Consider the following 71,620-nt stretch of genomic DNA (forward strand, 5'->3'; position numbering starts at 1 on the left):
TTGATTTTTCTCTAGAATATTTTTAAATTCACAAACCTTTTTTCCATATTTTTAAATTCACATACATTTTTTTACCATGATGATAATTAAGGTGTTCTTTTGATTTTTTTTTTCTCTAGAATATTTTTGAAGTCACAAACCTTCTTTCCCTGATTGAAATGGAATGTCTTTCAAAAAATAAATATTTAAGATATAATAATAATAAAATCTTATTTGTAAAAATTAAAAGGATTTATTTTTTATTATCTTCAAAGGAACATCCCGTATTAAAAAATTATCAATACAAATAAAATAATTAAAATGAACAAAATATTAGATGTTTTTTTATGATGGTAAAGTACTATTAAATCTTAAATGAAAATTTTATAAAACAAGTCAAACCTACTATATTATATTAAATTAAATATTAGGTTATAAAATGAATATACTAACAGATCACCACGAGAGTTACAAAAATAAAAATATTAAAGTGGTATACAGATATATATAAATAAAATAAAATAAAAATAAAAACATTAAAAAAAATCCACAAAAAACTCACATTGAAAAGGATATGTATATATACTTAAACGATAATAAACATCCAATTAAACAATGTAGAACTATAATAATACTCACGTTAATCAAAAATAATTATAAAAGACTTAAGTAATAATGATAAAATAAAATAAAATTCATTTAAATATAAATAAAGATACAATCAAACCTAATGACATAAGAAGTTTCATATAACTTTTATAAAAATTGAATAGTTGGTATACTCAACCAACTCAAATATTAGCTAAAACTACTACACATAATATTAGCTAAAACTACTGCACCATAGACCAATTATGTATGACAAAGGATACTTAGAAGAAAGAAACTTCAAATAAGAAATCCTTAGAGGAAGCAGTTTTATTGATAATAAAAAATATACCCTCATAATCTTTGCCCAATTTGAATTTGTTTACTTGTCCTTTCCCTTCAATTTTGTACAATGCATAAAGTTCAAAAAATCATCTTAATGATCAAATTACAATTTTTCTGAAGCAAAATATTGGCATTCTTGACATGCCAAAATTTGACCCCATTTTTTTTGGAAATTTTAGGAACTCTATAAATGAAGAAAGATTTGATGACCACAAAAAGAAACCTGAGTATCTGTTGATGCGGCGGTGAGCTACTTATTGGGGCGGCAACAAATCTGGCAATAAATAGAGACAATTTGCAAGCCATTTGTGTGGAATCAAATGCTGGAGCAGAGGGTTTGAGACATTTTCCACCTCCCTATCTTATATTTAGATCATGAACCTTTTACAAACTTACAGATGTTGGTCACCAAAGGAAGCAAACCAGTGCGATTTCCAATCCAGTTTGCCTCAACGATTGATCTTTTTCTCTATGATGACAGAAATCACCTACAGTTAGCGCAATAATGGCAACAAGTAGATGGGGCTTTGGAACCAGACCCAGAAGAATCAAATATTGCCATGGCCAGCTTTGACAAGGAAAAAAAAAACTTTGAGGACTTCAAGACATCTATTGTCAATGTTAGTTTAAGAATTGAATTGTTTCGTCTCTTGGACAATACCTGAATCCAATTGCTGCGTCTCCAGGCCACTTCCTGAATCCAGTTGTTGTGCCTCTTGCCCAGTTTCTGAGTTTCTGCTTCCACAAGGACCTAGGAAAATAGATAAAATGACGACTCTCAAAGGATTCGAGCAGTATTCCTCCAGCCCTGAGGCTCATAAGATAAAATAATACCTTCATCACCCTCCATGTCTGAGCAACTTGAAGATGGATCGTTGGAGGAATTATTGCCAGCACTATGCAATAGCACTGACTTTTGCCTCAGTGAGCTTCCCACGTTCCTCTTCCTGTTTTGTAAATGAACTGTGTCTTAGAAAAGTGACAACAAACCAAAGGAACAGATTGTTCTAACCTGCTATAATCATGAGTGTAAATCATTATTGATCAAATGATTTCAATTGATAACTTTAAACTAACCTCATAAATTTAAGACCTTAAACAAAATGGAGCAACCCTTCTGGAGTTTTCACTCAATTTTTCTGTTATTTATTTATTTATTTTGCTTTCCAGCTTGAACAAGACATTGGATACCAATTCCAATCGAATCAACAAGACCAACCAATCAGATATGGTAAATTGTCATACAAAGAGATAAAAAAATCAAATTGTTACACGTATGGCCAATCATAATGTTATATATGATTATCCAAGTCAAGACTCCAGAGTATCCAATCATTAGTTCAAACAAAAGAACTATCTCAGTTTTTGCATTATTATTTAGCAGAAAGAGAGGGTGCAGAAAGGGGAAAGCTATAGGGAAGTCGTTTTGGAGGCTGTGTTGACATTCATTCCTAATTATAATAGTTAAATAACAAAAAGCAATCAGGGTTAGTAAGCTCAACTTGAACTTATTCAAACCAAAACTAACATTTCAATTTGAACTGACCGTTGTACTTGTTGACTTGGGGTCGTTTGACTAGGAAACAACGCTAACAAATATTAGTTCACAGTTTGTTTCATACCGCAAAAAGGAAATATCTCTCTCCACTAATTTATCTTCCTCTTCTCTATATGCATACCATTTATCCTCAAGCATCACCGAATCCCAACTCCGTAAAACTGCAAAAGAATAGAGGCACATATCAACTGTCCTATAAGAACACATAGAAGGCAACATAATAATTTTAGGAAGAAAAACCTTGGTGTAAGATATTGGAGCCACCATAATAGCTTCCCAGTTTCCAATAAACATGTCCCTCTCCTTCCAAATATATAGACTCCGTCCGTACAGCATGTCGGCATATGCTATCTAAATCTGTTTTACAGATGAAAAAGAACTCATAGATTCAAAGTGGGTGGCAGAGATGATTTATCACTCAGTCAAAAATATCACTCCGAAGACAATGCCAGAGGTAGCAAGAAAAAGAAAGGTGCATGCATATACATTATAAAGTCCAAACTAAGCAATTACAGGATAAATGAACTCAGCCAGATTAGAATTACATAATAGCATCTTTGCAGCGCAGTGAGTAATGAGGTACTGATAGAACTATTCTGCCCAAGAAGTTAAGTCAAAACCAAAAAATGGTATCTTGCAAGTTACTAATAATATTGATTTTATGTCTTAAAAGAGAACCCCCTTCATCAGAAATATATATGGTATGATTTTCTTATAAGTTTATAAAAAATGTAGGGGGAAAGCCAATTAGCAAATGTGCTTGAAGGAAATAATGTGTTCAAGACTGTTATGTTTAGAACTAAAAATTTAACTTCATATTTCTCTATTGGCTGAACAGTGAGTGATAGAATGGACTTGCAGAGCAAGTTTTGACAATGTAACTATAATTAAATTTTCATTCTGTTTAATGTATAAATAGCGGGAACACTTTTCATATGTCTGTATTAGAGTTATCTAGAAATAATATCTCACTAGCTACAGCATTAGTGGAGAATAGTAGTGGGAGGCAGCAAAAGGCCAAAGATTCATTGATATCTTGATATGATTACACAAATGATGCCCAGACTTCTTTTTCTAACTCTTCTTGTATTCTGTAACTACGGAAGGCTTCCGAAACAAAGAGAAAATGCGTACAAAAGAAATATCTAACAAGAACAAGGTTATCATACAGAGAATTGATAGTATTACAAAACCTTTGGATTCATCTCAGATGCAACTAAAACTTTTGCTAAAAAATGATACACAAACTTCTTACACAAATGTAGCGGTCAATCATCACAACTGAAGAATAGATATGTATTCAGCCAATATTGATATGTTATATCATTGGTTCAGCACACAAATGGCTATTATGGTGATACATCAACAAAGAGAAGAATTGCATGAGTATAAAACGTACTCTTTGGTAATTGTTCCATTATCTCTTGCTTCTCTGCATGTGCTTTCTCTGTCTCTGCTCTTATCTGTGACATAAGATTTTCATGGCCCTCGCTAGAAATAGGTCCATTTAAAGAAAGTGTTCCTTTGGCCATTTCGTCCTTCAGTTTTTTCTTTAAATCCTTTTCCTGCAGAAAATCTACAAGTTCAACAACTAAAAATCAAACTAGTAATAAACATTTTAAGGCCTTTTTCTTTCAGACACTCCCTGAAGAAAACCAGCATTCTATTTGGGACAACAAACCTTTTTGTTAGCTGCAACAATTGTTCCTTTAGCTTCCTTTTTCCTTTCAATGTATCTTTGATTCTCCCCATCGATCCAGTCCCGCAATTCCCTATAAAGGATTGATTAACAGCGACAACTAATTGAACATGTTCATAACAACCAAGACATTAACACATACTTGGTCTCTAGTGTCCTATCACAGAGAAGGTTCAAGAGTTGGAGCTTATCTGATGGAATCCAACTGTCATATTCCAAACAACCCTCATCCAAAACTTCCAGAGGGGCCTTCCAGTCACCGTCAGAGTTATTTAAACATTTGATAACTAATTGTAACCATTTATCTTCATTCATTGTTGAATTTGAGACAGACCTATTAAATTGAAAATAAGAAACAGTAGGAAAATACGAACATTTTTAATGAACTTAAGAACAAATTAGCACACCTATCACCCTTGCCATTTTGTATAAATGACACTAGTTTTATATGGAACTTTACAGTAGAGGAATACTGTCCTCTGCGCCCAACAGATCCTTTAGCAAGTTCCCCAAGAACACTTTCAGGTTCTCCCTTCTTTATATCAAGTACCTAAAGGATGGAAATTTCATTAATATAGAAACCAAGATGAATCATATAGCCTGATAATGTTTCGTTTCTGACAAATAGTTAAGTAATAAACTCAGATCGCATATAGCCAAATTCATTATGAGTTATTAATTGATACTAAGAAATCAAGAATGTGATTGGCATGTTAATTTTTTGCTAAACAAAGTTCTTGCATTGTTAATTTTTTTTTAATAAGCTGGACTCCTTACAATCTTTCCATAATTATTCTCATTGCTCAAATCTTCATCATCTATAACTTTTTTGGTTTTTCCTAAATTATGATATCATGATATAAATAAGATGATGGAAAATAGGATGTTAATCAACAAACCAATCAAATTTCAGGTTCAAACTTGGAGATAATCATAAGCAGACCATCCAAACTGGCAATCAATATTAGCATATACGAAATTCATTCAAGGTTTCAAATCACTATTCGGCATTAAGCAACAGTGAGTCAGACTAATCCATTTTCTTAGGGGATAGGTTGAAATGTTCCACTCTACAGAGGGAGGAAAGAATGAGTATGGCTGACTGACTGAACAGGAGTGAGCGAGGGTGACAACTAAACCGGAGTGAGGGAGGGTACCCCATGTTATCGAATCAGGACCGAACCAGCTGGTTCTCTTGGAGAAAAAACCAGACCCAGGACCCAATCCAATCTGGTGGTTTACTTGAATCAGATGTGCATGTGTCCCAGAACCAGCTGATTTTTGTCAAAGATGGAAATTTCCAAGAATATGCTTCATTGTCATTTGATAATGCAGGTATAAATCTTTCAATAATTAAAATAATACTCTTAAAATAAAGTATTCTCTTTGTTGCACTGAAACACTTAAACCAAAGTGGTCTCAATATCTATCATATCAATCATTTTGACAGTGATGTTTTATCCAAAAAAAAAATCATATTAAAGATTATTTAACTTTTGATTATCATATATAATTTCACATCTTTATAACTTTTCTTGTATTGTAAATTTGTGATGATTATGTTTTTTAATAAAAGTTGTAAAATTTTAGTAGGTTTTTAAAATTAATAATCAATGGCTTATCATAGCTATGATTAAATATTACACATTCCTGGTTTTATTAATATATATTTTTAGGTTCTAAAATTAAATATGTATTTGTATTAATTAATTATTAGATATCTAATTTTTGGTTCCTAGTTAGCTTGGCTAAGTTGAGTTCCTATTCAACATGCAGTTCAACCAATTGAGCCTGGTACGTCCAATAAGCCAATGACCCTTTTCCAGCCAATTTCGAGTTCAGTTCTGCTAACTATGAGAGTAGCAACCTAAACTGGGTAAGGGAGGGTACCTCATGAAATAAAGGGAGAGTACCAACCAAAATCAAGGGAGGGAGGGAGGGTACCAATCAAAGAAGTATTCTATAATAAGAAGGTATTTTAAGTATATGTAGCAAATAATAAATAAATTTCATTTAAGTGTTAACTCAATTAAGCAAACTTCAAATGTTCCATATAGACAAATTAGACGGAATAATAATTCCCATTCTAGATAAAATAAGCTTTAATGTACAATTGTTTTGCTTCATTTAGCATTTCTCCATTTACCTATTTTTTATGTTACTCATGCAAAATTTTGAAGATAGAATATTTGCATATACCAAACGTGCTAACATAGCATATATTTCCATGTCAAAAGAAAATCAATACAACATATATCTTAAAAATGAATAACCACAATTTTTGTCTTTAGCAATGGAATTTAGGCTAAATCCAAATTCAGACTACTCTACAAAGTGATATGAACAGAGTTTCTTTGCCAAAAGGTTTTAGGGCTCCTTCTATAGTTGGCTGTCAAGGTGATCGCTCAATCTAGTAGTAGGCAAGGCGAAGACACTACCAAGAGCCTAGGTGTGCAGTAACAGTGCATTAGCAGCCACTAGATAGACCAGGGCAATGCATGCAATGAGCTCAATTAGAACAATGCATGTTAGGACATCAAACAAGCAAAAACAACTGTCTAGTAGAAGGATCTAGAGGACCATCCTTTGTGATCAAGGAGTGTCAATCTATGGATCATACACCAACCCAGTTGAGGTATGCCAAGTATATGGATCAATTGACCTCGATGTGTGTAGGGTTGGGCATTATGTACAGAACTTCTCTAAATCCAACTTGAGTGTTCATAATGAAGCAATAGAGAAAGTTGACAATAAGCGGGAGATCTAGAGGATGTCGACAAAATCATGCGATCCAACAAATCCATCATGGAGATTGCATATTATCCTCACCAACTTTAGCAATAAATTATCGGATGTATATACAAGTGCCTAGCTCTACTTTTTGCTAATTTCTATCTTTCATAATGGCATCTAGACAAAAGCTAAATCGAGAGTGCTGAATACAAAACAATACACTATTCTAACCAATACACATGGAAATAGACTTTTTTCTTGTAATATTTTAATTCATTGCTTATGTAATTTTCAAAGTCGTTTTGAAAATTTTTAAGAACATAAAAAACAAAAAAGTATACAAAAGAACATACCATCTATGTGGATTATGGATTGCATAGCCCGCAAGCACAAACAACCCACTGGTCAAGCACATGATGGTCATGAGCCTACGCTTATACTCATGCTAGTGTGATGAATGCAACCAAATCCCTTCTAAGGATTTTAACTTCAATTTTTAAAGGATTGCATGTTTTTAGATAGGGATTGTGACAGCAGCTCAAGGTGCATGCTAAGACTATTAAAGACTATGCCCCATGGTGTGGTGGTAAGAGGCGGGATGCTTTCCCCAAGCAACCAGAATTCGAAACCCACACAATGCATGCATGCAAAGTTCGAACAACTAGTGAAGCTAGGGCACCACATCAAGAATCACCTCACTTTTTGGATTTACTTAGTTGCCAGAATGTGAGGTCAGACCGTCCACCTCAGAATTAGTCAGTGTAAGCTGGACACCTAGTATTAAAAAAAAAGAAAAAAAAAGACTATTAAAGACTAGACTACTTGTAGAATTGAAGGTTTTCATATCAAGTTCTTTTTGTGGAATGCATGAGAACATTACTAGTATTCACCATTAATGTTTAGAGAGGAGCCTACAAAACATGGTAGTCAAGTTTGTAGTCAGAACCATAGGATCTTATGATCTTCTAACCCAAATTGACCTAAGCAATCTAGATATTGTGTAGGTTTTGAATCGGACTAAAATCTTATGAATCCATGATCTATAATTCCTACATATGATCTTGATTACAATAACCCTAACTATATGAATTGATTTACTTTCTTATAGTCATTTAAAGTTTGACATTTACCAAAAGCCGATAAACTTTTGGGGTCATGTCCTTTGAGAATATGTTTAATTAATTGAGATTCTTTTAACTCCTAATTAGAAAATAGCCTTTTATTTATGTTATTGTCATTCATTTAGATAACTAGCATCAATCACTCATCTTATAGAAGTTGTTTACTTGTTACATTAAGATACAACAATCCAAGAATTATATTGAATTGTTCATATATTTACTATGTAAACAATTTCAAATATGGTTCATGATGTTTGAATGATAAAAGTAGAAAATGTTCATATTACTATTATCATATATAAAAAGTTAATACATATTATAAATTATAATAACTAAATATAATAGTTATACAATTCATTTTAATGAAATTGTACGATGTTACAATCCTAAACTTTGATGCAATAACCCGAACTTATAGGCTTCTTCTTATTTCCAATGAGGATCATGATCCTAAAACCTTGTGGGGAAGATAAAGAGTTTTCTTTTGAATGATGCAAAATAGTTGCGCAAATATCTTTCTGTTTTTTTCACTCACATTTTAAAGACTTAGGATTCTCAAAACATATACACTTAAAATCAAATTTTATCATTATTGTTTTTCTTTTGTGTGATGACATTTGGCGTTTTATGTGTTGGCAATGATTATATATTGTTTCTATCATGGGATATGAAAGATCTTGCAATGTTGCTTAACAATTGGTAGATCCATAGTCAATCTTGGAAAAATGGTTTGCAATAGGAGATTGGGGTATTTACTTTATTGGATATACTAATATCAATGTTATCTTGTTAGCGTTGATCCTAACATGACTCAATTACAATTCACATAGAGCATGAAAAAAGTCCCCATTAATATTAGATAATTCTACTTAAATTTATATTGTCAATCAAAGGCTTTTTTTTGTTCTTTTCCCAACCTATGTTAGTCGGACTTCAATACTAATATCAAGATACAAGTAAGGATCTGAGTGTTTGACACGTGATTTTTTTTCAAAGAGGAGCCACAAAGACTCATAAAACATAGTCCAAATTTAAGGCATGAATACAAGGATATGGTAATAATATAGCTAAAATAAATATGTTAATACATTTACTATATATGTTTTCCATACGCTAATCTTCACCTCTACCCAACACCGCCTGAGGCATATGTTCTGCACCCTCTCATGCAACACCACCCTCCTAAATGACGTCACTATTATGCAATCCTCCTTACACGACACTACATGCAACATGCACCTCTCTTATGATAACTCTCCCTTCTCTCCATGGATCTTCTTCCCTCCCTCTCATGATTTGAGATGTTCGCGAGAAAGTAACTTCCTCGTTTGAATCTTCTTTCTCATACTTTTGTTTTTTTGTCCCGTAGATAGAGTCCAACTTGTCGAACTCGCATTTTTATACCACGTTTGTCATGCCGAGATTGATATAGATATGGGAAGGGGTAATAATGAGTCTAAATAAAAAACCTCCTACCATAAATAATTAAAAATGAATCACCAAAGAGAATTTAGATTACAAGTTTGAGGTGAAAAGTTAGCTTTTTCAAAACTATAGACAGTTTTTATCCTCCACATGATTATGAGGGTTCTCTCACAGTTTACATATGAATCATTAGCAATGTTACAAAGTGAGCTCTTCTATCATCTGCTCTTATACATGTTTTTCTAACTCAAATGCTCACAATAACAGAAATAAGGAGCAACTTCACCAGACATATGATTGCAGGTTTCAAACCAAGCATCATGTCTGTAGTTTTATACTTCAAAATATATAAGTAAATTTATGTTATTTTTCAGTATTTGATATTAATTGTTAAATAACAGCATGATCAACACATAAATTGTCCAACTAAATAAAAGTTATCCTCTATACTATTTTGAGTGTGTTCTCATGGTCTACATGCAAGTGCGTTGCCTCTTTATCTTAAAATGACAAAGTGAGAAACTTTGTTATATATAGTAACAAAACTGTCCACACTCCTCTTCCATCTGTCCTTGTGCATGCTTTTGTTAACTTAAATACTCACAACAGCAGAAAAATAGAGGACAATTTCATCAAAGATATCATTTGCAAGTTATAAGCATCAAAGAAATATAGATTTAGTTCCTATATAGAATATCATAACCACACTAAATAAACATAGTTAGTGGAAACGTTATGAATTATGATACATTAACATACCATATTTTATTATCAGTAGAATGCCTAAATAATGATCAGTTTTCCAAATAAAACTTTACTTCAATTGCAACTTAAATTTGTACAACCACTCAGCGACCTAAATTTGTACTGCCATTGAGTGAGAATCATTCATAGCTCCTACCAAAGTTGCATACAAAGTTTCAGTCAGAGCAGTATTATTTGGAAAATAGCAGAGTAGAATATGCAACAAAGACACTACAACAGTATCACAATTATTCACAAATCCTTGTTTAACGTGATGGTTGACTGTAACCACAGTAGTGATGCAGCAATATACCTCTGAGAATGCATTGCAGAATTCCAAAAATTGCAAGGCTGCTCCAACATCCTCCTCTGCCCATGCAGACCCTGCAACCTCTGTTAACAATTGACCCTGAGGAATCACAATTGCCACATTGCCATCAGAATTATACATGGGGGAGTCTGCATGCCTTCGTTTCTTTGAAATTGTTTTAATGTTTTTATCATCTGATCCAGAAGATTCAGGATCCCTTAGTTCATTGAGGCAATTCTCTTGATCAAGGATCCTTCTAGGAGACATTGACAGCTTAAAAACCAAATGCAAACTGTTCAGCAATAGAATCCAAAGAATAAAACATAGAAATTAGAGAGTGATGTAACACCTTTTCAGAGGTGTCCATTTTTGAACTTCGTAATCTGTTTGCAGTATTTAAAACATCAGATCCCTGCTTCAATAGCAGTTCATGGACCGAAGTAAATCCAGTAGACTTTGCTCTGTGGATTAATATTCCAGTCGGTTGGTGACCCTTCTTTTTCCTATAAAATCAAAACATAGACATTTTTAAGCAAGAGAAAGCAATACCATGCATATATTGTTTAGCAACGGTAGTGTATCTAGTGAGACTGTCTGCCGCGATAGAAGATAAATTACATGCATAAACTGCAGTTGCAATCACCACGGCATTTGGGACAAATCCAACTCTCCAGCAAAGAAGCATCCTCAGGTTTCTCCCCGTACCTGAATCACCAAAAATCACGCCATCGCTTACCTCTGACCAAAACCAAAGCCTCAAAAACTAATATATCCAAACGAACCTATTGAGGAGACATTTATGACAATACTTAATGGGGCAAGGTTTACCCCGCCGGATCTGCCCACACGGCGCTGAGAAGTCCGTCCTCTTCTGCCGGCACTGCGAGTATTACAAAAACAAAAAACACAAAACACGAACGATAAACCCGGGATCAACAGAAGCAAAGATATCGCCGCGAGTGTTTTCAGCGCACCTGATGGCAAGTCTTCCGCTTCTCGGGATTGTCAGCATGGACGTCGAGGCCCGGAGCGACGAGTGGATCGAAGGGCCGGGCGGGGGAGGACGCAGACGCCCCATCCGGCTGGATGCGTTCTTCGGCAGCGAGGCTTCCGTCAGGGGCAGGGGAGTTCTGTGGCACGGCCATTGAATCGGAGACGGTGGTCGGAGGCTGGACGAAGGATCTAGAGGAGACTCGAGAGTGCTATCTACTAGGGAAGACCAGCGCGAGGACGAGGTAGGAAGAGAGGAGATTTGAAAAATGAGGGAGATATTTGTTCGCTGCGACTGGGCGAATGCATTGGGCTCGATTTGAAATGGCGCCCTAAAATTTAGGGACGAAGAGATGTTTCATCCAGAAAAACAAAAACCCATAAATCGTTTTCGCACACGTAAAACTTACCTACTCTCTTTGAATGGTCTCAGTGCCCTCGTATCAGCCAATGGTTAGAAGGGTATATTGTAGGTAACGTAACGGCTGAAACCATGCCTCGTCCCCGGCGTCGAGTCGCTTCCTCTCTCGGCGTCTGGGACTCGGACGAGGCGGAGGACCAGTAACGACGACGAGAGGAAAACGTTGATCGCGTGAACGGTGGGTAGAAGAAAACTGCCGTCGTCAGTCTGGTATAGTAATTATTTGTATTTAATAATATGTCATACGAATAATTATGTAAAAGTTAAAACTATTTTTTTATTATCCTCAAACACTAAGCTCCATATTAAAAAATATATCAGAAGAATATTTTAACCTAAGTTTTTTTTAAAAAAAATTATCTTTTTTTATCTCACTGATCCAATAATATTATAGTAATTTTAATTAAAATTAATATAATTTTTTAAATTATTAAAATAAATTTTAACCAAGACTTCAAACTAGATGTCAAATTATTATATTGTATTTTTAAAAGAGAGTTGTAAAATATTATTTATCTTCCCTATCTAATAGAGTTAGATTGTGTAGTAATTTAAAATTTTTATATATATTATAGTAGTTTTAATCAAAATTATTATAATATTTAAATGAGTTTAGGATAAAAATTAAGTTGGAAAGTTTTTTTTTCAATGAGGTCTCCCTTCTATAATAATAAAAAAGTTTTTTGTCCAATAACTATTTCAATCATTTATTAATTTTTAATGTTGGAAGGCACAAGCTTAAATTGTCAACTATATTTAAAAAATTGCAAAAGCTGAAATAAATTATTAATTTTATGTATTATATGAGATGTTTTGGAAGGCAATTGAATTGGTAAGGAATTCACGCATTCCTAGCTAAATTTGTGAAACGGAAAGTCAAATTAATAATGTCAACTAGGAGAAATGTATTAAAAATAGAAAAAAACTATTTACTCGTATTTAAATTAGAAGGCATTCACAAATTATTTATTTAATTTTAATACTTACTTCATTTAACATAAATATTATAATATAAATTCTGAATCCTAAATACTATACTTTAAATCTTAAATTTTTTAAAAAAAATTATATTAGATGCTCAAAAGGTGTGTAACATATCATTCACATCGCACAGTGTGAGACAAAAGATTTCAAACTCTCGGAAATATTTGAGTACCTGGAACAATAATAGTGTCATTTTTATTTTTATTTTTTATTTATTTTTTAGACTTAAAGTTAAGCTATTTAAAATTATTCTTTTAGGATTTAAAAGTTAAATTATAGTATTAATACAAAAAAAAAAAAATTAAATAAAAAAAATTAATTGCTCATAAAGTGTGTTAGATAAAAAGTACGGGATAACAATTCGATACATCTCATAAGCAACTAATTTTTTTCATTTAAAATTTTTTTTTATGCTTAATACTATAATTTAACTCCTAAATTTAAAAAAAAATCTTAAATGACTTAATCGTAAGTCAAAAAATAAATAAATAATAAAATAAAAAATGACATTGTTATTATTTTTGAGCACCCGAAAATCTTCTATCATGGTCGAGCACCCGAAATCTTCTATCGTGGATGAGTTCCGTAAGATAAGACACACAAAGTATCAAAATTATATATATTGAAAAGTATTAGTCAGAGATATATAGTGTACAGAATATATATATATATATATACAGGATTGATATCCTGCGCGATGAGTTTACGCGACTCGTGCGCGACAGCCGACGTGGCGAGAAGTTTCATTGTTCATCTCCGTCTGTCTAAAAATTTCCCGCCTAAACATCATTTTAATAAATAGACATATTTATCTATATGGAAACAAACTTACATCGCTATAATTGATTGATAATACAACTTTTCATCCATATTAATACCACATATTTTTAAATACATTTTAATTCATATTAAGCATAAACTTTAATGCTCAAATTATTATTATTAAATAATAAAATATAGATTCCTAATATATTGAATAACTTTAATGGTAAAAATAAAATTTTTCATCCATATTAATACCATAGATTTTTAAATGTATTTTAATTCATATTAAGCATAAACTTTAATGTTCGAATTATTATTATTAAATAATAAAATATAGATTCCTAATATTGAATAACTTTAATGGTAAAAATATAACTTTTCATTCATATTAATACCACAGATTTTTAAATGCATTTTAATTCATATTAAGCATAAACTTTAATGCTCGAATTATTATTATTAAATGGTAAAACACAGATTCCTAATATATTGAATAACTTTAATGGTAAAAAATACCATATGTTATAAATGAGGACGAGGTTGCATACACTCTATAAATTAAGATTGCAATATATTCATTCACTCACTTTAGACTGAAATAAAAAAATGGCTCCTCTGTTTAATCTCATCCGAGAGGTTAACCCTTCGAAAATGCAATGGGCGTTGAAACTCCGATTAGTTCGTTGTTACGATCTACCTTCATATGGAAACGGAGATTTTAGCTTGGAGTGTGTTTTTCATGATAAAGAGGTTGTATATTTTTTTTACGTATATATCTGATTACTGTTCTCCCTTTCTGTTCGTCGCCTGCAACCAGGAGGGAGAGAAGTCGATCGCCGTCTTCTCTGAAGCAGCGTCGCTCGTCGCCTGTCGCCGTCGAGTTCGAGCCGTCGCCTCCATCGCCAATCGCCTGAACAGAGTCGACGCCTCCTCCTCTCCCTTCTCTTCGGTGGCGGCAACCAGGGAGAAAGACGATTTTGCGTCTTCTTCTTCTTCTTTCCCTTTCCCTCTCTGTGCCCTAGCCGCAACCCAGAGTCACCCGTCGCCGGACAGCTGCTGTTCGTGGCGGTTGCTCGTGATCACGGCTAACGGACGGACGGAAAACCCCTTGCTCCGCCGGCTGTAAGGAAGAGGAAAAAGGGCTCTGGTTCCGGCAGTGTGTGTAAGGAAAAGGTAAGGGGTTGGCTTAACTTGATTTGTATGAGTTCTTGAGCCTGATTCTAGGTTTTGTTTTAGGAGTTTAAAATTGAAATCTTGGATCGGGCAGCAAGGGGGAGCAGAAGAATTGGAGCTGATCCGAATTTCTAGGGCAAGGGTTTCTGATTTGAGGTAAGAAGGCTTGTTTTCAGTTAATTTTGATTGGAAAACAATTAGGACTTATGCTGTTCCAGTCAGATTTGTTTCGGGGTCTAAGTTATGGTTGGTCTTAATGGAGTAGAGAATTTATGGGCATTTTTGGTGAATATGGTTGTGGTTGCGGTATGATTGTGATTAGATCCATGAATGAGGTTATGTTGAATTCTGTTTAGATTTGATTTAAAAGGGTGGATTTGGTTGGTTAAACATGGGTTGAGGTTAGATGTAATAATTGGTTAATATAACTAATTTAGTTAATTTGATAAGTGGTGTTAATTGGATCAATTGAATTATAGTATTGATCTAATCATGGTTGGGTTAAGTTTAACCCCGGGTTAAGTTAATTTGGTTGAGGTTAAATTAATCCTAAAAATCGAATAGGATTTTATTGATAGGAAAATTCATATATCCTTGTATTTAGAAATGTTGTTTATTCTAATTACAGGACATTGATTTGCTATCGGACTTCTGGATAGAGGTTTTCCTTACTGATTCGGACAACTTTCTAAAGGCGGGTACCTTGTCTTATCGTTTTAGATAAATCGTATGACATGTATAGTTTGCTATAGTTAGTAGTAATTCTTTCTATGCTATTATATCTGCCTTAGTAGTTCACTACTTGATCCATGTGATATACCTGTTCTATGCTACTTGTTGAGTTCCATGTGATATACCTGTTCTATGCTACTTGTTGAGTTCCACATCATCTTGATATACCTGTTTATCTAGTACTTGGTAGTTCCACATCATCTTGATATACCTGGTTATCTGTTACTTGGTTTAGTCCCACATCATCCATTTTAGGTATTGACCATATGTATATAGGCTCATCAGAGTAGCGATATACCTTTCTTTATTTGGCATGGATTACCTAGACCTGACATACCTTTTGTTATTGCATTGATTATCTACTGGATATACCTGGCATGCATTAGTGGCATGCACCATCCTTGCATTATTGCATGCTAGCGATCATCGGCTCCTCCTTGATAGTCGTAGTTGAGCCCGTCGCTAGTTACATGACCTGCACACACACTATTCATGGATTATTGGTACATCAGGATTATTGGTACATTAGGAGGGTGTGTGCAGTTGCTCTGTCAGGGCTCCCCTCGGCCGCATCAGAGGTATATGGTATTATAGTGCCGTAGCGTGGTAGCAATACAGGGATCCCTCCTTCGTACCATGAGACGAGGAGATGAGAGCTTTGCTCCCCCATATTATTTGGGGCAAGAGGATAGGTGTACTCCGCCAGCATCCTGTCCACTCGGTCACTGAGCAGTGATGGCAGAGTGCACAGTTGTCATAGCCCTATCCACTCGACCTCACCATCGTGGTGACGGTGGCTGACTGGCGTTAGGGGTGACCATGTCATTGCATCATGTGCATACTGCATGGATTGCATTGTTTGCTGCATTTTATTTGCTGCATATGTTTGACATGCACATACAGGAGGCCTTATGCATTTGGTTTGACTACCTTACACCGACTTGCATAATTTGTACCCTTGAGTTGAGACAGGTGATTCTGGTATGTACAGCTCTTCCATTGTTCAGTATGGCCTTTCTTATATATCCTTTTCAGGAGTCTATACCGCATGATTATTACTGCTAGATTTAGTTTACTATACATGTCAGCTAGATACTCGCTGAGTTCTTTGAACTCACTCCCGTTGATTTATTCTTTTCAGGTTGACGTCTGTCTGGAGAGCCGTGCTGCTAGTCCCCTGTCGAGATGTCAGAGTCTCTTTCGGATTTTGGTTTGGTTATGTTTTCGGTAGTTCATATTTTGAAAACTATTTTGATCATGTGGACTCTCGTATATGTTTTATTTTTGGTGTACTTGGTTTGATGTCGTATGGAGTTTTATTATACATACTCAGTTTTAGTATGCATGTTATGGATTTATTGTTGTGGCCGTGTGGGCCTTTATTCATTCAGTCTAGTATTTTATCCATGTATTGTATTATGGATAGGCCGTGTGGGCCTTTGTGTATTTGTGTATTAGGGTAATTGTCAACGTTACAGGGGAGATGATGTCGAAATTTTTCGAGCAGTCTTCTCCCGGGGCGTGACACTCCTGCCGAATGGAAGGATTCGACGAGGCTCCTGCCGAATGGAGGGATTCGGCGCGCGGGTGGCCGAACGGGTTTACCTTGATAGAGGGTGACTTGGCCACTCAAGCTCGTAGACTAAGCGAGCTGAACCTGTGTGGTGGGACCAGACTTGGACTCGAGTCTGACCATGGTGCGCCCCTTGAATTATCCCCGGAACATAAGCCTCCCTGCTTGTCTAGTCGAAGGGAGCGTGAGTCGAACTGACTAGACCGAGTCGGACTCGAGCCTGAGTCTGGTCCAGAGGCTCCGGTTGATCAAGCGAGAGAGCAGATCGTGTCGTTACATCGCTCGGGGAGGCAAATTTATGGGAGACACTTGTCGCTTCGCAGTTGGTCGCATTAATGAGGGGCATGGCGGCGAGCACACGCGGAAAGGGTCGTTGCCTTTCCGAAGCAACGCATTTAAGGAAGCGTGCGAACCGACGCAATCGACGAATCGTCTTGCTGACGTTAGAGGATCATCTCGGGAAGTGGCATTCATCCAACGATGGTGATCAGATCCCGCCTTTTCTTCGCTGCTGATCGGACGGTTCCGACGGGGTAGGGTTTCGGTATATATACAGATGACAGGAGACAGCGCCGAGATAGTTCGTTGTTTTTCTATCTTCGTGCGCCCTTGCTGCCCTTTGCTCGTAGCATCCCCGTCTTCGACCTCTTCTTCTCCGGCGACCTTTTGCACGTAAGCCCGGCTTTTTCTTCTTTCGTGTTTCCCTTTTGAGTTCGCCCGGTGTTTAGCGAGAAATAGGTTATCATGTTGGAGTCTGATAAGGTTTGGTTCAAGTCCGTCGTGTCCACTTTCGATAAGGAAACCAGGTCGGCGGTGAGGAGGCAATACGGGATTCCCCGTTAATACAAGATTAAAGTCCCTAAGAGTCACCACCGGCCGCACACGCCTCCATCTAGGTACCTGACTTTTTTCCAAGACCAGCTGGAGGGAGGGTTGCGGTTCCCTATCCCCGACTTTTATATTAGAATACCGCGTATTTCGGTGTCCCAGTTAACCAACTAGCCCCTAACTCGTTTCGCCTCCTATCCTGCGTTGGTATGGTATTCCAAGTGTATGACATTCCTTTGAACCCGACGGTCTTCCATTATTTTTTCTTCCTGAAGAAGAAGGAAGACGGGGTCTTCTATCTTAATGCCCGTCCCAGCCTTAGTTTTTTAGACAAATATCCGTCTTCCCTCAAATTCTGGAAGACAAAATTCTTCTTCGTCCGTTCCCCGAGTCCCCTTCGTGTCGCCGAATGGCAGAACGACCTCCCGCTCCCGCCTCGGTTAAGTGGATACCAGAAGGACGCTGCCTACACGATGGCTTCGGGGGTGTTGAACGGCTTGAAGTTTCACGTAGGCAGGCTGCTGAGCGAGGAAGGCTTGCTATTTCGGGCTGGCTTGAGTCCGATTGCAGCGAAATTATCCCAACCACTTGGTAATACAATTTTATTTTTGTAGTCTGTTGTTTGTCTAATTTCATACGTGTTTCGGTTTTTGCAGAGGATCTTTGGATGGCTGCCTCTATCAACAAATTTATTAAGTGGGACCGAGCGTCTTTCAAGAAGTTGGAGACTCCCACTCCTTTTGAAGGAAGTCCAGCGGCAGCCGCTTCAGCCGGTAGTCAAGCGGTAGCAGCTGGATCCGAGACAAGGTCCCACTCGGCTACGCCCTCCGACCGAGTCGACAGGCGACACTCCTTGGAGAAGCCTCGTGATAAGTCTTCGAAGGAGAAGAGACCACGACCGGAAGAGCCGAGCGAGAAGGCCCCAAAGGCCAAGAAGTCCCGAACAGAGGTGCCACGAGAGAAGGCTCTTCCCAAGGCTAGGGCAGTAACGATTGCCGAGCCGAGTGATGACCCAGCTTCTCGGTCGCGTCCTCCCTCATTCGAACCGGGCAAATTGAAGCAGAAAGCTCATCCCGAACTACCAAAGCCGAAGAAGAAGAAGCCGAGTCCGAAGAAGGCGCCGCCACTTACTCCCGGGACCGAGTCGAGTCGCCAAGCGAAGCAACGAGTGGAGGGTCGAGCCTCGTCAACGGGAGAGGAACCACTCGCCCCGTCAGGCGCACTGATGGCGCACCCCTTAGAGGAGTCGGCATCCGAAATACTCGCGACGGTGGTTGTTGGAACCGTCGTGCCTGCCTCCAGGCCAGAGGGTGAGCCAACTTCCCCAGCGTCATCCACACCTCCCGAGCACCCCATTGCCTCTACTGTAGGTGTGGAGGAAGTCGGACCAGACGTGGAGCCGACGCCCGAGCAGCTCAGCGTGCCGCCGTCAGAGTTGCCTGCCCGCTCACAAGAGGAGGTAATGACGACGCCGCCAGTCGAGGTGGTCGTGGAGGCGGAAAAGGGGGTAGAAGTCGAACCATCGAGGGAGCCGATGGCGACGGAGACGGCTGCGATTGCCGGGGTGATGGAGCAGTCTACTGTCCCGAGGGCGACTGGAATGCCCGCGCAAGGGGCCTTAGGGGAAGGTGAGGCTGTCCGGGCTGCTCCTTCCTCCGCGGCGGGTCCATCTTCCGCGATGAGGGCATCCCGACTTCCTCCTTCCCGCTTTCCTCCAGGGGCAGCGGGAATATTCCTGGGAGGCATTTTTCCACCCCAGGTTACTCGCTCACCTGAAGTTGCTGCCGACGCCCCTTTCACTCCAGCAGAGATTAACAACATCATGGATGTCGTGAGATCGATCCGGGGCCATGATCAGTACGCTCCGCTGCTGCTGTCGGACGTGACTAGTCGCGGCATCTACGCCACAGTCCGGGTAAGTCTTGTCTTCTAGCTCGACAGAGCGCTAGACATAAGTGATGTTAGTAGCTAACTATGGTTCATGGTGCAGGCTTTAGGCGAAATTCTGGAAGCGCATAACCGACTACCCCAGATTTGCCTTCAATTCCAAGCCATAGAGGGGCAGGTGGCGGAGCTGCGGTCTCGGGAGGTAATGCGGGTTGGTGAGCTTCAGGCTGCGCAGAGTGAGGCGGCGCAGCAGGAGCATGAGGCTAGTTTAGCCTTGGCACGGCAACAAACAGCCGAGGACCGAGCCGAGAACCTGGAGCGAGAGCTGCAAGAGCTTCGGGATCAGGAACAGGAGACGCGGGAGGAACTCCAGCAGAAGAAGGATCAATTAGTTCACTTGGAGGAGAGGCTGGCTAAACAAGACGAGGAGCTGTGTTACTTGGAAGAACAGCTTGATCACCAAGAAGCTGATTTTGAGTTTGTCTGCGACGAGTCCGCCAGCCGAAAAACGCAAATCAAGGCGCTGGAGACGGAGGTGGAGGGATTAAAGAAGAAAGTGACTGAGCTGACTGAGGCGGCGAAGGTAGTGGAGGGCATCTCGGTCGATGCCCGCAACGAGCTTGCGGCCTACAAGCTCAGTGAAGAGGACCGGATTGAAGCCGCCAAGGAGGCCTGGCTGAAGTCAGAGGAGTTCACTGATCAATTCTTGGAGCGAACTGCTGACATGCTTGAGTCCTGCTTTGGAGGGGCGATTAGCCAGCTCCGAGAAGTGGGCGTGGTCATCTCGGATGAAGTTATTGACCAACTGGATCCTCAGAGGGTATGGCAGAAGCTGCCCGCCTCGGCCCGAACGGCCTCAGCAGTGGTCACGAAGCCCTTGACTGGCAAGGGAAAAGAGAAGAAGTGAATGTATTTGGCTCCGGCCTTTCCCTTGTAAATTTTTGCTAGTAATGAAAGATTTTGTCAGCTCCCGTTATTTTCTTGTTGCTTTCTTGTCGTGACGAGTCAGAGAAGTAGAAGCGGCGAACCGTGGAAAGGGAGAGCGAAACTTAGGTTTGATGGAGAGAACGACGAGATGCCTTAAACCCAACGCAGCACAGGGGAATATGTGCTTAGGCCATTCGGCATCGGTTATGTTTGAACGTGTGGTGCATGCTGGCGGGTGATGGGTGCTTTGCCCGTGTGACTAGATGTGTGGACGAGTCGGTCGTGTGGGCTATTCGGGAGTGTAGTCGATTCGAGATTACAAACGATTCGGGCGGGGAGGAGGTGGTCTCCATCCCCGAATTAAGAAAATGCTTGTGATAGTGACCGCTTCCGTGTCATTGGGATATTGACCTTGGCGGGCGTTCTCTTGTTGAGAAGGCATGGGCGACGGCTGCCGCTTCCGTAGTGGGAAGGCGCCGCAATGATGGAGGAGGCAACCAAGTGTTGGTTTACCCCTTAACTTGTAGTAGGTCTGAGGCCTATGCGGAGTCGTTGGAGTAGGTCCGAGACCTATACCGAGTCGATGGAGTAGGTCCAAGACCTAATTATGTCGGTGGAGTAGGTCCGAGACCTAATTATGTCGGTGGAGTAGGTCCGAGACCTATGCAGAGTCGATGGAGTAGGTCCAAGACCTAATTATGTCGGTGGAGTAGGTCCGAAATCTATGCAGAGTCGATGGAGTAGGTCCGAGACCTAATTATGTCGGTGGAGTAGGTCAGAGACCTAGTTATGTCGGTGGAGTAGGTCCGAGACCTAAGTTGGCTCAATCCGCGACTTTGTCCGAGTCGGGAGAGTGTTGGGAATGGCTGCACAGCCTCAGCGTAGGGAGGGCCTGTAGGAAACATCATTGGCATTACATGTAAGAGATGAACATGTAAGAAATGAAGTTAGACAAGCAAGGAGGTTTAGCATAGGGAATTGTTAAGTATGGTAAGGCCGGAGGTGCGTGGCGCTCCACGGTCTGATCAAGTCCTTACCCTCCGAGTCAGCGAGGTAGTAGGCGCCGGAGCTTGTTTTCTTGACTACCCGGTAGGGGCCTTCCCATGGTGGTTCAAGCTTGCCTACGTCGCCTGCCGGTTTGACTTTCTTCCACACCGAGTCCCCTATTTGGAAGGATCTAGGGATCACTCGGCGATTGTACTTGGCGCATATCCTTTGTCGGTAGGCCGTGAGTCGGGAGGCGGCTCGATCTCTGTCTTCTGTGATGAAGTCCAACTCCATCCTTCGGCGTTCTCCGTTATCCTCATCATAGAGTCTCCTCCTGTCTGATGGTACTCCCACCTCCATTGGCACTACGGCCTCTCCTCCGTACACCAAATGGAACGGTGTCATGCTGGTGCTTTCCCTTGGGGTGGTTCGGTAGGCCCATAGGATGCACGGGAGCTCCTCCACCCAGCTGCCTCCTTCGTAATCCAACTTGGTCTTTAGCCCATGCAATATTTTCCGGTTGATGACTTCGGCTTGACCGTTGGCCTGCGGGTAAGCTACGGAGGTGAATGCTTGTTGGATGTCGAGTCCTTGTCACCAGGATTGGATCTTCTTTCCGTGAAATTGACGGCCGTTGTCGGAAACTAGCCGTTGTGGAAGGTCGTACCGACAGATGTTGTTCTTCCAGAGGGACTTGATGACGACCTCCTCGGTGATGTAGGCGAGGGCCTCGGCTTCAACCCACTTGGAGAAATAATCCACCACGACTAGTAGGAACTTCTTCTGTTATGGCCCTATAGGGAAGGGTCCAACGATGTCCATGCCCCATTGGTCGAAAGGGCACGAAGTGGTGGAAGCCTTCAACATTTCGTCGGTCGTCGTGAGAAGTTTTGGTATTTCTGGCAGTGTAGGCAGGATGATACTAACTTTGCTGCATCGGCTTGAAGAGTCGGCCAGAAGTAGCCGGCCAATAAAATTTTCCGGGCCAACGATCTTCCTCCCGGGTGATTGCCGCAGCATCCTTGATGTGCCTCTCGCAGGACGTAGTCAGCATCCTCTGGCCCCAGACACTTGAGCAGGGGACGAGAGAAGGCGCGCCGATACAGCTGCTCTCCTATCAAAGTGAATCGGGCCGCACGCCTTCTGAGTACTTTGGCAAAATCCGGGTTTGAAGGAGTAGCACCTGTATGGAGGAAGTCCACGAGGGGACTTCTCCAGTCCGCCGGTTCTGATACGGCTTCGGCCTGATCTATTTGAGCGACGAAGGATACTTGAGTGATGGGCCCCTCGTTTGTCCATTCGGTCATAGAGCTGGCCAATCGGGCCAGTTCATCTGCTTTAGTATTCTCGGTTCGAGGAATTCTCAGAAGGGAGACTTCTCTGAATTCCGCCTTGAGCTTATTGAAGGTTTCAGCATACCGACACAGTATGTCGTTGCGGATTTCGCAACTTCCATCCACTTGTTGCGCCACCAGCTGCGAATCGGAGTACAGGTGGACTCGGGTGGCTCCCACTCGCTTGGCTGCTTGCAATCCGGCCAACACAGCCTCATATTCGGCTTCGTTGTTGGAAGCCCGGAAGCTTAGTCTGATAGAAAGCCGAATCTCCTCCTCTTGGGGGGAGACCAATACAATGCCGATTCCGCTTCCTTGCTTATTAGAGGACCTATCCACATATATTCTCCACGTCTACTCAGGCTCGCCTTCGGGTATTTCAATGAGAAAATCAGCTAAGGCCTGGGCCTTGATGGCAGTTCGAGGCTGATACTGGATGTCATACTCTCCGAGTTCCACGGTCCATTTGATGAGCCGCCCAGAGATCTCCAGCTTTGTGAGCAGTCGGCCCAAGTTGCTGTTGGTCAGGACTGTAATAGGGTGGGATAGGAAATACGAGTGCAACTTCCGGACGGACAAGATGAGCATCCAGGCTAGCTTCTCCAGATTAGAATATCGAGTCTCTACATCTTTGAAGAGATGGCTGGAGAAATAGATGGGATGTTGAGACTGACCTTCCTGCTTGACCAGCACAGAGCTAGCTGCTAAGTTGGAGGCTGCCAGGTACATGAACAGGGGCTCGCCTGGTGAAGGCTTGGCGAGCCGAGGGAGCTGAGATAAGTATTCCTTGAGCTCGGAGAATGCCTTGTCGCAATCTGTACTCCATTCGAACTTTTGTGCCCGTTTCAAGACCTTGAAGAAGGGAAGGCTTCGCTCCCTCGCTCTGGAGATGAACCGGGAGAGTAACGTGATCCGGCCCACCAGTCTCTATGCTTCTCTGAGGTTGCGAGGCGGAGCCATATGAGACAGTGCTTGAACTTTATCAGGGTTGGCTTCGATTCCCTCCTCAGTCACTATGTATCCAAGGAACTTCCCCACTCGAACTCCGAACAAGCACTTGGCGGGATTCAACTTCAGGCCATACTGGCGCAAAGTACTGCAGGTTTCTTCTATGTCCACAATAAGGGAGCTTCCTCTTTTGGACTTGACCAATATATCATCCACATATACTTCGATGTTGCGGCCTTGTTGGTGTCGGAAGATTTTATCCATCAACCGTTGGTAAGTGGCTCCTGCGTTCTTTAGTCCGAAAGGCATAACAGTATAACAGAATGTTCCATCTGCTGTTATAAAACTGACCTTATCTTGGTCGTCTACAGAAAGGGGGATTTGATGGTACCCCTGATAGGCATCAAGCATACATATATATTCATGGCCGGAGGTCGAATCGACTAGCTGGTCAATACGAGGCAGCGGGTAGCAGTCCTTCGGGCAGGCCTTGTTTAGGTCTCTGAAATCTACGCAGACTCGCCACTTGTTTTCAGGCTTCGGCACCAGCACTACGTTGGACAGCCAAGTGAAGAAGTGCACCTCCTTGATGTATCCAGCCTTCAGCAGCTTCTGCACTTCTTCTCGGATTACCTTGTTCTGCTCCAGGCCGAAGTGGCGTCTCTTCTGTTTGATGGGGCGGGCACCAGGAAGGACGTTGAGGCGGTGAATGGCGACGGCAGGAGAAACCCCCGTCAGGTCGGTCGGATCCCAAGCGAAGACATCTTGGTTCCGGTGCAGACATTCGGCCAGTTCTAGCTTCAACCCGACCAGTAGTTCGGCGGCCACTTGCACAGCTTTTTTCGGGCGGTCAGGGCATACTTGTAAGAGCTCTTTCTCGGTGGCAGCACGTGGGTTGGGCATCTCTTGCACTGCATGTACTTCAGCTCCTTGGGTCCGCCGAGTCTTCCTGGCTCCTGTATGGACTGAGTCAACGTAACAGTGCCGCGTCGCCAGTTGATTGCCTCGTGCCTCCCCCACTAGGCTCCCCACATGGAACTTGATCTTCTGGTTGTAGGTGGAGACGACGGCGGAGAAGGCGCCAAGAGTCGGGCGTCCTAGGATTACATTGTAAGAGGAGGGAGCGTCGACTATGGTGAAGAAACAGTACCTCGTCCTTCGAGCCGGCTTCTCTCCTAGGGAGATAGCGAGGCGGATCTGCCCCAAGGGACGAACCTCATTTCCGGTGAAGCCATATAGGGAAGTTGCCATTGGCTCCAAGTCATTCAGGTCGATCTGCATTTGGTCGAAGGCAGACTTGAAGATGATGTTAACTGAGCTGCCCGTATCAATGAACACCCTGAATATATCATAGTTGGAGATGGTGGCCTGGATGACCAGTGCATCGTCATGAGGAGTTTCAACTCCTTCTAAGTCTTGAGGTCCAAAGCCGATGACGGGTCCGTCCCCCGGCTTCCTTCAGTCACTCCGCAGACTTCCAGTTGTTGGCTATAAATTTTCCTGGCCCGGTGGGAGTCCCCATCAGTAGCGCCTCCTGTAATCATGAGAATACTACCCATGGGGGTATTATCTTGGTTGCCGGCTTGAGGGTCACGAGAGCCGGACCCTTGACCGCGGCTTCCTTCGTTCCGCGGCGGGGGAGTGAGATCCCTGGGGGAACGGTGACACTTTGGGGCAACCTGAGGAGGTGGCAGCGAGGGAGCGGTGGCTTGGCGATGAGTTTCCTGCCGGTGTTGAGGGGCAGTTGCCATCCCTCTGCCTCACGAAGGGCTCGAGCATATTGATGGCAATCTCGAGTGTCGTGAGTTCTTGACTCGTGATATGCACAGAAGCGCGGCAGCCATCGTGAAGGTCCTGATGACTGAGTGGGCTGGGAGTCTACTGCTTGGATGGCACGGGGGCCGCCTGTCTGTCTAGCCACATGTTCTGACTCCGACCTTTTGAGTGGCTGAGGTGGTGGGCGATGTTCGTTTCGAGCAGCCAGAGCGGGCTGTCGACTCGTACCGCCGTGAGAGGAAGGGTCGGCATTGATTCGCCGAGCTGATTGAGCTTCTTCCACATGTATGTATTTGTCGGCTCGGGTCAACAGCATGCCGAAGTTCTCAGGAGGCTTCTTGATGAGAGAGCGAAAGAAGTCTCCCTCTATCAGTCCTTGAGAGAAAGCACTGACGAGGACTTCCGAAGGAGCCGCGGGGACTTCTTGCGCTCTCTGATTGAATCTGCGCAGATACTCCTTGAGTGATTCCTTGGACCTTTGTTTAATGGAAAAGAGATCCATTACCGTCTTTCTGTAAGTACGGCTGGTGGCGAAGTGCCTTAGAAAAGAACTTCGAAAATCATTGAAGGAGCGTATGGATGACGGCGGCAAATGGTTGAACCAGCGAACCGCGGCACCCGCTAAAGTAGTAAGAAAAACCCGGCATTTGATGGCATCAGTGTACTGATGCAAAGTAGCAGCATTCTCGAACTTTCTCAAGTGGTCCTCAGGATCAGTTGCTCCGGTGTAATCCATCAGCTGAGGGGCACGGAAGTGGCGGGGGAGTTCTTCTTCTAAGATCTACTGGGCAAAAGGAGATTTATGGGAGCTGCTGCCTTCCCCAGGGTACAGACCTTTACCACGTGGCGGACGTCGAGGTGGGGTCTGGGCTGCCGCAGATTCTCCGGACATCCCTCCATAGTCGTCGAACATGTAGGGCTGAGCGGGGCCGTGGGCTTGATGGGCCTGCTGGGCCTGATGGGCCGGAACTTGAGAGACTGGAGCCTGGTGAGCTTGAGCAAGATGGACTGGGACTTGATGAGCTGGAGATTGATGGACCTGGGTCTGGTGGACCTCTGCGGGTTCAAACAACCGGCGTGCTGGGGCCGGCGCCGGCGCCGACGCTGGTGGTGCTTCAACAGAAAATGAACGAGAGGTCTTGAAGGGCTCGGGCAAAGAAGTTCCCACAGACGGCGCCAAATTATGTTCAGGTTGAGAACTGCCTCTTGACACGTCACCGGACCTCCTTGCTGCGAACGTTGAACAGTGGATGGAGCTGAGGGCGATGAGATCTTCACAGTCGCCTGAGACTTCACCGGAGCCGATAAAGATCAGCAGAGGCTTCCAGAGCAACCTGCGAGCACAGGGAACGTCAGTAGGAAGGCCAGGAGGTGCCCTGGTGCGACCACTCCGACGCTCAAGTCAGGGACCGTGGGAGGAAGAAGATGAACAGTAATAGAGAATGAGAGTTTTAGAAGAATGAGAATTCGAGAGAGCCTGAGAGAGGTTACATGTCACCGGGAGTGGTCCTTTAAAGAGAGATGAGCGTGCGCACCTGTCACGTCATCATTAAGGAATGTCCCATCATGATTAATGAAGTGGCAGGAACAATCGAATTCCTTGTCCTATCGCCAGTAAGGCGATATCTTGTCACCATCCGAAAATGCAGCGGGGCAAGCCGCAGAGAGATAGCATTAATTGACAGGAGTGTGGGCTTGTCAGAGATCATGATGAAGTGGGCCAGGGCACTGTAGGTCATTGGGTCCATCCAGCGGGATGCTAATCACGGGAGGTAGGGCTTCCAATTTCTAGGGGATGTTCATGAACGCTTCGGCGATTCGGCCAGCGGATGACCGAAGGGAGGGATTCGGCTCGTGGATGGTCGAATGGAAGGATTCGACTAGTATTTAGCCGAATGGGGGATTCAGCCGATAGGTAGCTGAAGGGAGGATTCGGCTACGGCGAGTAAATAACCGAATGGGGGATTCGGCTAGTAGATAACCGAAGGGGCGATTCGGCAAGGCAGTTGCCGAATGGAGGGATTCGGCGCGTAGGTGGCCGAATGGTCGAAGGGACGATTTGGCAAGGCCGTGGCCGAATGGGCGGATTCGACGAGGCTCTCTGCCGACTGGAGGGATTCGGCGAGGCTCTTGCCGAATGGAGGGATTCGGCAAGGCTCCTGCCGAATGGAGGAATTTGGCGCGCGGGTGGCCGAACGGGTTTACCTTGATAGAGGGTGACTTGGTCACTCAAGCTCGTAGACTAAGTGAGCTGAATCTGTGTGGTGGGACCAGACTTGGACTCGAGTCTGACCATGGTGCGCCCCTTAAATTATCCCCGAAACAAACTTAATAAGATGCAATATTTTATTAATATTAAATATCATTATGAAAAGATATTATAATACTCTTTCAATTAAATACATTTATATAATTGAATAATTAAACATGTTCAATTGAAGATTACATTCAAATAATTGAATACGTTCTCAATTAAAGGCGGAGAGGATTAATCTTCTATATTTTTTTATTTTTTAATTATATTTATTATTAATTATTAAAAATAATAATTTTAATTTTAATATTTTAAAATATATTTATTTAATATAAAATAATTTTAAAATAACTGAATAGACTGTAAAATTCATAAATAATAAAAATTAATATTAAAAAATATGAATGGAAAAGATATTTATTATAAAATATGTGACAATGGATTTAGGGTTTAGGGGAACTGAATATAAGTACATTATTGGGGCTAAATGATTCGATCCCCTGCGAATCAAACACTGCGGCGGCCAAGAGAAAGAAGAGCGAAGCGTCCCGACTGAGAAGATGGAAGCAAAAGAAGAAGCAGCAGAGTGGACGACGGCGAGGTTAAAACTCCATATCCTCCGGTGCGATCTGTGCAACGGCCGTCTCACCCCACCAGTCTACCAGGTGAACTCGCCCTTCTTCCCGATCAGTTCAATCGTCGTCATAACCTCCTTCCTTGTGTAGTTGATAATGGACATTAACTTTTTGCTGTCTCAGAATGAACAAGGTTTCGCTGCATGCCATAAATGCCAAAAGACACTCACGCCGAGCTCCTCCTCAACGCCGGGATATATCCGAAACCATGCTCTAGAAAAGGTCATAGAGTCTTTATCCATCCCCTGTTCTCATTCCGCCCACGGATGCAACGAATACCTTCCTTACCTCGGATCTTCCATTGCAAACCACGAGAAGGATTGCAGCTATGCGCCTCGCCGCCGTTGCTTCATCAAGAAATGCGCGTTCGAAGCACCGAATGGAGCCCTGGTACAGCACCTCACGGCGGAGCACCGTATCAAGATCCACTACTTCAGCTATGAGGTCCCACTGCGAGTATCCATCGACCCGGATGAGCCATTGCTAGTGCTCAGAGCGAGCGACGACGGTGTCGACTTCGTGCTGTTTAATTCTGTCGATAAATGTTCAGAATATCACAACTTCTCAGTGGTGTGTTGCAGCCAATCTCGCCCTTCCAAGAAGATATTTAGTAAGCTGGCACTGGCAGACGAGGGAATAGAGATTTGGCTTAAGATTCCCGTCGAACAATGGGACGGATTATTTTGCACAACAGCCTTCCTTGTCGTTCCCCCTTACTTCTACGGTCCAGATGGAAAGATCGACCTGAAAGTTTCTATGCACGTCGAGGATTAATCCTTCTCCTGTCCTGTTTTGCTGTGATGTCATATATTTTGCGTCTTCCTTGTCGTCCCCAAGTATATATTCTACGGTGCAGATCTGGAAGTTTCCTTGTCGTCCCCAAGTATATTTTGCGTCTTCCCCCTTACTTCTACGGTGCAGATGGACCTGGAAGTTTATATTGTCGTCGAGGATTACTCTTTCTCCTGTCCTATTTTGATGTGATGTCCTGTATTTTGCGTTTCCTTGTGATAAAAAATATGGCTTTTGTGCACGCCGTCTAGCGACCAGAGGAATATGCGATCTCTTACTATCCTTTTTTTATAATGTAATGATTATTTAAGAATAATTCAAAACATCTTCTGCAACTTTTCACGTTGTTGTTCGAAGAAATTTAAATATTAAAAAAAAATGGAGATTGATGTGTCCGAATCTCTCCCATGGATATGGATATGAATAATCTTTTATAAAATTAATTTTTAAAATATTAACATTTGTTTAAAAATTATTTAGAGATATAACTATGAATAATTTTTTATAAAATTACTTTTTAAAATATTAATATTTGTTTAGAAAATATTTAGAGATATAAGATTTTGTTTCCATATATATATTTTAATTATTCATGTTTTCAAACTAAACGATCCATTTAAGAAATATTTTAAAATATTTTTTTAATATTAAAAATGGTTTTGTATAATACGTGGAGATAATAAATTTCCACCACATCAATAATGTAATAATAAAGATAGTAACAGTACACTTTTAACACACTTAATCCAAATAATTTCTTAGTAAAAAAAAATGATGCTATTCTTCCAAAGAACAAAGCACAGAACTCACGCCAAAAGAACTAATTATCAAAGAAAATTGAGGTGAGCGTGAATTTTAAATAAATTCTTACTTTGTTTTAATAGTTTTCAGTTTGAATCTTCATTAGTTAACTGATTAACAAGTTAACTGTTTATTATTCATCAATCAATTAATCTTCAAATCTTATATGTATCATATAATTACATAAATATAATTGATCTTTTCATCTTTTATCTCTATTTGAATTGGTCATTTGTTTCATCCCTACATTCCTCTACCATGAATGATTTATTTAACTCTTGGAGCATAGCTGAGTTGGTTATGATGGAACAAACTTGTAAAAGAAGGTAAGGGTTCGAATCTCGACGAAATCGAAATAATACCTTCCTCCGTCGTGACAAATTGAAATTTCTCGATTTACCTCCTCACAAATAATCGTGGAGCGTTGGGATCGACAAATCACTCCAACTCTAGCCCACCCCTCAAAAAAAAAAATCAAACCCACCTACCAAGCTACAACCGAGGGAGGAAAGAAAGCCAAGTTTCTGTCACACAACACTACAAACACCAAGAAACTTTAGTTGCAACAACACCTGTTTAGCACTGAAGTTCATCAAAGCAGGAATCTTATCTTCTTTGACAGGTATGTAGAGAATGGATGAGAAATTGTAAAATTCTATTAATATTGTATATAGAAGTTGGGATATAGAAAGTCTTAAAATAGCCAACGCATACTCTTTGGATAAGTCATTGTCCTTGGAGAAGAAGAAGAAGAAAATTAAGGTTATTTGTCTCTATCCTTTTGAGTCTTGTCCTCGAAGAGATGTGCGACGAGGGTCGCCGTCGATGTCGTGAAGTGCGACTGATTAAACACTGAAGTGGTGATGACACACGGTGTGGGAGGAGCGACAGCGCAAAAATGAGATATCCAAATAGATAAGTTAATTTAGAAATTAATATTTTAAAATAAGAATACAATTAGATAAAATATTTTTGAATTCTCTTTTCCATTCCTTACACTCTGAATCGGAGTGTAAGAAATTCTAACGATTCATGAGCATAGAAGAGTAAGCTTTACCCTTTTCTCTCATTCCCCTCCTTGACTCACTTCATCCCAAATAAAGATTAAAATTCTCTTTCCCTTCTTTGACCTCCTCCCAAATAAAATGTTACACTCTATTTGGATGGGATGAGAGAAGGTTCATTAATAGAAAGGAAAAGGGAGGGGAAGAGAAGTATTTATGTTCTTTTATTTAGGAGAAAGAGAAGGCTCATTAATATAACATATACTATCTTATTTGAGAAGAAAGAAAAGGAAATAAAGGTTAAATATATAAAATTATAAAAATATCTTTACTTTTTAAATTAATAATGATTTAATTTTTATAATATTAATATTTATTTTACAAATATAAATTAATTATTTTTAAATAAAAAATTAATTCTTTTATAAAAAAAGTTCATGGTATCATTCATTACTCTATTAGATTAACTAATAGATTATATACATAAATTATAAATTTTTCATAAAACATCACAAATGTTATATTGTTACAATATGTGATAGTGATTTAAAGTGATGGATATATTTACAACAAGATAATGATTAATATACAGATTTACTGAACAAAAAAAATCTAATAATGAACAGAGATTTCGGTAAAAAAGAAAGGAGAGAAAAGATTGTACTCAGCGAGAGAAATTAGAAAAGTTTAAGTTAAATAAATTAAATAAGTTATTTGAGAATCATGGATAAAATTGGAACAAACAATATTTAGAGTTGTCTTCTCTTTCCTTACACTTTAAATTGGAGTGTAAAAAAATTTTCCTTTTCATAGGTAAGGAAAGTTAAACTTACCATTCTCTACCCTTCTCTCTTCTTCCCTCACTCCTTTCCAAATAAGGTTCAAAATTTCCTTCCTCTTATTTACTCTTTCTTCCCTTTCCCTCACCTCCTCCCAAACAAAACGTAAGGGTTTAGAGGTGTTGTTGGGGGCAAACTAGTAGTGAATTTGGAGCTCCAGCAAAGTTAAGATGTAACTAAATTTGAAAATTTTAGAAGTGGGTGACCCTCCCTCTTATTGGCCCATTAGACAAATTTGAAAACACAAGTGATTTTTAGTCCAACAGTCAACTTCTTAAATTTTTCATCTCATTTAAAAAAAATACTTTACGATGCATCATAATTAAAATTTGAATTATAAATACTTAATTAATTTATTAATCATTTTATCATTTCTTCTATAAAAGGTAAAATCTGTCACCCCAACGATCTCACACTGTCGGCCCCACGACCATCTATGAAGAGTTAAATCGAGAAATTACAATTGACCACGACAGAGGAGAGTATATCTCAACTTTATCGAGATTCAAATTTTTATCCTGTTCTGCAACTCTGCTCCGTCGTAATCAACTCAGCTATGTTTGTCATTTTTTAAAAAAAAAATAAAATCCGTCACTCTAACGGTCCTACGACCATCTGTGAGGAGATAAATTGAGAAACTGTAATTAACCATGACGAAAGAAGAGGATATTGTCTCGACTTCGTCGAGATTCGAATCCTTGTCCTCTTCTGCAAATCTATTCTGTTATAACTAACTCAATTATATCTATGAGAACAACATTTTTGTCATTTTTGCACCACATGGAGGGAGACGGATCGAGCTTCTTCTTTGCTTTTTATTATATACTATTGTAGGAAAATATTGGGCATTCATAAAATCCATAAATTCAAATTTTAAAAAATAAAAATCGAATTAGTAAAAATATAATTTCAAAAAGCCAATCAACAAAAATGAAAAGAAATATCTAAATTTAAATTCAGTTTTTTTAAAGGAAAAACTAATGTAAATGAGGACGAGCAAAAGAGTTAAATCGAGAAATTACAATTGACCACGACAGAGGAGAGTATATCTCAACTTTATCGAGATTCAAATTTTTATCCTGTTCTGCAACTCTGCTCCGTCGTAATCAACTCAGCTATGTTTGTCATTTTTTTAAAAAAAATAAAATCCGTCACTCTAACGGTCCTACGACCATCTGTGAGGAGATAAATTGAGAAACTGTAATTAACCATGACGAAAGAAGAGGATATTGTCTCGACTTCGTCGAGATTCGAATCCTTGTCCTCTTCTGCAAATCTATTCTGTTATAACTAACTCAATTATATCTATGAGAACAACATTTTTGTCATTTTTGCACCACATGGAGGGAGACGGATCGAGCTTCTTCTTTGCTTTTTATTATATACTATTGTAGGAAAATATTGGGCATTCATAAAATCCATAAATTCAAATTTTAAAAAATAAAAATCGAATTAGTAAAAATATAATTTCAAAAAGCCAATCAACAAAAATGAAAAGAAATATCTAAATTTAAATTCAGTTTTTTTAAAGGAAAAACTAATGTAAATGAGGACGAGCAAAAGAGGTCTGAAATTTATTATGCCATTCAACTGACACTGAACTATTGGAGGCAGTTTGTCCACGTCATATTAAACCCTAATGGGTTGCCATCGGCGGCGATCCTAACCCTGATTCACGACAAGCTCAGTACACGACGGCGGTGATTCCCACGGCGTACACTCCCATAATCCTACATATCACCTCGCCTCCGGCCCTTGTCGCCGCCCCGAGGCCGGCAATCCCAGCGACACCGATGGGAACGCCCCGGAGCACCGCCCGCCCTGCGCCGGCTAACACAGCGTCCCTGAATAGATCCACCGCGAAGGCCGGGAACTCAGCCCGCGCGAGGTCGTCGGAAGCGCCAGGGAGAACCCTTCGGACGGCCGCATCGACCTGAGCACGGCCGGGGGGCTTGGGGACCCATCGCCCTACGAGGGGGATGCCCGCGGAAATCAAGCCGTAGAGGCCGGCGGCAGCGTCGACTAGCTGGTAGCGGCGGACACCCGGGAAGGTGTGCTGCGCCTCCGACAGGCAGCTGTCGTAGACGGCTTCGCAGGCGGCATCGAACTCCGGTGAGGAACTCAACGTTCGCTCCACACGCTTCGATGCGTTCAGCCCCATTTCGATCTTCGAACCTGTTAGCTAATTCGGGAGGGGGCTGGGTGACTTATCCCCATTTTAGGAGGATTTCACTTAAGGACTCCTTAAATTCACCCAAATAATTTATGAAATTATTATTTGAATCGAGAGTTGACTGGAGGATAGCAGAAAGGATTAATCCTCGACGTACATATAAACGTCCAGGTCGATCTTTCCATCTCGATTATAGAAGCAACCGGGGACGACGAGGGAGACTCCAAATAATCCCTTCCATTGTTCGACGGGAGCCTTGAGCGAAATCTCCATTCCCTCATCCGACGTCGCTGCCAGCTTACTGAATATCTTGTTGGAAGGACGAGATTGGCTGCAACACACCACTGAGAAGTTGTAATGTTCTGAACAGTTATCGAAAGGTTCAAATAGCACGAAGTCGACGCCGTCGTCGCTCTCTCTGAGGACTAGCAATGGCTCATACGGGTCGATGGAGACTCGCAGCGGGACCTCATAGCTGAAGTTGTGGATCGTGGAGCGGTGCTCAGCCGTGAGGTGCTGTACCAGGGCTCCATTCGGTGCTTCGAATGCGCATTTCTTGACGAAGCAACGGCGAGGCACATAGCTGCAATCCTTCTCATGGTTTGCAATGGAAGATCCGAGGTAAGGAAGGTATTCGTTGCATCCGTGGGTGGAATGAGAACAGGGGATGGATAAAAACTCTATCACCTTTTCTAGACCGTGGTTTCGGATATATCCCGGCGTTGAAGAGGAGCTTGGTTCGAGTATCTTTTGGCATTTCCGGCACGTAACGAATCCATTTTCAAACTGAGACAGCAAAAAATTAATGACGTCCATTTTGACACCGAGGTTATGATAATGACGATTGAACTCGATCGGGAAGAAGGGCGAGTAATTATAAACTAATTAACCTGGTAGACAGGTGGTGTGAGACGGCCGTAGCACAGACCGCACCGGATGAGGATATGGAGTTTTAACCTCACCGTCCTCCACTCTGCTGCTGCTTCTGCTTCTTTTGCTGCCATCTTTTCAGTTGGGACGCTGGATGGATAGCTCTTCTTTCTCTTGTTGCCGCAGTGTTTGATTCGCAGGGGTGGATCGGATCATTTAGCCCCACTAACTGAATTTATATTCGGTTTCTTATTCATGTTCAGCCCTTTATTGATGCATGAGCCCTTCCTTCATCATTTATTAAGTTCTTGAAACCACACGATGCATGCATGCATTCATTTGAATTCTCAATATGCATTTGCATTAAATTTTAACATGCATGCATGCCTGCCTGCCTGTCCATTAATTCTTAAAATTAATTTTTGACGCTTGATTCGTGTTACGGGGATTGGGACGTCCGGTCAAACCATACCCATGACATCCACCCCATTGCTGTTAGGTATCAGAAGGAGGGTATTGAATTGACGGGGTCCAACCACCTGGCTGCTCATCTCCTCTCCAGTCGGACCCTACAACGCCGACTAGACTCCCCAGTCGGACCCCATCAATTCCGACTCGGTCATCCAGTCAAAGCCCTTCAATTCAGACCCCCTTCCCTACTAGTGCCCTGGTATATACTCTCCATCAGTTGAGGCATCCACTGCTTCCGTCCCTTACCTGTCATAACACGTAGGGTGACTGTAATGATTCTTTACGACAAGAAGGGACTTGTCATTAAATGCCCGCGGCGATGAGACATTCCCTTTATCTCTGACAGCCCGCGCCTCCTGACTGATGAGACATATTCCACGCTGTTGACAGGACAAGACCACTCCCCCCTACATAAGGTAACTTTCTCCCCCGTGGACGAGGTATGTGAACATCCACATCCCCCTTGCTTTTCACAAAACTAGATTCTTCTTCTTCCCCTCGCTGACTTAAGATTCGGAGTGGTTGCGCCAGGGCACCCCCCTGGCCTTCCCTCTAACGGGTGTTTCTAGTTGCAGGACCGAAGGCTTCCGGGACCTCTCCTTTCAAGTCAGGGTACAGAACAGTGGGCGAAAAGCTTCCGAGGCGAATCTCAACAGGAACAATTTGCATGGGTGGATCGGATCAATTATCCGCACTAACTGGATTTATAATTCATCAATTTTTATTTCATGTTATATAGGTAGGATGGATCAAGAAGGTGATAGAAGAGGACGAATATCATCCTTTGTAAAAATTATTTTTTAAAAAATAAATTAAAGTTGTAACGGAAATAATAAAGATAAGAAACACATAAATATACAAATCAATTTTATTTGGTTTATAGTCCTTTAGACTGCTACTTCAAAGTTTGCGATCTTTATTGCTTATAAATGGACAATAGACTAATATTTTCTTTCTAAAAAAATTTTAGAAGAGGAGAAGAATTGTACGGATAATAAGATAATAGTAACACACTATTATCTCTTAAAATGCAAGTAATAAAGAAATATTGATAATAAAAGGATGGAGTTTCATTGTTGATTCTCGGAGAGTTTCTTGACATGTTAGCAACAATACTTGCATAAAATAGCACAATAGATGAACAAGATGGATCGAGGAGAATTTTTATTCTAAGTCTTAAATCCTAAGGCTCTTTTATAGCTTTTATCTGATAGATTTAACATACTATTCAGTCGACTAAACTCAATTAGATCTCTCCATGTCCGTACTTGATTTTAAGATTTTCCAATTGACTGAATGTCCTATTCGTGGATTGAATCACTATTCTTTCCTTACTTGGTCTGATCCGATAAAGTTAATTCCGTGTAATTCACTTGATCAGTCGACTAACCCCAACGATTCCATGTTGTTTGATCTGATCATATCCAATCTTTACTTTCCATATATATTCGGTCGACTAATCACCTTGATTAGTTGACTGAATCCTTGTTTACTTTAGAGCTTAGCTTGCCTTTGATTTGTGCTTATCTATTTTGATGGGTCAGTTAAACCATCCTATTCAATCGACTGAACCCTTTGGTTTTAGAAAATTTTAGTTTTTTACAAAATAAAATTAGCACAATAGATATAATAATCCTAAAACAAAGTTAGAAATAGATATGTATGAAATTATTTTGATAGTTAAAATTATTTTATCTCGACTTAGAAAACTTCATTGGTTTCTTTAGTTGGATCAACGTCTAAGGCTTGTCCCAACTAAGATACATCCTCACTGTCTTTCAAAACTGAATGATCTCTCTAGGACTTACCTTAACTTACCTATCAAACACCCAATCGAGCTAATCTGTTAGGATTTTTTCTACTTAGTGTATGATCGACTCACCGAGACTTTTCTTATTTAATGTCTGATCCAGCTGACCCATCAAGTGTTCTGCTAGGTCAACCCATTTGATTTTCTATTCGATGTCTGATCCTTTTGATCTACTAAGACTTTACTGCCTAGTATCTGCTACTCTTGACCCACTAGGACCTTCGATGCTTAATGTCTAACCTTCTTAACCCATCACAACTTTCATATTAAGTGACCTGCACACTTAACTCTCAAATCAAATACATAATGTCTACTTTAAATAATTTATCAAACATCAAAATACAAGTTCAATCATTGGTGTTATCTATACCAATAATCTTCTCCTTTTTAATGTTTGACAATATAGTTTCAAGTTAGAGAAAATACATCTTCTCTGATACAGTTTAACACGCTTTAAAGAAATTTAAATTTAAATCAAAGCATTTTGACTTAGATCAAATTTTGAATAAGAAATATTTAACTAGCTTAAACTTGGATTGTAGTGTTTAAGTTAAACTAGATCAAGATTTAATTTGATAACTTTAACTAGTTAAACTTTAACAAAAATAACTAGTAAGTTCAAGTTTAAGTTGAAAGTCTAGCAATCTTAAAATAACTAACTTAAACTTAACTTTACTTTAAATCAAAGTTTCATTTTAATTTTTTAAATTAATTTTCTCTCAGCCCGACTTTAAATTTATCTCTCCCACTTTGACACATATCAAAATAAGGATCATCATAATATTTTTTTAGAAAACTTGAAATATCTTTCATACTTTGTCAAAATATTTTCAAGATTTTTACAAATATATTTTTCAAATTATTTTCAAAGAAGAAAATATTTTCCAAGGCATAATATGTTTCAAAAATGTTTTCCAAGATTTTATGACAGTCTCTTAATTTTTAAAAAGTCTCTTTCTTTGAAAATCACCACTTAACTTTTTAATCTTTTTTAAAAATATTTTGAAGAACCTTTCAAAATAACTTCCCTTTTAGAATATATTTTGAAACTATTCTAAATATGATTTGAAGCATTTGTTGAAATTATTTTTAAGATTTTAAAAATAATTTTGAATAATTTGAAATACATTTTCAAAAATAATTTTGAAAAACATTGTCTAAAATATACTTGTTGAAAGTATTTTCTAAAAGACATTTTCAAAGTAAATTCTCTCTTTAAAAAAATCAAAATAAAATTTAAAAACTCATATCAAATTTAATTTGAGAAACTCTCCTTTTTTTACTTGGTCTTTCAATAAGACTTCCTTTTAATCTGATATCTACTATGCTAACTTTATTTTATAAAAAAATAAATTTTTTTGAAACTAACACAGTCAACTGAATAGGATAGTTTAGTTGACTAATCAAAGTGGATAAGTACAGATCAAAGGCAAGCTTAGCTCAAAAGGAAATAAGGGTTCAGTCAACTAATCAAGATGATCAATTGTTCGAACATATATGAAAAGTAAAGATCAAATATGATCGAATCAGACAACGATTTTATCAAATCAAACCAAGCAAGGAAAAAATAGTGATTCAATCAACTAATAGGACGTTCAGTCAATTAGAAAACCTTAAAAATCAAGTATAGACATGACGAGATCTGATTGAGTTTAATCGACTGAACAAGGTTTTCAGTCTACCAGATAAAAGTTATAAAAGAGTCTCAGGATTTGAGACTCAGAATAACAATTCTCCTCAATCCATCTTGTTCATCTGTCATGCTGTTCTGTGCAAGTATTATTGCTAACATGTCGAGAGGCTCTCCAATAATCAATAATGAAACTCCATCTTTTTATTATCGGTATTTCTTTATTACTTGCATTTCAAGATATAGTAGTGTGTTACTATTATCTTATTATTCATACCATTCTTTTCCTCTTAAAATTTTTCAGAAAAAGAATATTAATTGATTGTCCATTAGTAAATCATCAAGGATCATGGACTTTGAAATAGTAATCTAAAAGACTATGAACCAAATAAAATTGATTTATACCCCTTTGTGTTTCTAATCCTTATTATTTCCATTATAATTTTAATTTATTTTTCAAAGAATAATTTTTTTGAACAATATTCAGTCTTCTTTATCATTTTTTTTGGATCCTACCTATGTAACAAGAAATAAAAATTTATGAATGGCACCTATATATATAAATCCAGTTAGTAGGGCGAATTGATCCGATCCACCCATGCTAATCCTCCACGTTAAAGGCATGCATGTTAAAATTTAATGCAAATGCATATTGAGCATTAAAAAAAATGATAATCTCAGTAGTCTTATCTCTGGGGTGATGATCCGGTCTTATAGTTTTTCATCGACCATCAGGTAAATCGGGAAGCGCACATAGCGACCAATCTAGACGCTCAACATCCTTTGATTGCGGTTCCCATTTTGAGAAAAATTCTTGAAAATACGCTATAGCTAAAGATCGAACCGTGGGTGTCTGGATCACAACCTAAATATCCTACTATTGCACCATTGCCTGGGATATATTGAGCATTAAAACGAATGCATGCATCGTGTGGTTCTAAGAACTTAATAAGATGCCTCTACAATACAAGAATGTTCCAACGGAATATTATAATATTTTATTGATGTTCAATATCACGGTAGAGAAGTATTATAATATAATATCTTTTCAATTGAACGTGTTCAAATAAATAAATACGTTCAATTAAAAGAGAAAGGGCCATCTCCATATGTATTTTTTATTTTTTAATTATATTTATTATTAATAAATATTAATAATAATTTTAATATTTTAAAATATATTTATTGATTGAGTGGATGGTAGAATTTATAAATAATGAAAGTTAAGGTTAGAAAAATATAAATGAAAGAAATATTTATTATAAAGAATATACGACAATGGATTTAGGCTACGTTTAGTAGGACATAATGTAATCACACCTGTAATATAATCAAGTTTGTACTGTAATATAATCAAGATTACATTATTATGTTTGGTTGAAGGAATGCATGTATTACATTGTTTGGTGCTTATTATTTTTAGTAAGGAACATAATTTTTATTATTATAAAATATCAATAATATCCTTCCTCCCTAACTGGCACTATAAAAAAAATATTATTTAGGAACGAAATTTTGCGACGAATTATTTTCGTTGTAAATATTGCAACAAATTCAGCAACAAAAATAATTTTCGTCCTCAATTTCTGACAAATTTGACGATGAACTCCAATTTGTTGCAATGTTAGCAACATATTATATTCGTTGTCAATTTCGCTATAAAAAATAATTAGAGATGAAATTGGTGACGAACTTCGAGTTCGTCGCTAAAATTGATGACGAACTCCGAATTCGTCGCCAATTGCTATACTTGGCGATGAAATTTGATGATGAACAACGTGTTCGTCGCAGAAATAAATAGAATTTTTTATTTTATTTTTGTAATTTAATTTTTAAATAATTTTAAATTTATAATTTTAAATTAATTAAATGATTATGTTTGTTGTTATTTTACGAAAATATTTTTTAAAAAAAATATTTTTTTTACATATATTATAAATAATAATATTTTTAATTAATGGTATTTGAAAATTTATACATTTAAATTAAAATTTTTAAAATAAATTATGGTATCAAATTTAATCCGTAATGTATGTGTAGATTGAGACGGTGAGGAGCGGAAGAGTATATTTGGTATGATAAAAATAGAATTCGTAATGTAATCAGATTCCGCACTATTTCCTTTGTAATCGAGATTACAGATCTTAGCTCTTTTTTATAATATAATTACATTATATTACATCTCTAAAATGTTACCAAACCAAATAATCATCTTGTAATGTAATCGTGATTACATTATAAGTCTGATTATCCCTTACCAAACATGCCTCAAGGATTAGGGAAACTGTATATAAATCCAGTTAATGGAGCTAAATGATCCGATCCACCCATGCGAATCAAACGCTGCGGCGGCAACAAGAGAAAGAAGAGCGATCCATCCAGCGTCCCAATTGAGAAGATGGAACTAGAAGCAGCAGCAGAGTGGACGACGGCGAGGTTAAAACTCCATATCCTTCGGTGCGGTCTGTGCAACGGCCGTCTCACCCCACCAGTCTACCAGGTTATTTAGTTTATGATTACTCGCCCTTCTTCTCGATCAGTTCAATCGTCGTTATCATAACCTTCTTCCTTGCGTAGTTGATAATGGACATTAACTTTCTGCTGTCTCAGTTTGAAAAAGGATTCGTTGCCTGCCATAAATGCCAAAAGGCACTCACACCGAGCTCCTCTTCAACGCCGGTATATATCCGAAACCACTCTCTAGAAAAGGTGATAGAGTCTTTGTCCATCCCCTGTTCTCATTCCACCCACGGATGCAACGAATACCTTCCTTACCTCGGATCTTCCATTGCAAACCACGAGAAGGATTGCAGCTATGCGCCTCGCCGTTGCTTCGTCAAGGAATGCGCGTTCAAAGCACCGAATGGAGCCCTAGTACAGCACCTCACGGCGGAGCACCGCATCAAGATCCACAACTTCAGCTATGACGTCCCGCTACGAGTCTCCATCGGCCGGCATGAGTCATTGCTAGTGCTCAGAGCGAGCAATGACGGCGTCGACTTCGTGCTGCTTGATTATTTCGGTGACAGTTCAAAACATTACAACAACTTCTCAGTGGTGTGTTGCAGCCAATCTCGTCCTTCCAAAAAGATATTCAGTAAGCTGGTAGCGAGGTCGGACAAGGGAGGGGAGCTTTCGCTTAAGGCTCCCGTCGAACAATGGAACGGATTTTTTCGCACAACAGTTTTCCTCGTCGTTCCCCCTTACTTCTACGATCGAGATGGAAAGATCGACATGGAAGTTTATATGTACGTCGAGGATTAATCCATTCTTCTGTCCTGTCATATTCTTCTGTCCTGTCCTGTTTTGATGCGATGTCATATATTTTATATTTTTATGGTAAAAATATGGATTTGGTGCATCAGGATTCGTGCCGTGTATATCCTCGTCGTTCACGGTCAAGATGGAAAGATCGACCTGGAAGTTTATATGTTTGTCGACGATTAATCCTTCTTCTGTCCTGTCCTGTCTTGATGTGATATCATATATTTTGCGTTACTTATGATAAAAAAAAATATGGATTTTGTGCATCAGGATTCGTGCCGTGTATATCTGGATTGTCTTACTGATCGATTGTTATCTATCTTTTCTTAGATAAAAAATTGTATTGTCACATCATATAAAAAAATAAATTAAAAATTTATAATTGATACGTTTCATTGTCAAAACGATTTCATAATAAAAACATCTCTTAAAAAATTTTATCTCATTATTAAAAAAAAAGACCTCAATCAATAAATATTTATTATTAAAATGACTCAAATTTAAAATTTTAGATAACATATATTTTTTTTTGTAAAAAATGTAATTCATTATTTCAACGGCTCTACACGATCGGTCTTATAATCATTTGTAAGGAAGTAAATCGAAAAATTACAATTAACCATAACAGAAGAAGGTATTATTTCAATTTCACCGAGATTCGAACCCTCCGAAGACAGATAACATATATCTTCGTGTTTACCATTTGAAATAAATTATTTCAGCCAGAGATATTTATAATCTCTTATGATCTTGTTTTTAATGTAATGATTATTTAAGAATAATTTAAAACATGGGTACGTTACTCGGAAATAATCATTTAAAAAATAAAAATATTTAAAAAGAAATTAAAATAATATCAGAATAAGTTTTGATAAAATTTTCTACGTTTAAATTAAAATTTTATATAAGAAAGAAATTTAAATACTTAAAAAAATTGAGATTGATATGTACATATCTATATTCATCAATATGAATAATCTTTTATAAAATTGTTTTTTAAAATAATAATATTTGTTTAAAAATATTTAAAAATATAAGATTTTGTGTCGATATATACATTTTAACTATTCATGTTTTCCAAAATAAACGATATGTTTAAAAAATATTTCAAAATATTTTTTAATTTTAAGAATGAGTCGGCTTTGTATAGTACGCAGAGATAATACTCAATAATGTAATAATAAAAAGAGATAGTAACAGACTAACAGTACAATTTTAACACACTTAATTCAAATAATTTCTTAGTTAAAAAAATGATGCTATTCTTCCAAAGAACAAAGCAGGTAGCTGGATTGATTATAACGGAACAGATTTATAAAAGAGAGCAAAGGTTTGAATTTCAGCGAAACCAGAATAATACTTTTCTCCGTCGTGTTCAACTATAGTTTTTCGATTTACTTCTTTATAAATGGCCATAGGACTGAATGTGTAGGACTGAATGTGTAGGACCGCTGGAGTGACGAATTCTATCTTTTTACGAAAAAAAGCACAGAACTCATGCCAAAAAAACTAAACCGATACTTAAAAAACAGATAATTCAACAAATGATCGATGGTAAATACGATCTCACCGGCCACAGTTGCTGAGAAAGTTAAGTCGTAGAAATAGACATGTAAATCTTGGCCCATTATTCATCATCGCCCTCAAAATAACAGTTTTTGTATTTGGAGTAGATCAGTCCACGCCCTTAAAAGGAAAAAAAAACTTGCTAATTATCCAAGAAAATTGAGGTGAGCGTGATTTTTAAATAAATTCTTACTTTGTTGTAGTAGTTTTCCGTTTGAATCTTCTATTATTTAACTAGTTAATAAGTTAATTATTTACTGTTCACCAATCAATTAATTTTTAACAAGTTAACGGTTTACCGTTCATCAATCAATTAATCTTCAAATCTTATATATATCATATAATTACAGAAATATAATTGATCAATTAATCTTCAAATCTTATATATATTATATAATTACAGAAATATAATTGATCTTTTCATCTTTATCTCTATTTGAATTGATCATTTGACGACGAATAGAATAATAATGATCGATATCATTCTGAAGATGAAAAATTAAAAAAAATGATAGCGCCGTTTTAAAGGATTGTATCGATTTTTTTTTTATTCCATCATCAAAAGTTAATCAAAAACAACTAAATATATATATAAATAAATCATAAACCTTTTAATTAAAAAAATAAAAAATTCTTTAAAATTCTAAAAATAAAAAATTATTATTAATAATAAAAATATATTCGGAACTTCTAGGAGATATTAAATGATATCGTATAGATTCGAAAATAAATCAATATGAATGTTATTCGCTATCGAATAAAAATCTTTAAAACAATTTTAATTAACAATCGATCATCTCTCATTTTAATATTTAGTCAAAAAAATTATGATCCATTCAAATTCCTCCATTGATATTTAAATCTCTCATTTCGATTCCTCGTGTCACTTCTACATAGGGGTGCAAATGAATTGAATCTGCTCGTGAGCTTTTCGAATCAGTTCGAATAATATTTGATTCGTATTTAAAATTATCGAATTTGAACTGAACTCGAACATATTCAATAATTTTTCGAGTCGAATTCAAATATATAATATTGTATTCGATTATTTAAAAAAACACAGTATTTATCAATAATTCAAATCGAACTCGAATAATTTAAGATATTTCGAATTAAAATTTGATTCTGTTCGAATTAAGATTCGAATAATTCAAATTGAATTCAAGATCAAATTATATTTCGAATCAAATTTGAATCAAAATTATTGATATTTTTAAATTTTAAATCGAATTCAAATATATATATATATATAATCAAATTTAAATATTAATATTTTTATATTATTCGCAACGTGAATCTGAACCATCAGTATCCTTTTCTGTACATAATTGACTGTTCTAGTCAACTTTGGATTTAAATAATAATTTTATAAATTATTTGGGTGAATTTATAATTTAAACGAAATTGTGGTAAGCCACTAAGCCCAATCTCACGAATTGGTGAATAGGTTGGAAGATCGAGATGGGGCTAAACGCATCCAAGCGCGTGGAGCGAACGTTGAGTTCCTCGCCGGAGTTTGATGCCGCCTGCGAGGCCGTCTACGACAGCTGCCTGTCGGAGGTGCAGCACGCCTTCCCGGGTGTCCGCCGCTACCAGCTAGTCGAAGCGGCCGCCTGCCTCTACGGCTTGATTTCCGCGGACATCCCCCTCGTAGGGCGATGGGTCCCCAAGCCCCCCGGCCGTGCTCAGGTCGATGCGGCCGTCCGAAGGGTTCTCCCTGGCGCTTCCGACGACCTCGCGCGGGCTGAGTTCCGGGCCTTCGCGGTGGATCTATTCAGGGATGCTGTGTTAGCCGGCGCAGGGCGGGCGGTGCTGCGGGGCGTTCCCATCGGTGTCGCTGGGATTGCCGGCCTCGGGGCGGCGACGAGGGCCGGAGGGGAGGTGATATGTAGGATTATGGGAGTGTACGCCGTTGGAATCACCGCCGCCGTGTACCTGAGCTTGTCGTGAATCAGGGTTAGGATCGCCGCCGGCGGCAACACATTAGGGTTTACTATGACGTGGACGAACTGCCTCCAATAATTCAGTGTTAGTGCAATGCCTCTTTTGCTTGTCCTCATTTGCATTAGTTTTTTCTTTTAAAAAAACTGAATTTAAATTTTAGATTTTTTTTCATTTTTGTTGATTGGATTTTTTAAATTATATTTTACTAATTCAATTTTTATTTTTTGAAATTTGAATTTATGGATTTTATGAATGCTAATATTTCCCTACAATAGTAGAGCTGTCAAACGAGCCAATTTATGATGGAGCGGACTAACTTACTAAAAATTTATCATATGATGAGGTGGGACGGGCCAACCCACCAACTTGGCAGGTTGAGAAATCTCCAATCCAACCCAACTCCGGATTGCGGATTAGATTGGCCGGTGCTATGGGCCTGTAAAAAAAATACAAAAATATTAAAAAAATTTAAATTTATATTAAAGTTTAAATTAGTTAAATTGAAATTTTTAAATTTGAATGGTGATTTAGACGGATGAAAGTCCAGTAATCCATTGAGATTTCTACTTTAAATTTTAAAATTTAAAATAAATAATAAACTTTCTCAACTGGCGAGCCAACCCACGCAGATCGCGGACCAACCCATGCGAGTCGCAGGCTTAAGCGGGTCAATTCATCTAAACCTATTTTAAAATGGGTTGAGAAAATGTCAATCCAATCCGTCTAAATTATTTGACGGAGCGAGTCAATTTGACGGATTCAATCTAAATTAACGACTATATACAATAGCATATAATAAAAAGCAGGTAAGAAGATCATGCCCTGTCTCTCTTTTTCAATTTATCTCTTCAAATGGTTGTAGAATCAACTGTATAGAATTGTTGGGATGGTGAATTTTATCTTTTTACTATAATGATAAAATACTTAATAGATTAATCAAGTAGGTATAATTCGAATTTCAACTTATGATGACGTATCATAAAAAAATTTTAATGAGATAAAAAATTAAATTTTAATGAGATAAAAAATTTGAGACGTTAATTATTGATTGAAAAGTCTTCTAGATTTGTCACACTTCTAAACCCTTACAAACTCGAAATCTAGAAGATATATAAATATGTCTACAATTACAAACATCCCTCGCTATTGGATCATGGTAAAGAAAGAAAGGGAATTTAGCTTGGCTACTTTCCAAGATTTCTTTAACGATAACCATAAGATCTCAAAGAAGAGCCATCTTATAATCCAACGTACAACAATAATACTCTGCTGTCTCTAGGATAGGATGATAAACCTTTTCGGCACTATAAAACGTGACGGAGGCCAAAATACTTAAAATTTATCATCTCAATGATCTCACACGATCGATTACACGATCATATGTGAGAAGAGAGTAGGTCAACAATCAAGGAGGATGGAGATCTCCTGATGTTGCAAATCTACGCACTAGCTTTTCTTAACTCCATGGGCACACTCAAGAGTTGAAAGAGGAATAAATTTATAAGGGAGATGAGCATGATATTCATGATCAGAGGAGCAATAAATTTACTACTTATGATAACTGTGCTTGTAAAATGAGACTCCAGAGTATCGGCTTCATCCTAGTGAGCCTATGCATGACCAGGTACCCCACTTTAAGATATCGGCCATATTTACAGAAAGTCTTCTTTTTCTAAAACTTATTTTTCTTTTAACTTAACACAAGATGCAACAGAAATAAAATCAAAATACATACAAATTACATAAGTTGTTTGCTTGTCTAGGACTGCTACTCTAAGGTTTATCAAGAAGTATTATAACATGCTTTTAACTCTGATTACTAGCTGTGCATTAACACTGAAGAACAGGGTAGTTTTCACTAACTTGTTGGAAATTAACAGTTCGATGATTGTTCTGACCAATGTTTATTGTCGATGCACTGATGTGGAGTGGCAAATTCATCAGTGGTTTCATAATCATTCTAAACCCTAACCCCTAAATCTAAAAACTCTAAACCCTAAAGCCTAAGCTCCTCGTAACAACCAAGGAGTTGATTAAGGGACGACATTGTTTTACAATGAAAAGTGAACCTTACTCAAACAAATTATGAATATATCACACTTGTACCAAGAACAAGCAAAGGAGCTAGCCATGAATATAGGGATATAGACTCTCATCTAATTAGAAAACTTCATGATAAAACTGATTTCTATGGTCTTGATCGAGCAACATACCACAGGCACAAATGAATGAACTGATCTTTGACTATCAATTTGCTTTAATCATCGGCAGGCCACAAAAGACTACTACATTTGTGCCAATGAGATAGTGAACTTGAGCTTCAAAGAGAACAAGAAATTGTTAACTGTGCTGAAACTATGTGCTTTCACAATAGAGAACCCAGTCACATATCATATTATATTAATCATCTTAAACTAATCTGTATAACAATTTGTTGTTGGCATACTGATCTTGCAGAATAGATCCTATAAGAAATTGAGACAAGTTGCATATAACATGCTGTTGGCATACTATCTTGAGAGATCTGACTATAAGAAATTACAAGTTAATCTCACGATCAATTATGACAAACCTAGTTTGATCTTATTTGGAAATCCATCGGATCAGCCAAGTTATGCGCTATCACAAACGGGTGAGGAGGTAGACATACTCACCCTGAGAAATAGCATATATGGCAATCACAAGTTATCTCTTTAGGCGAAATGGGTAATAACAAATTGATAGATTGACAAGAAGTTTCCTATGGTTTGGATAATAAATGTATAGCAAGAGTAATAGCAAATAAATCTCTCACTAAAGTTTTGTACAAATTGGTAATAAAAATATATCATTTCTTGGCATACAAGTGCAACATATAAAGGAAGTTCCCCAACAAAGTAAATGAGCAAGAAATGTGGTGATTTCCCCCCTTAGATTCTTGGTCAATTATATTGGTAAATAATTTATATGGAATTTTCCATACCACAATACTGTTAATTTTTCTTTCTCTACATCTAGTTATTGAATTTGACTCGGGGCTTACCCATACTAAAATTAAGAACCCTAGCATTCATATTATACTTGATCTCACCATCATAAAGCAATTTGCGGATGTAGTGCTCGATGTCTAAACCCACCAGGCGAAGTGTGTACTCAGTGAGTGGTGCACCCTGTCATTGAAAAAAAAATAGTTAATTAACTCCCCAAATTCACACCTTGATTTTCCCAAGTGTTTGTATCGGATGTATGTTGACACATGCTACTATGTCCTTGGCAGTTTAGGTAGATGTATGATGGACACAATTTGGTTGATTACTCCTATTCCGATTATAGATATTGCAAATTGAATAGGAAGAACACTAGTGGAGGATATCAATTCCTTATCTTTTCTTCCTAGTGTGTTAGAGTAGCCGAAAGTAACACCGTGTTGTCCTACACTTAACCAAGGTTGAGTTTGTGGCTATGTGTGAGTATGTTGCGCAATTGCTTTAGATGATTCACACACTAAAGGATTATAGATTTAACTATAAGAAATGTCCAAGTGTTGTGTGACAATATGAACACCATAAATTTGATCAAAAACTTCAATGAAATACTCTAGGATGAAGCGCATTGAAGTAAAGCATCACTTATTATGGAACATGTGGTAAGAGATGACATAGTGCTTAACTATGTGAAATCCAAGTCAAACTTTGCTTTCTAAACCTCTTCATCATGAAGCAGAGTTTAGTGCTCTTTGAGAAGACCTTAGTATTATGTGACTAGGATAGTGATTCTAGACATGCATGATCACATGGGTAGGATTATACCTTAAATACATCTCAAAGATGTTTTTTTTTTTCAAGATTTTAGTTATGATGCATCACTTTTAGCTAAAATACCATCATACAAATGAATAATGTAAATCACCAATCACAGGAAAAATGTGAATAATTCAAGTGCACATAATTAATTCAAAGATCATGGTTGAAAATTTCAAAATGTTTATGAAAATTCTAGGTAAACAGTTTGTTTGTCTAATGTAGTTGGATGATACAAAGTTGGATGTAAAACACTAAGGTTTTTCTTAGTTTCTAACTTTGTGCCATATTTAAAAAATAGATTTTAATCTCCTAAAAATCTAATTTCTGTAATATATTATAGTCTAATAAGTGTGTTACACTTGTGTTTTCTTTATACAAAATTTACAATTTTGCTTGAAACACACTTCTAGACCTCAATCGACTAGGTTAGTAATGACAGTAGATTAGGTTGCCTTAAGTCGACTACTAAAGCACTGTTGAAATATTTTTGTGTTTCAGTTTCAACTTAAAACTTCAATCTTTTTCATACACCTCGCCCCCATGAACATGGGTCCTAAAACAATTATGTAAAAGTTTTGAACTCTTTTATGGCTTAAAAGAGTTATAAAATTGTTGGTTCAATTAGGAAGAAAATGTTTGCAATTGGGGAGAATATAAATTAAAAGGGGAGATTTGGACTTTTCACGTAAATGTCTATTAGATGATTTCTTAAGCGGAGGTACTTCTCGCAGTAGTAGAAATCATCTTACAGTGAAAATTGAAGGATGGAGAGGAACCTAACTTAGAGGACTTAGTGTTAAGATGAACCTAGTGACATGTTGAGGGGGAGTCAAAGTTCAAGGTTAAACTTCTTCTTGACTACGTACCTAATTTTGTCAAAATATATGTAGTATCATGGAGAATCAAGATTGACTTTTGATACTTAATTGTGACCTTTTAAGGGTACTTAATCAAAATACAAATTGGTATCATTAGAGCTCAAGGTCAAACATTGTGTTGGATAGAAATTGTGACTAGAAGGGGGAGGTGAATAGCCAATCACTTCATTTTTTGTTCATGTGTACAATAGAGTTAGTGCACAATAGAGTCAACAACCCTTTTCTCCTACTCCATGACATGATTAGTTAATGGATCACTCTCGGAATATCTCTATACTTTCTCCTTCTCAAATACTCTCCAAAGGTGAAGAATCCTCATACGACCTTGAACTTACATAACAAGAGAATACAAATGTTAACTAAAACAATTACAACATGAAAGAAGGAATCACAACAATAGAGCTTTACTTTAACTTGCTTTCTTTCACTTTGAATGCTCAAGTAGGGTATGGAATGTTGTTGCATTAACTTAATAATTGGTGCTAAAATCTCCAACAAATCCCCTTCTTATACATCTCTTGCAAGCTACTAGAATCTGCCTAATGAGTCGACTGATTACTTTACCGAAGTTGAATGAACCTACAATACTTGACTACCTGGCTTGCAACGGCTACTTGAGTCCAGTGATCTACCTTCCAATCGAATGAACCTCTATAGCATCTTAGTCATCAATCGAATTTGTCATATCAACTTTCTTCACCGATTTCTATAGTTGCATTAGTCAATCGATCTCACCTATCAATCGACTCGTCATACCTAGCCAACTTGCTCTCAAATAAAAATATTTTGTTTGTTTGCATTCTAACCTAAGACGACTGCCTAGTCAACCATTAGTCAACTTAAACCTTACATTAGTTGACTGAACTCTTAACTCCAACCAATTTTAAGGTTGAGTCTCATCTTGCCAAGAGACACCATGTCTTTGGGACATCTTTATCTACCTAGTATCAGTCAACATCGACCTATTAGGGCCTCAACTTCTTACAATCCTTGCCTTCTACACTTAATCCTTTACCTAGTATCAGTTGACCTTAACCTATAATGGCATCTGTTGCCTAACCTCAAGTCAAGCTTGACCTGCTAAAACTTTCATTTGGTCATCTTTAGGTCAACCTAACCCACCAAAATTTTCACTTGACCAGCCTCACGTTAATCTTGGTGGGCCAAGACTTCTATGCACTGAGAGGTCATTCCTCTAGGACTTCCACTTGTTTATCATAAAATCAACATTTGACCTACTATGATCTTATCACCTACCAAGCATTCAGTCAACCATAACCCACTAAGACTTCCATCACTCGCTAAGCATCTAGTTAACCTTAACTTACCTAGACTTTCACACCTATCAAACATTCAGTCAACTTTAATTTTTTTAGACTTCCCATCTATTAACTCCTTGTTGGACTTTCACCAATGTCAACACCTATTGCATTTCTGCATGTTAACTCCTTGTTGGGCATTCCACCTATCAACACTTGTTAAACTTCTTTAATGCCTTCCTGTTGAACTTTGCCAAATGTTTGGTTGACATCGACCCATTTGGATTTCAACCAATGTCAAGTACCAAATTAACCTTGACCTACTTGACATATTAGCCTACACTTAAAACATAAAGCTCCCAATATCATTACACCAACATATTATCCAAACATCAAAACACAACCCTTAGTCTAACAAGATCAACCCTGATTGCACCCATAATGGAATATTTGTCTAGGAGAAGAAGTTGATGGATTTTTAAGGAGGATTATGATGATTATGACATCTAGGTAGGTGGTTTCTTTTTAACGTGTGTCAAAAGTGGAGATGAGATGGATTTATCTTTAAAATGACAATCTCAATTATGACTATTGTATGACAAAAGGGGAAGATGTGATGGGTTTAAGTTAAAAAAAACAATCATCTCATTATGATTATGATGGAGATACGATGATAATTGCTAAAGGCAGAGATATGAGTGATTGGAAACCACTTAAATGTTTTTCTATTTCATAAAAGGGAGAAATGATTAAAAATGTTGATTGTACATGTAATTGTGATATTGTTGTTACAATGCTTATATAAGATCCTGTGAAACATAAAGGGGGAGATTATTAGTGAAATCATGCCCCTATGCACTTTGTTTGCATATGGTTTGATGTTCAAGTAAAAATTAAATTAGGAGATATTGTTGATCTCACATGTGTGTCTACAAAAAAAGTTAACATGTATTATTGCAGGTTCAATAATGAAAGTCCATGTATGTCGATAAGGATCATATATTCGGCAAGTTGAAGTCCAAGTAGGTCGACAGGGACTTGATATTTAACACATGAAAGTCTAAATAGGTAAATGTGGACCTGATACTTAGCATGTGGAAGACCAAGTAGGTTGACAAGGACAAAATACTTAGTACCTGAGGCATGGAACGTTAGGAAAAGTGATAAAGTTCTAGGGATGAGGAGTCCTTAGGCATGGAAGACTCGAAAGCGAGAAGGATTATTGGCATGACAAATCCCCATAGGCGTGGAGAGCCTCTTGGCATGACAGTAAGCTTCTACTAGTAGAGTCAAGTGTAGTTATACTTGGGGTACAAGACTAGACTTATAAGCAGATTCAAAATTAGTAGTTAAAGTACCAAGAACAATCGTCAAGTGAAAGAGTCTTTTACTCGATTGGTATATGAGTCAACTAGGTAGTCAACACAAGGCTAATTCATGGGTACAGGTGTACTGATGCTTCAAATCAATTGACTCAACACTACATAGAAATGAAAATTAACTGAATGTTTCTATTCAGGGATTAGTCGATTTGTCCATCAACTAAAGTCAAGGCAGATGACTGGATGTAATGATCAATTGATTGATGAGCAACTAAAAATTGAAAAAGAGCCATTAATCTGACAACAATGGCCTACAATGGCTAGATATCTACAAGTCAGTCGACTAAGGTATCTATTATGGTGCAACAGGTTAACAAAATCAAGTTAGCTGTCAACGGATAGATATCTACAGTTAGTCGACTGAAGTATCTATTATGCTGCAGCAGGTTAATAAAATCAAGTTAGTAATTGACTGATTTATGATTTAGTTGACTAATCGCAACCTAGAAAAACAAATAAAAAGGAGGTAAAACTTGAGGATATATATGGGGTCTTGTAGACCTAATATATAATGGTGACTGATTTATCTTGGTTTTCAACTTTGTTCCAATAAGCCTTATTGCTAAAAAGTACCTTGAAGATTGGACACTTGGTGGGAAGACGTACCAAAGTGAACATTGTTCTTAGATCTTACATAACCGATTATCCACCCCCAGTGTCTCTTTTTCTTATTCAGATTAGAGCTTATCAGGACAATATTCGTAGGGGATTTTTTGGCACCATAGGCAATCCTTGGTTCAATGTCTAGCATCTTGGAGTTCTGTTTGTTGGCCAACTTCGATGAGCGAACTTAGTTCTGTTTGATGGCTTTCTACTACTCATCTTCTACTTGTTCTTTAGTTTCACAAAAGTCAAGTAATTGGTGAGCTTAAATGTACTAGTTTAGATACTGGGAAAAAGTTCCTGAATCTCTTCTATTTGCTTGCTCAACAAGATTAAGATTAGACAGGACGGTAATGGACATGTTAAGTACGAATCCGCGTACCTCATAATGATCGACGAGTTCTTGGAAGTAGGCGTAGACCTTTTGACAGGTATCGGGCGTCCACACGAACTCGTCGGTGGGATCGAGAATGAGGGTGAGCTTGTCCATCTGCGTCTGGTCGAAGGCATGAGTAACGGGATCGATGTAGGCGGCGTATATCCTCACATGGCGGGTACAGGAGCTCAGCCACTGCCCTCCGTATTCTCTGCTCATGTTCTTGCTCTTCGCCATTGGCTGCGGCGGCGACGACGGCGGCTGCTGCACTCTTGCGCCTCCCCCTTTCTGCTGCTGCTGCGCCGGCAACTTTCCTTCGCTTAGGGTTTGGCTTTGTTGTTCTCGTTCCTGTTTCAGCTGCTGCTGCTGCTGCTGGGCTCTTACAGGGCATGCCTTCCTACCCCGTGCTTCGCCATTTGCTGATAATCCTTGGATGGAGAAGCCGCTTGGAGCAACAAAAGCGGTGGTAGCCATGAACACTCTCTTTAATTTCGTCTGCAGAAGCTTGTTCCTCTTTCGAATTTTATTCATTTCCATCGTCAATTCCACTCGTGGTCTCAGCTTCAGCCTCAGCCTCCAATTAATGGATAAGATTTTTAGCTGAGGGTACAAGTAGATAAATATTAAATTTTGATAAAACTGAGATAATATCTTCTCTATAGCAATTAGATGTAGTCTCCGGAATAATGATGTCGCGATAGGACATTCAGATTGTCATTTAGATATCCATAATTCGATCTCCAACTACGGCGTATTTGTAAAAATTTTCCTCCAAATGATCTGAGTTGCCGCCGCGTGCGCTTCCCGATTTATCTTGGTGATCGGTGGGAAACTTCCGTGGGATCCGACCGGTCACCCCTAGGGATAATCAATGAGGCTAATTGGGGCGCTTCCCGATTTACCTTGGTAATCGGTGGGAAACTTCCGTGGGGTCGGACCGATCACCCTTAGGGATAATCAATGAGGCTAATTGAGATTTATCATTTTTTATAGTAGTTAGATGCAACTTTTCAATTTACTTCTTCATAAATGATTGTAGGGTCAATCGTACGGAACCACTGGAATGACAGATTTCATCTTTTACAAAAGTGTAAGGGATTTATCATTTTTTATAGTAGTTAGATGCAGCTTTTCAATTTACTTCTTCATAAATGATCATGGGGTCAATCGTACGGAACCACTGTAATGACAGATTTCATCTTTTACTAAAGTGTAAGGGATTTATCATTTTTTATAGTAGTTAGATGCAGCTTTTTAATTTATTTTTTTATAAATAATCGTGGAATTAATCGTATGAAATCATTGAAATGACAGATTTCATCTTTTACTAAAGTTTAAAATCTATTAACTTTATTTTTTTCTATTTTTTCTCTAAGAATATTATCAATATCATTATAGATCATGGGGTCATTTCCTAACCACGGTTGTTTAAAGTTAATTTTTTATAACTAATGAAAGGTAAAAGATAAATGTTTTATTTTAGGAGTAGCTTATCATTAAATAAATTTAGTGAATCAAAAATTAATATAAAAATAGATATTTAAGCTTGTTATTTGAGACACACACTTTTATACTCATTGAGTAGAAGCAGAAACGACGTAGCAGAGTTGTAAAAGAGGGCAAGGGTTCGAATTTTGGCGAAGCCAGGCAATACTCTCTTGCGTCGTGACCAACTGCAGTTTCTCGATTTACCTCCTCACAAATGATTGTGGAGCCGTTGGAGTTGCGGATTCAACCTTTTGCACAACAGAAGAGTAGAAGCAGAAGAGTAATTGTACTTATTATTTTTTTTTTTTTACTTTCAGATTAGCAGGTAGAGAATATGTTATGTTGATGACCTGTGCATTTTTCATAGATCATCACTTGTCGGTCTCATGTGATTTAAGACGTTTTATTTCCTTTGTTTTTTTTTTATCATTATACTTTATTTTTCTTAGTACTTGATACTTGTTATTTGTTTCTGTCTAGTCGGTTTACTTTTATCTTTTCTTAAAAATATATTTTTAGGGCATGCTTGTATGCAAACTTTTTAACTTATGTTTATATACACACTTTGATGGTCTTTCCTTATTATCATTTGTCGCTTCAGTGTTAGTAACATTTGGCTTCATATTCTGTGGTATATATCAGATTGCACTAAGGGGGGATTCTGCATCGTCGGATGGCGATTTATACCCCGGGTCTCGACAAGGATATTTTGAGGTAAATTAAATGATAATATGAAATCTCTCTTACATGTTATTTTGGTTAGCATAAATAATTTTCATAATCATTTAGGTAACTTAAAATAAATTAAAAGTATCAATCAGTTTTTATACAATATAAACTTTTCATTACATACTTTAAATAACTTACTACAATGAAAATATAAAAGCTTAAGTTATCCATATCACATAAAAGTAACTTATGTTTCTATCTATATAAATAACATATCTAAATGAATAAATCATTCAATTCACATACAAAGTTAATCAACTTTGTGTATCACATCCATCTTAGTATTACAGACAAGATGATAGACACAAAGAAAATTAACTTGGCAATCCTACTTATGTTATCTATTTGTATCATTCCAACATCTAGAGAGCTTGCTGCTACATCATCTTCTACCGGAATAAATTTTTTTGAATTATTATGTAAGTTATTATTATTTCCATTCACATTGTTTGTAAACATAAATCTCAAGGCTTTGAATGACAAAAACTATGATATTAGGGTGGCATTATGGATTTAGATTATCACCTTATTTTTATTGTTCCTAAACATAATTCTCAAAGCTTTTTCTAGACAAAATATTTATATTTGTGTTAATTATTATCCAATTATGAATACTAAAATACTTATTTCTATTTATTATTATGCAGTTAATCAACTTGCGGAAATTGTGGAAAAAGGACAAGGCATATTTTTTCCAAGGAATCAGTCAACTCGATCCTCGCATCATTATTGTTGGCTTTGCTTGGATCCTCCTAATTAGTGGAATTGGTCATATCTATAAGAAATAATAAGATAAACTATTTTTAGACATATAATTGAGGTAGTGCGAGTCATATTCAAATGATCTAATATAATATACTTCACCTTTTACAATATTAAATATTAAGCCTATTAAACTATACAAGTTCAATTAAAATATTAAAAATAAAGATAACTTTTTTATGAAAAAAATTATTAGAAAATTTAAATATAGTTTCCTACACTTTAGTTAATATTAATATTAACTAAAGTAATGCAATATTAAAAGATGCAATGAACATGTAAATGCGACACTATTCAAATAAAATCTTAGAATGCTTATAAAAGCATCAAGATTTGATAACTATAATTTAATGTAAAAATAGCATAACTTTAAAATTTATTTTTAACCATATTAATAATTTTAATATAGAATATTATCTAAATACTAATTAGTCGACCTTTTTTGACAATATCGTACCCCAAAATTTAGTCAATAATTTGAATAATTCAATAAAATAAAAAAATTAATATTATGATGATAGAAATTAAAAAAAGGCCAATTCTATGGATTACTTTGGCTTCACGGAAATTGCAAAGAAAAATGATAAATTATAAATGTTTTAACTCAGATGACTCACTTAAGAGTGCACTATTGTAGCTTCGCTTCACCCTCAAGGTCACCTCTTTTTAAGTCCACTGTATTATGAAAGTTCAAAAAATATTATGAAAGCTATCCAACCTGACAACTCACTTAAAATTTTAACAAATATTATGAAAGTTCAAATCGAGCTAGGAATTTTCAAAGAGATGTGGTAATTAACTAACATATACCTCTTCCATTTTTTCATTTTGACACACAAAAAAATATACAAAAATATAATTAAACACATGAAATTGATCATAAAAATATTTCTTATTTTCCATATTTTTCTCAATTTGGACATAAGTTCTTATTATTTAAAATAAGTTGAAAGCTAAATTTCTAAACTTCTTAAAAAACTTTAGCAGCCTCACAATATATTCTAGTCAACTAAACAAAGATCCTTCTATGAAGCTAGAAGGAGAGACAAGTCTTTCGGAGAGCTTTTCTTCATTGTACTTCTCTACACTGCTTTTGTTCTCGATTTGTAAGCAAACAATTGGTGTAATAGGTTTCTTCGCCTTCAAAAGTTTTCTGACAAGGATAAAGAATAGTAGTGGTAGGACTAGGAACTTGGCCTTAGATTAGCAATCGTGGGGGTTGCAAACCAAGTAATATGCCTATGTATATGTGGTGTGATCAATCAACTTGGTCCATAGATCATGTGAATTCTTGAATTCACCTATTCTGTATAAAAGATCATTAGGCAAAAGATCAATTAATAAATCAATTCCCCTTCTATTTGCTTCTTTTTTATATTTGGCTCTCAATCCATTAACTTTTCATGAGGATTTTCCCCCTTTCGTCTTTGGAGGTTAAAACTTTTCTTCAGTGTGAACCAATCTTCAATGTTCATCTACAGGAAAAATTCAAACCTTTATTTCCATTGGTTGAAACTGTGTAATTCAAATGGCGGTGGGTCATCATAACCTCTAATTAATCAAAAAATTACAGTTGATTCTAAAACCACTTCTAAACCCTTCATCTATAATTGCTCGTGTTTATTCCTTTCACTCATCTTATACATGCCTAGTTTAAGACATAGTCTATGTGTCAGTCCCCACTAAGCTAACTACGTCATACCTAACCAAGTAGTAGTTCCTTGTCCTGCATATTCAAATTACTCAAATATTTCTCCAAGAGGACCATCCTCTTGACATGTTTCTGCTTTGGTTAAAGACTTGCAAGTAACCATCCTGACAAGTGGTCATAGGGTATATGTATCCTAATCAAAGGAGTGGTGAATCTTTTGTGGGTTACTCAATCGCTTTCGGGCATTTTGACTTATACCCAAATATCCCGGGTCCACACCTCCGAAGAGACATTTGCTTAAGATGTCAAAATACAAGTCTTCATGACCAAGATGCATTAAATACCTTAACTTGAAGGAAATTTACACTCGAGCTGTAATGGAATCTTTATAGACATGTATAGAACCACATGAAGTTTCATGACAGGTCACATCCGATGAACTAGTTAACCTTAACTAGCATTCATGTTAACTCTTAACATCCCAATGTTTCCAACCAATTAGGATCGGCTGCTTGGTTAAACCAAGGAGTCTAACATATGCTAGTCTTACAAAATCAATAATGTCCAGTCTTATTAATTCATCGACTAAAAAATATTTTAATACGTACATAATTACACATGTAGAGATAACCACTAATTGTGATCCAATCATAATTTCTCTCATATTATGTATTGTATTGTGTACTTCATTAATTGAGTTTAAGATCCAATCAGATACATAGAGAATGTAAACTCAAATAGTGATTTTATTTATCCAATAAACAGTACATTATCTAAGGTGATGACTTAGGACACCTCTTAAATATAACACTAATACCAATTGTATGATTGGAGAGCGCGCTAGAGGGGGTGAATAGCTCATTTAGGTGTTTCTCGATTTTTGAAAACTTATGTTTTGTTTATCAAAGTTGGCAGCGGAATAATGAAACAAACAACAACACAATAGCATAACCAAGAACACTTTATTTTTACTTGGTTCAAAGTCTCCAGGTGCTACTCCAAGGGTCGTAGTCCTTGACTGCTTCCAATGGACAATCTATTAGAAAACTCTTTTTCGCAACGAGAAAGAGTTTTATCTTTTACAAAAATGAGGAACGGTAATAGGCTTATCGTTCCTAGAGTATAGAAGAACAAAGATGAATAAAGCAACTAAAAGCGTAAATATACTGACAACTAAGATCTAGAGTAAAGTGCGGTTGTTGGAGTAGTAGCTCGTCGTAGTGACAGTGTTTTGGAGTGAAACAAGATTAGGAGCATTTGGAAGATGATCTTATTATTGTGCTGAGACTTTTGTTGAGGGTCTTTTTATAGAGCATGTTTGGTCTATCAATCTCCCTAATCGGTATACTGATGGCCTTGGGATTCGAGTCTCGATCCGACTGATCGGTGTACCAATCCCCTGAATTAGTTTACCCAATCGACTATTCTCCAACAACCTTTCGCCACGTTCCCGATAATACTTTTCCTGCCACATCAGTAGGTCAAAGGTTATCCTTGATGTTACGTCAACGACTTCGTTGATATCTAGTGCCACATCAGCACCATCGCCACATTGGATGCCACATCAGCGCTTTGAACTACTTGAATGCCAACTCAGCGTTTGATATACTAAATCTACTAATCGGTCTACCAAACCTTCGATCTATCGATCCATCCAATCAATCTACCGATCATGCAAAATAAAGATTAGCACAATAATATGAAAAGTATGAGTTTAATAATTTTTAAACTGTCTGATCTCGACTTCGAAATTAGCGTGAACCCCTTTGTCAGATTAACACCTAAGGATGTGTGTCGAATAAGGATGTGTCCTCACCCATTCTTTCTTTCAGAAGAACCACTTTATTCCAAGAGCTTACCTTGTCAAACATCGGTCCTCCAAACTCATTTGGACTTCCTGCTCAGCCTTGATCACTTGACCCTTAGTCATGTCCGACTTGATCTCTGGTCCTCTCTTACCCCATCAAGTCCATCCCGCCTAGTGTCCATGATCAGCTAGGACTTGCCTAGTCCAGTCCAGTCCAACTGACCTATTAGGTCTTTTCCCTGCCTAACTTTTAGTTAGAGTTTTTTCTTGCCTAGTCTATTCCAGCTTACCCACTAGGGCTTTCCTTTGTGTACTACTTGCACATTTAATTACTCTTGTTAGATCACAAATAAATTTAACTTTGAACCTTTGTCATCATCAAAATTTAAATTTGATTATCTGATACTCTTTGCACCAACAATACTGATGAAGATAAGGAATCACATTATAATCAAATAACCCATTACACATTAGGCCACAAAGTCTTCAATAAGAAAGGAAACAAAGACACTGATATACTGCAGGAATCTGTAACAGGAGTGTCATACTACATTTAGAATTAGCAAGGCAATGATGTTTGTTCAAGCATTTCAACAAGGAAAGAAAATCAAGGGGTTGTGATCAAAAGCTGTAGAATTAAAATGAGAAAAAAATGATGTGAATGGCATAATAGAAGCAATTTCAGAAATCAAATTCAATAATCCTTTGCTATCAAGCTCTTGAACCTCCATTGAACTTGAATCTTAAATCTGATTTCCTGAATCTAGAAATAAAATAAGAGATTAGTCCTGATTTCCATGTGCCAATTCTGAACCAATAATTCTCAAATTTCAGAGGCTGAAGTTTCTAGTTTAAGTTTTTGTTTACTTCATCAACAAGAGGTATTCTCTTTTGCACATCACTTGATTGACTCATCAGGTTTATCGTTCCTATACTCTCACTCTCTCATTAATTCCTTATCTTTTGCTTATTTTGCTTGTTAATCATATTCCTTCTCTAAATTCTAATAAATTCTTCTGATTCATGCATATGTGTATCTTATAGCGGTGAAGAATTAGAAAATAAATAAGTATATAGTAGTGAAGTGTTGTGAATTATATTGAGTGAATCTCATTTTCATATCCCATTGTGAGAGCAAGAGTGAAAACTGTTGGGATAATAATCAAAGTCTTACATTGGTAGTTCATAAAAAAGATCCTGAAATTATAAGATAGAAAATATCTAATAAAGTACGAGGCCTTTTGAGGCCAATATGGGGGGCAGAGTCGTTGGGATCCGGACTAATAAGGGGTCTGTTGGGACCATTAAGGGGGCGGGTCCGTTGGGTTCCGGACCAATAAGGGGTCCATTAGGACCATTAAGGGGGCGGGTCCATTAGGATCCGGACCAATAAAGTATGAGGCCTCTTGGGTTTAGCCCAAAATAAAACTATCAGGGTGTGGGCCCAAAATGGACAATATCGTATCGTTGTGGAAATATATATGGATTCCATCGGATCTAACAGTGGTATCAGAGCGGGTCCATATGGTGGGAGCTCCTAATAAGGGGTCCGTTGGGACCATTAAGGGGGCGGGTCGATTGGGATCCGTACCAATAAGGGGTCCGTTGGGACCGTTAAGGGAGCGGGTCCATTGAGACTTGTACCAATAAGGGATCTGTTGGGACCGTTAAGGGGCCGAGTCCGTTGGGACCGTTGGGACCGTTAAGGGGGCGGGTCCATTGGAACCCGTACCAATAAGGGGTCCGTTGGGACCGTTAAGGGGGCGGGTCCATTGGAACTCGTACCAATAAGGGGTCTGTTGGGATTGTTAAGGAGAGGCTCTCAGTGGTTCTTTGTTTGAAGGATAGATTGTTGGGATAACAATCAAAGTCCCACATTGATAGTTTATGGAAAATATTTCATAAAGTACGAGGCTAATAAGGGGGTCGGTCTGTTGGGACTCGGACCAATAAGGGGTCCGTTGGAACCGTTAAGGGGCCGAGTCCGTTGGGACCGTTAAGGGGGCGAGTCCGTTGGGACTGTTAAGGGGGCGGGTCCATTGGAACCCATACCAATAAGGGGTCCGTTGGGACCGTTAAGGGGGCGGGTCCATTGAAACCCGTACTAATAAGGGGTCTGTTGGAATTGTTAAGAAGAGGCTCTCAGTGGTTCTTTGTTTGAAGGGTAGATTGTTGGGATAACAATCAAAATCCCACATTGGTAGTTCATGAAAAATATCTCATAAAATACAAAGCTAATAAGGGGGCCGGTCTATTGGGACTCGGACCAATAAGGGACGGGTCCGTTGGGATCCAGACCAATAAAGTATGAAACCTTTTGGGTATAGTCCAAAATCAAAACTATGAGGGCGTGAGTCTAAAGTGGACAATATCGTACTGTTGTGGAGATATATATGGATTCTATCAGATTTAACAAAAATATTTACCTTATGAGATTGTATTTTTCTTAGTTATTCAAATGGATTGAAATTATCATACTTATTGATTAACGTAGGAATTGGATTTGTCAATGTTTTGACCTTTTGATGGTTGATAGGAGACGGATTGGGAGATGATTTTGTGTCTTCAAATATTGTTGCTTACTCAAGACATGCAAAAATAAGTATGAAAAATTTAATAACTATCATTTTAATACGAGACTTTAGCCATTTTATTTGTGTTTGCAATCTGCTTGTATGGTTAAAAATATGTTCATATTGTATTTTACGAATTGGATTTATTTTTGACGCTATTGATGAAAATTTTCTTATATTAGTGGTATTTTATTTAACATGTGAATTTGATTTCTTCTTTTTCTGTAAAAAAGTTGAATCCGCAACTCCAACGGTTCCACACGGTCAGTCTCACGACCATCTGTGAGGAGATAAATTGAAAAACTGTAATTGATCACGACGGAGGAGGTATTGCTAAAACTGTTTAGGTAAACTTTTTATAGTGACCGACCCCACCGTCGAAACGGTCCCATAATCAGAAAACCCCCTAAGGGATTTTTTGAAAGTACGGTACCACTGATTGATAAGAACCTACTGTCGAAACAACATCTTAGCCAACAAATACATGTTGCTAAGATGACTTAGAATCACAACAGTACCTCAGTCAACAAATATATGTTACTGATCCAGATGGAATGACGGGGGCAAGCACGTCGGATAAAGGGGTCCCTCAGAGGACACGGGGTAAGGACGTGGTGTTCAATAAGAAGAGAAAGGGGGTTAAACTCGGATCCTAGGCAGAAGAAGCACCTCCCTTGTATCACGGCCGAAAAGCCCTGTTAACTACCCCAATGAGAAGAATTATCCAGGATCCTCCTAGTCTCGAGGTCGGCACATACCTCAGTATCTCATATGAGCCCCCATAGCTGGGATTAATGTCCTACGCATACTCTCCGAACTAATCTCATGGCCAGGTCACAATTTCTGCTCACCGCAACCCGCGAGCCCAGACTCTAGACTGAGCTTGGTGCACCTAGCAGAACTCTTCATAGATTGGCCACGTAATCCGACCTCATTAATGGATTGTATATTTTCACTATCAGCACCCGTCAAACCCTAGTAGGCACAAAACTCCCTAGCCTACCTACCTGCTAGGTCGGAACTAAGATCATTACACCTGCCAAGCTCCTCTAGACCGCGGTAGCCAATAAACCTGCAACTCTCAGGGAAATAAACAACACCACAGGCCGACCTCATGAACTGGTTACTGCATTAGATGCCTACTTCGGGAAAGAGATCCTGTATGGATTCCTTCAACAACAAAACGGGTAACAAGCTCGGGATGGACCAAGCACACCTCATCAGCGCGGTTGAGAATACCTTGCATCCACGCATCTCAACCGCACATATCGGCCACTCTTGACGCGGAGATGATACCAACGGATCGATGTGCCTCTCCCTTCTTATGACTTATCCACAAGAAGCGGTGTATATATATACCAAGTCTCTTTGCGGCGCCCTGCTCAATCACAGCCCTTCAAAAGGGATAAGCCGCCCGGATAAATCGTCCGATCTGCGGAACCTGTCACACATGTGATCCCATAATTCCGCCCTCTCCTCCAATATCAGGTGCACAAATCCAAAGGTATCGCTCTCGCTTGCCCTATATAAGCCTCTCAGGTATGACATTTCACCCATCTGGAATCCTGGAGATACACTCGCATTTCCTCTCGATCTGACTTGAGCGTCGGAGTGGCCACGCGGGATTCCCCGACGCCCAGCTAATCCGTGCTTTCAGTGCTCCCTTGCAGGTCTCCTCTCCTCCGCTGCGAAGATATAAGGTGACGTGGCCTCCCCCGTGTCTGGTGATTCAACTGTCGTCGGTAAGGAACCGGAACAGTTACCAAGAGGATTCAGGTTATCTTCATACTTACCATTTGGGATAAGACACTTCACTATGAATTTGATTTCGTAGGAGTTTGAAGTGATCACGAATCCAAATCAAATCAAATTAGGTAAGCTTAGCCAAATTTGGAATGATCTGAATCATTCATCCATATCTTAAGAAATATGGGCCGTCCATTAAAATTCTAAGCATCCAAAGAGAAGATCATCACCTTTGATGAAGATCTGAGCTAGCTTTTTGATTCATAGATATGGATGGAAGGATCTAGATTGTCAGCCGTTGATTCAGATCTGATTGGTTTTAAAGAGAAAGCTACAGGATGGGTTCTGGATCGGCGATTGCGTGCGCAGGATATAGGGGAGGGCAGAGGGGAGGGCAATCGCGAGCCGAGGGTCTTCTTCCACCGGAGTTTTCCCACCATCGTCGGAGCTATTGGCCGAGGAGACGATCAGGGGTTTCCCTCTCAACTCGGTTTTCCATTCCCAGCCATCACCGCCAAGACATCCTCTGTTCTCGACGTTCTTCCCCGGACCCGAGCTCACCGCCAATCCGAGCTATCGCCTCTCATCGCCGAAGTTACCAAGGCATTGGGGATTCCCTGCCTGGTCGAAACCCTTATTCCACCTCTCCACAGCTTGGATCAACATTAGAGTCATCTCCGATCAGCCTCAACCGAGCATCAACTTCCTTACAACAGATCCAAACCAATACAAGCTTTGGGATACCCTAGCTTGATCTGTAAGCACCATTTAGATCTACATATTCCTTCATTGTGGAGTGTAGTTTTCCTTCGTGTGATTAACTTGATGGAAGCATGCTCTGTTCAATTCAAGCATACACTTGGTTTGAATCTGATTTAGTTCTTGATAAGTTGATCTGTAGTTGATTAATTGACATGTTGTTGTCCGTGTTTGATTCATGTTCAATAGTAGATTAGGCTAGGTGAGATGGTTGGCTTTTCAATTGCTTGAATTGAGTTGTATTCATAGTTTAGTTTTGCGGTCTTCTATTCGATGCATGATAACTAGTTTAGTGTTCCCTTGTTACTTTTGGACAGTTACATCACACAAAACCCCAGTGAAAATAGAAAAAAACCTAATCTGAAGATTAACCATCATCATTGCAATCCTTGTGAGATGGCCTAAGCCATCCTCTTTACTACATTAGTATAGAGGGATCTTGGAAATTATTTGATACCATATTGCAACAATATGATCCATTCTATCAGATAACCAACATTTTTATATATTATTTTACTCTCATACTTGACGTTTTGATACTCTCATATGTTTAATTTCTTACTTCATATCATATTTTATGTGTAAGGATTTATTTTGAGCTTCATTGTGATTTCTTATATATTTATAGCATTATCTCTAAAATTATGATTTTGGTCTCATAGGGAATCAAAGACGTTGATATATAATTTTGGGAAGAGACCGAAATACAATTTAATTGAGATCCGATTGAAGATTGTAATGCCTCGAGACCCAATTTTGTTGATTTAATTGTAACTTGGGCCATGGGACTCATTTTCAATTGAACCAAACCATTTTAATTGACTAAACCAACTAGGGTTATGAGGGCACTATAAAAGGGGCAGTAAAACTCCTTATTTGGGAGAGCTAAATATTTTTAGAAGAGAAAAATACAGCGGCCTCATCCTTGGCGATTCTAGCTCACTTTCCTTATTTATCTCATTCTTTGGAACACAGATTCTAGTTCCATGGAAGAGTAGACATTTTTGTAACCAACTGAACTACAAGAATGAATTTGGTTTGATTTTCTCACACTATTTTTACTTAAATTAATGCATTTTGATTTGCTTGGTTTGTGCAATATCTTGTTTTCATTTGGACGTTAGAAATTTCTATTATTCATTTGGAATGCAAGATACAAGTAGGTTAGATTTGGTTTGATAAAATTGTAATCTATTTCTACCATGTGGAAGTAAAGAAATTGTGTAGTTGTTGTTCATGTGTTTTTTTTAGTTGACAACAAATTATATTTCTTCGTGATTGCTAAGGAAATTGTGTCGTTAACTAAATCCTGAAGATATCCAATAGGAACATTAGTCATAAAAAAGAGATTTCAGTTATGGCTAAGAATCACTACATACTCATTAACTAATCCATTATCGTAGTCTATGAAAAGCAACCTACTTCACGATACTAGTTTAGTGAGGTTACGTTTCTATTAATTGCATTAATTTATATTTACCATTTTTAGTATTCAAATCTGAAGAAACCCCCTCCCCCTTTACAATTTGGTCTTGAGATTATAATTTGACTATTGCATTCCTTGAGACTCTCCCGATTAGGACTTAGTCACGGATTGAGTTCTCCATCCCCTCTCGGAAGGGTCAATCCATTACACTCTCCCGACTAGGACTTAGTCGTGGATCGAGTTCTCCATGCCTTCTCAAAAGGGTTGACTTGTTATACTTTCTCGATTGGGACTTAGTCACAGATCAAGTTCTCTATCCCCTCTCGAAAGGGTTTCACTCTCTTGACTGGAACTTAATTGTGGATTGAGTTCTCCACTCCTTGAAACAGTCGACTTGACTCACTCTTTCCATCGGGACTTGGTCGTGGATTGATCTCCCCCCCCCCCCCCCCCCCCCCCCCCCCCAAGCCTCGTCAGCCATTAGGGTTAGCATCTTCACACCAGGTTCAATCTCATCTGTTGAATTTTAAACATAACCATCACCTTCTTCCCCTCCAGCTCTACTACTAATGGTCGACCTCCATAGCTCAATCTTTTCCCTTTTCAATTCCGTTATCAGGGAAAGCTTCCCTCCAACTCTTTGCTAGTTTGACCGTATCAACCTAACTATTCAAGCCTATTCAACATGTTGCTGACTTAAACACTCTAATCGAGTCTCCTATGCTACAACTCCTCGATTGACTTAGAGAGGGGACTTATGATACTGTCAATATTCAACCTACTCCAAGTCAGCAGGACGCACCTACATGACCCCAACCCAAGCTAGCCCAGTCATCTTACTGAGCTAAGCCGAGCTAAGTCAATTGCTGAGCTAAGTTGAGCTAATCCGACCTACCAACCTACCAAGCTAGTCTGACTTGCCAGCTTGCTAAGCTAAGATAGTATGACCTGCCAACCTATCGATCTAGTCTGACCTACCAGCTTGCCAAGCTAGTCCAACCTGCTAGTCTACCTAGCTAATCTGACCTATTGATTTGTCGAGCTAGTTCGACCTATCGACCTACCAAACTAATTCAAGCTACCGAGCTGTTGAGTGACCGATTCATTAGGTCGAGCCCTTCGGGCCGTTTGAGCTCGTTTATCTAGACTCAACAAACTACTAGGAGACATGGGCCATGAGGTACTCCCCACTTTCTGATGATGTGCTCTCCACTTTCTGATAGCAACCGCAAGTATACGACCGTCATCAAGTAATAGAAAAGTATCGAATCCACAGGGATTGTTGATTAGCTAAAGTGGTGTCACAAGGATAGTTATCTAGACTCTGAATGAAGCGAAAAGGCTGAGGATTGTGATTGGGGTATGGTAGAGAGAGAGATTGGCTTGGGAGTTATGGGATGATATGGATAAGTCTAGGATTTCGATTTCACATCAATACTAGGTGATATCCCTAATTCATGTTTGTTTCCTTACTTTCTATGTTTACCATCCTGTGGGGATTCTAACCAAGATACCAACTTGACCTCGTCAGGCTTCGTTGGAATTAAATCATGATACTCTAACGCTACAACTACTAGTTCGAGATGACACCTAGATAGCCTAGTCAATAGCTCCCGTTGTCATCGGGCACTCCAGCAATACTACTGGTGTCCTACTCTCTGTCATCGAGTACCCAATCAAGGACCTCTTCCTAGTCATCAATAGCCGCTAGCTATCCACTATGGGAGTTTACCACCATGTAAAGATCACTTCGGAAAGTCCGATTAAAGGTACATCTTCTGTCACAAGGCTCCTCGATTATACAATCCTAAGATCTCCCTACACAGTAATCTACCCTTCATAATCATGTACATACGCTCACACAAACATAACATCAAACACGTTCAAGGTACACAATACATGAAACAAGTGTAAACATGTCATAGAATAAGGAAACATAATATGAATAGTTCTTACATCACCATCATTACATCAATGTTCATCCTATATCCTAGACTCAAAGATCTATTTTATTACAAGAAGATTACAATAAGTATGCAAGAAAATAGTCATACATAAGAAAAGGGGAGGACTTATCTTCTAAGCTCATCCTTGTAAGGTCTCCTTGCTTCGGTGTAGGATGGATCGACATAGGCAGAAAATCCTTGTGGTCAACAAGGATGTCCTTAAGAGAGTGTCTAGTTCAGGGGGAGATCATTCTTGAAAGATCCTTATAAATATTTAATTATTGATCCAAAAATAATTAAATAATCTGAACCGTTTAAAAAAAAAAAAAATTCTCTCCTAACAATCAAAATTATTTTTACTCCTTATATAGAGTTGAAAGAAATTTTTTTTTTTACTTTTTCTCCCAACAATTAAGAATAGCAAGTAAAAAAATATTAAATAATTAACAAAGAGACTCATGTTTATGTTTGAGTCTAGTTGATTATTTTCTCTCAATAATTAAAAACACACTCTCTCAAGTATTACTTTTCTTCCAATTGTTAATAGGTATGGTCTAGTCGGTTAAAATATTAAATTCTCGTGCAAGAGACTCAAGCTGGAGTTTTAGCAATAGAGTTTTTTAAATATGTTTTTATTATAAAAAATCCCACCGAACTGACGATTTAAACTTATTGGGCTAGAACTATACTTGGTCCGATAGCATGCCAAGCAGATTACGGTTCCAGCCCAACAACCAGGTCAATGAGTACCCAACCCATTGACCTAGTTACGGGCTCAGACTCGGATTTAGGTCTATATTGATATTGATGTGGCAGGAATTGACTGGTCCGACGTGGCCAAAAAGGGTGAACCTTTCTCCTTGACTCAGATTTATCCCTCATCCAAAAGGATAAGGACGACGATCAAGTTCCCAAACTTGGTCCCCTCAAAACTAACACATTTATGCACCCAACCGTCGAATCAGGATAATCAATCCCGCTGAGCCGTTGGATTCTGCCTTTAATACCGCATTAACGATGCATTAACAGCCAATCATATGCATCGATCTCCAAAAATCACGTTCCCTCTGCTACTATATAAATCCCGCAGGTATGAAGATGAAAGGGGCTCCTCTCTCTCTCTCTCTCTCTCATTTTATACACGCATGCTATTTCTTTCCTTCTGCTTTCTCTTTTCTAACTTGAGCGTCGAAGTGGTTTAACAGGGTCCTACCCCGGCGTCATTCTAACCCTCTTCTTTAGTGTTTTTCAAGTCCCCTCATCTCTTCGGGTGATTCTTTTCGAGGAGCGTGCAAGTCAGCAGTTCTGAACCGGCGTTTAACCATCCACGGCGAATTAATCGAAATATTTTGGCGTCGTCTGTGGGAACACTGAGCCGAGACGCTGCGATGGTTACATCAGAAGGACTAATGACAAGCATGGCTCCATCGAAAAAAGAAAAGCTACGACGATCTGAATTTTCTCCTCTCGATCCTCCTGACAGCAACAAAAAAACATTCTCCATCAAAAGCTAAGTATTTAAAAGTTTATTTTATTTTTATTTTTTTAATACGGCGGAACGCCATCTATTAGGCTTGATACGGCAGAACACGTGAAACAGTCTACTTTTATTTCTATTAGACATGATATTTCTATTTCTATTTTTATTAGTCTTCTATTAGATCGACTGATACGGCGGAGCACCGAATTATTGGCCAACTCTTTGGACTAATAACAATGCCCTGTCCGTGCAGAAGAGAAAAATCTTACATCTTTGATAAGCACAAACAACAAGACACCTCAGACAATTTTGACCAAACGGTCATCTAGCTTGAAGCTATATTATTCATTTGCATCACATCAAAGGAATATTCTTCTGCTTCTATTGTTTTGGTTGCAGGGGAAGGTGCACATCACAGCGAGGGAATCGATCCATAGCAACCAAAGCCGAACTAGGTGCTGCTACAGCCGCCATGGCAATGGTTTCTCGTCTCCTCTCTCGATCCCGACAGTTATATGCTGGTCAGATATTTTCCAGTCTGATCCTATGCAAAAGAAGCTTCAGCTTCTAATATTCCACCATTGAAAGGAGATGGTAACATCGGACATAATACTAAAGACTCTTAAAACAGAAAATATGGTCAGATTAGGATTCTAGATGAACTCCCTAATCTAGATGAACTCAATATGATCAGATTCGAAGATCAATTTATAATCTCATGGAAATGTTCATCGGCAAGATAAGTCTCTATTTCTTATTATTATATTCATTAATTTTAGTCTTATTCTCTTTTATAATTTAATAAATTCCTATATCATCTAGTGGTTTACCTATTTACTGGATGAATTATTTTTTCCTGCTTGGTATTAACATATTTATGGTCTTGCGAGTTCCATCAGAAACATTACTGGCTCTACGAACAATAAAACTCTTGATACTATTTTCAATTGACAATTTATTATCTTGTTAAAATTTTTTATGGTCAGTAATTATAAATAATCCTTTGAAACATGGTTTTCTACCTCCAATCTGGGAGTCTCGGAAATCTTGGTCCCGAGCTTCGTCTCGGCCATCTCTGTTCCGAGCCCCACCT

At 38.4% G+C, this 71,620-nt stretch overlaps 7 protein-coding genes across 8 annotated transcripts; 3 read left to right on the forward strand and 4 right to left on the reverse strand.

The window, feature by feature from the left end:
• Positions 1-986: 986 nt before the first annotated feature.
• Positions 987-11,816, reverse strand: LOC141815306 (uncharacterized). 2 transcript variants are annotated; one of them, XM_074703240.1, is made up of 14 exons: positions 11,477-11,816; positions 11,285-11,382; positions 11,121-11,207; positions 10,852-11,005; positions 10,506-10,775; positions 4,577-4,719; positions 4,312-4,503; positions 4,152-4,242; positions 3,870-4,035; positions 2,711-2,827; positions 2,592-2,631; positions 1,747-1,859; positions 1,574-1,663; positions 987-1,480 (listed from the first exon to the last, which is right to left on the reverse strand). In XM_074703240.1, the coding sequence occupies exons 1-14, from the start codon at positions 11,645-11,647 to the stop codon at positions 1,461-1,463; spliced, it is 1,752 nt and encodes a 583-aa protein (XP_074559341.1). In that variant the 5' UTR covers positions 11,648-11,816; the 3' UTR covers positions 987-1,460. The 2 variants fall into 2 exon arrangements, with proteins under 2 accessions (XP_074559341.1, XP_074559340.1); XM_074703239.1 differs by having other exon boundaries at positions 2,535-2,631.
• Positions 11,817-28,572: 16,756 nt separating this feature from the next.
• Positions 28,573-29,555, forward strand: LOC141815359 (E3 ubiquitin-protein ligase SINA-like 10). Its single transcript, XM_074703304.1, has 2 exons — positions 28,573-28,746; positions 28,840-29,555. The coding sequence occupies exons 1-2, from the start codon at positions 28,642-28,644 to the stop codon at positions 29,488-29,490; spliced, it is 756 nt and encodes a 251-aa protein (XP_074559405.1). The 5' UTR covers positions 28,573-28,641; the 3' UTR covers positions 29,491-29,555.
• A 4,281-nt stretch (positions 29,556-33,836) lies between these two features.
• On the reverse strand, positions 33,837-34,313 carry LOC141814285 (uncharacterized). The gene has a single exon (XM_074702222.1). The coding sequence runs from the start codon at positions 34,311-34,313 to the stop codon at positions 33,837-33,839; it is 477 nt and encodes a 158-aa protein (XP_074558323.1).
• A 153-nt stretch (positions 34,314-34,466) lies between these two features.
• On the reverse strand, positions 34,467-35,329 carry LOC141815115 (E3 ubiquitin-protein ligase SINA-like 3). Its single transcript, XM_074703065.1, has 2 exons — positions 35,216-35,329; positions 34,467-35,111 (listed from the first exon to the last, which is right to left on the reverse strand). Exons 1-2 carry the CDS (start codon positions 35,327-35,329, stop codon positions 34,467-34,469), a joined length of 759 nt encoding a protein of 252 aa, XP_074559166.1.
• Positions 35,330-41,435: 6,106 nt separating this feature from the next.
• Positions 41,436-42,370, forward strand: LOC141815116 (E3 ubiquitin-protein ligase SINA-like 3). Its single transcript, XM_074703066.1, has 2 exons — positions 41,436-41,606; positions 41,717-42,370. Exons 1-2 carry the CDS (start codon positions 41,436-41,438, stop codon positions 42,368-42,370), a joined length of 825 nt encoding a protein of 274 aa, XP_074559167.1.
• A 3,000-nt stretch (positions 42,371-45,370) lies between these two features.
• Positions 45,371-45,986, forward strand: LOC141815698 (uncharacterized). The gene has a single exon (XM_074703646.1). The coding sequence runs from the start codon at positions 45,398-45,400 to the stop codon at positions 45,884-45,886; it is 489 nt and encodes a 162-aa protein (XP_074559747.1). The 5' UTR covers positions 45,371-45,397; the 3' UTR covers positions 45,887-45,986.
• A 2,676-nt stretch (positions 45,987-48,662) lies between these two features.
• On the reverse strand, positions 48,663-54,689 carry LOC141815465 (NAD(P)H-quinone oxidoreductase subunit M, chloroplastic-like). The gene is made up of 2 exons (XM_074703408.1): positions 54,167-54,689; positions 48,663-49,029 (listed from the first exon to the last, which is right to left on the reverse strand). Exons 1-2 carry the CDS (start codon positions 54,632-54,634, stop codon positions 48,874-48,876), a joined length of 624 nt encoding a protein of 207 aa, XP_074559509.1. The 5' UTR covers positions 54,635-54,689; the 3' UTR covers positions 48,663-48,873.
• Positions 54,690-71,620: the final 16,931 nt, after the last annotated feature.

Source organism: Curcuma longa, chromosome 21 (genome assembly GCF_044706935.1).
Source record: "Curcuma longa cultivar G26 ecotype Majalengka, Jawa Barat chromosome 21, ITB_CL_G26_1.1, whole genome shotgun sequence".
NCBI lineage: Eukaryota > Viridiplantae > Streptophyta > Magnoliopsida > Zingiberales > Zingiberaceae > Curcuma > Curcuma longa.

Excerpts from the sequence above, each read along its gene's own strand:
- LOC141815359 (XM_074703304.1), top strand. The coding sequence starts at position 28,642 with ATGGAAGCAAAAGAAGAAGCAGCAGAGTGGACGACGGCGAGGTTAAAA. Across the intron at positions 28,747-28,839 it reads TCACCCCACCAGTCTACCAG|AATGAACAAGGTTTCGCTGC; the intron begins GTGAACTCGCCC and ends TTGCTGTCTCAG.
- LOC141815115 (XM_074703065.1), bottom strand. The coding sequence starts at position 35,329 with ATGGCAGCAAAAGAAGCAGAAGCAGCAGCAGAGTGGAGGACGGTGAGG. Across the intron at positions 35,112-35,215 it reads TCACACCACCTGTCTACCAG|TTTGAAAATGGATTCGTTAC; the intron begins GTTAATTAGTTT and ends TTGCTGTCTCAG.
- LOC141815116 (XM_074703066.1), top strand. The coding sequence starts at position 41,436 with ATGCGAATCAAACGCTGCGGCGGCAACAAGAGAAAGAAGAGCGATCCA. Across the intron at positions 41,607-41,716 it reads TCACCCCACCAGTCTACCAG|TTTGAAAAAGGATTCGTTGC; the intron begins GTTATTTAGTTT and ends CTGCTGTCTCAG.
- LOC141815698 (XM_074703646.1), top strand. The coding sequence starts at position 45,398 with ATGGGGCTAAACGCATCCAAGCGCGTGGAGCGAACGTTGAGTTCCTCG.
- LOC141815465 (XM_074703408.1), bottom strand. The coding sequence starts at position 54,634 with ATGGCTACCACCGCTTTTGTTGCTCCAAGCGGCTTCTCCATCCAAGGA. Across the intron at positions 49,030-54,166 it reads AACTCGTCGATCATTATGAG|GGTGCACCACTCACTGAGTA; the intron begins GTACGCGGATTC and ends TTTCAATGACAG.
- LOC141814285 (XM_074702222.1), bottom strand. The coding sequence starts at position 34,313 with ATGGGGCTGAACGCATCGAAGCGTGTGGAGCGAACGTTGAGTTCCTCA.
- LOC141815306 (XM_074703239.1), bottom strand. The coding sequence starts at position 11,647 with ATGGCCGTGCCACAGAACTCCCCTGCCCCTGACGGAAGCCTCGCTGCC. Across the intron at positions 4,504-4,576 it reads CAAAATGGCAAGGGTGATAG|GTCTGTCTCAAATTCAACAA; the intron begins GTGTGCTAATTT and ends TCAATTTAATAG. Across the intron at positions 2,828-3,869 it reads AATGGAACAATTACCAAAGA|ATTTAGATAGCATATGCCGA; the intron begins GTACGTTTTATA and ends TCTGTAAAACAG.